A 70,285-nucleotide genomic window follows, 5' to 3' on the forward strand; every position below is an offset into this window, starting at 1 on the left:
GATCAGCTGGATGAGCTGCTCTCAGAGCAGCTGGGAGCCCTTAGGAACATTCTCAGTGTCATCCTGCTGCTCCCCAGGCCAGAGCACCGTGCTGTTCTTCAGGAGGACTCAGTGGGAGAGGAGATGCCTCATGGGGACTGCTCTCTGCTGGTCACTGAGTGTCTGTGCCCTGGGATGAGAAGACTGAGGCTTTGTCAAGCTCTGTCACCCAAAATAACTATGAGGCCACTTTGTGGCTCAGATGTTCTTATCTACTGCATGAAAATAACGTACCTTGAACAATGCATTTGTGTCTTTAACACTCACTTATTGAGCACATGTGGTACCTGCCCTTAAGGTCACAGTTGGATAGAAATAAAAATAAAGAATTCCAGTACAGTCTAATATATGCAGTACCAGATATGTCCACAAGATAGGGTTTATTACAAAGGGGCAGAGGGATTCCCTTCAGGCAAGCAGGGGAGTAAAGAGGGAAGCTGAATAAGCCTCCTCATTGAGATGATGCATAAACAGGCTCTAGATGTCTGAGCAGGAATTCTCCAGGCAAAGACTGTCCATGCAGAGTAATTCCAGTAGAGTGAATCGGTACTTTATTTTCCAGACACAGGAATCTTGGACTGAAAGGGGCTGTTGTTAATAATCATGCTTGACTGATGGACATAAACCAGTTCTGTCCTGGGCCATTTGGGACATATGTTCACCCTACATCTAGGCAGCGAACACAGACTTGGAGGCTTGAATTAGCATCTATCGGATTCGGGCTATGAGTAAGAGAAAACCCTTGCTAAATTCAAAAGACTAGAGTCCAGGGAGGCCTCCAGATGAGGTGCCACTTAGCAGCTTCATGCTTCCACTAAGGACCCACGTGCCTTCACTGTGTTTTTCTGTCCTCACTGTCAATTTCATCCCGGGGCTGTCCCTCTAGTAGTGTCAAGCTAGCGACCAGTGACAATACAGCCGAGGGCTTTGTTATTCACACCCAGCAAAACAGAGAGGAAGTAAAACTCCTCCCCGAACTCACCTTCTCTTCAGTCTGTCTGTCCTCTCTGGCCCACTTATGGAGCAGGGGGACATCATATGTAAAGAGGTTTGAAGGCAAGCAGCTCTCCTTGAAGGGGCTGGGGAGGGTGGTGATCAGATGTGGTTCTATGAGGAGAGCGGGGAGGGGAATAGGCGCAGGATAGGCTATCAGTAGTGCCTGCAGCAAGGACAATTCCGGATTGCCGACACCTAAGGTAGAGAGATGTGATGGGGAAAGAGATGTGATGCGGAAACAAATTCTGAAGGATCTTGTCTGCTTTGTGAGTTAATGGGATACCATGGTGGATTTTACAATAAATTTTGTACTTGTGGAAAACTCACCCTTAAGACGGTGTGGTGGGTGAACTAGCAAAGGGCAGATTATAGGAAAGGAGTCACAGCCAAGCTATGGCAGCAATTCGGGTGAGAGATGATGTGACAGTAACATTGGAAGTGAGGAGGAGAGAGAAAGGAGAGATATCCACAGACACCTCCTACACCCGAAAGATCACAGGGGGGGATTCAAGAGCAACCTCTAGAATTCTGGATCAGGGAGCTGGGTAGGCACCCCACCATTAACAAAATTACAGAATTCAGAAAGATGAGTATGTTTCTTTGGTGTGAGAGGCTACAGATGAATATGGAGTTTGAGACACGCTGAGCTTAAAGTCCCTTTGGGGTATGTAAGGAGACAGAGCTAGAGTTCATGAGAGAGTCGGGGCTAGGGATATGCTTCTGAGAGTCATCAGCTTGGAGACGGTACTTAGAATCTTAGGATCCCAAGGCTGAGGTGGTTAAGGATGGCGAGGGGGAGCAACAGTGTTTACTGGCTGGTTCTGTCTCCTCGGTCATCAGCTAAGAGTGAGGGGGCAGTACTAAAGCTAAGGATCTGGAAAAGGTCTGAAATAGTCTTTTAGGGAGCTGGGAGAAGGATTTTTCTCATGGCAGGATCTTGCGAGAGCTTAAAGTCAATCAACTTCAGACAGAACTGGAACCAAAACCTTCTGGGGTATGTGTCTTCATCCATGGACCAAGGTCTCTGCATCTAGGTTAATGGCTCTCTGCTCTGAGCTCTCAGATCTGGATTTACACCGACCTCTACTGTAACACCTACAGAGTGGGAATGTTTTCTGGGTATCTGCTTCATTGCACTGTGGACACCTTGGGGCCAGGGAATATCCTTTCCCCACCTCCATATCCTTGTAGTAAGAAGGTGGCTGTGCACACGGTAGATGCTTGATAAATATTTAATGCTTGAAAGAACAACAGAATAGATGCGCAAATTAAGGGTCATGTTAAGTCCTAGCCTGCCTTGTAGACTTGGCTTTCTTGCCATACAAGTCCCAAGGCCATTATTGCCTTTGTTCATGGCTATGTGGAAGGGCACAAATCCAGGGGCTCAGAAAGCATCCCCTGATCACAGGGGTGCTAAGGTAACAAGGCTCCTCCCCTGCCCTGCCCGGCCTGGAATGTCTCTAATCACAGGCTTAGAAAAAAAGCCAACATCCTACAGAGATCATGGCTCCGATAAAGTCTGACTCCAAATCTGAGAGGTCTCAGTCTAAGCGCAGCTGCTGCTTCATTTCCAGTCAGAGTGGGAGGCCCAAGGTGGCCTTGAGCAATGCCAGGGCCCAGGAATGCAGACACAGTGAGTAGGATTCTGTCTTGCACAATGTGGGGGCATTTGGAAATCTGAAAACTATCTTTCTTTCTCCCTGGATGACTCCAAACTCTCTAAGAACTTTAACAAAGAGCATCAAATTCCTTCACGTGGCATCAAGGCTCTTCGTGGCCACACCTCTGATTACCACCAGGCTTATCTCTAGGACTCCCTGTTTCCTACGGCTCAAGCCCAAGGAGACCATTCTCGTGCCTCCTCCAGGATTTTCCACATGATGTGCCTGACCTAGAATCCTGCACTTGGCTCAATGGTGGTATCTTCAAGGAAGACCCCTGCAGTCTGGGCTAGGTGGCTGCCCGCAGAATTCCTCTACTCGCAGTGCTGCCTGTGAGACTACAAGCTCCTTGGGAATAGCTTCCTTGTCATGCTTCATATGCACTTTGTATGTACTTAACCAACATTAAAGAACAACGAACAGATAAAAGAATGGTCCTCCGAGATACAGAGAGCCCTTAGCCCTGGGTTCAATTTCCAGATTCCAGGGATTCCCTTCATTCTCCAATCTTAAGACTGGACCCTCCAGTCTTAAGGGTCTAGGCATGGATAACTGGTTCACTGATGGTAAATGCATCCCAATAAAACAGAATCAGCATAGTGCAATGCAAAGAGCACTTAAATAGCACCAAAAGACCTGGCTTTACTACTCATGAGTCATGTGACCACTGGTAAGTCACATGACCTCTTTGAGCCTCTATTCCCTCCTCCGTGTAAAGGGGTTATTATACATTGCTGTTAGGGAAGTGCCCAGCACACACCTACATATAATGGACTTTGTCCAAGACACTCTACATCATCCAGCACTGAAGGCTAACGCCTCCTCTGGAGGGGTCTAAACCCCAGCAAAGACACAGGTCAAGCTCGCCTTATTGACACAGCTGAAATTGGAATGTGGCAGGCCTCCCATTCTATCCCCAAATGGGCCCTAAGTGGGCCAAGATCATATGTTTGGGGGTATATCAATAGAAGTATTGTCATTTGAAGGATCCTGGAGTGAGGCATTTCTCCTTTGGGGAGGCCTGGGGTGAGGGTACTCTCCATTTGGAGGGATCCTGGACTGAGGCGCATTTCCTGGGGGCTTCAGTGGGTCACTCTTCCTTCAGGAACTGTGGAGTAAAATAGTCTTTTGATGTAACTCATTGTCACTGATGTCTCATCATCACAGATGAAGGACACCTCAGGGAAATTGCTCTACCAAGGCCACTGTTATGGGTTGAATTATGTTCTCCAAAAAGATATACTGAAGTCCTACTTCCAGACCTTATTTTGAAATAGGATCTTTGCAGATGTATCAAATTAAGATGAGGTCATTAGGGTGGGCTCTAATCCAATGATTAGTTAACTAATAAGAAGAGGAAAAAAAGACAGACACAGACAAGGAGAGAATGCCAAGTGACTATAGAGGCAGAGACTGGGGTTACGCTCCACAGGCCCAGGAATACCTGGGGCTACCAGCAGCTGGAAGAAGCAAGGAAAGATCTTCTGCTAAAGACTTTGGAGAGAGCATGGCCCTATAAAAACCTTGATTTCTGGCTTCTGGCCTCCAGAACTGTGAAAGAATCCATTTTTTATTGTCTCAAGCCACCATGTTGTGGGACATTGTTACAGCAGTCCTAGGAAACTAATACAGTCACCTACAAGTACATAGAATGTTCTGCCCTGTCAATGCTTGAGCCTGCTCTGTTTGACAAGGTGAGCCAGCCCTGCTTAAACTGCCCTGTCCTTTGAGGCAGAACTCTGTTCACCTTTTCTCTCCACCTGCCCCCAGCTCCTTCTCTGCCATGCCCCTGCTCCCCTCCATGTGCCCTCAGATGCAGTCTCTCCCTGGAGATCTGTTGTAGCTTAATTAACGTACACACCACTGTCACAGCTAAGAACATGCTAGGGGTATGACCCATTTTTTTAAAATAATATTTTTGTTCCTATCATTGTTTAGTCCATCAACAAATATTTGTTGAGCACATGCTATGCAACAGACATTGTTCCAAGCCCCTGGGATTCTGCATGAATAAAGACGACTCAGGAAACTTTTGTTCTAGTGACTGTGGTGGGGAAGGGGAGGTGGAAGGAGAAGGGGTCAGGAAAGAGAAAACATAAACAAATTAAAGGACAAGATAATTTCTAGTCATAAGAAGTACTACAAAAAGATAAAATGAAATCTCGGGTGATAGAGAGTGGCATGAATTAGGAGAGTTCTTTCTGATGAGGGGAACTTTAACCTTTGATCTGAACAACAGGGGCATTTTGGGAGGTCTTCTCCAGGCAGAGAGAATTGTTTCTGCAAAGGCCCTGAGGGAAGAATAAGGAAGGAAGAGAAAGAGGTCCAATGGGCCAGAGAAAATAGGCTGAGGGGAGAATTTGAGGACATGCATTTGGAGAAGTAGGTATCTGTACTATTTTCTGTTGCTTTTTATTATTTTTAATTACGAAAAACAGAAACAGGAATTTTAAACTGCAGGAAAAAAATTTAAAAATCAGCTTTGGTGATCTCCCCAGGGTTGACAGCTAGAACAATTTGGGGGATGTCACCTTCTAGATCAATGGTTCGCAAAGTGTGGTCCCTGGACCAGCAACACCATTATCACTTAGCAAGTTGTTAGATGTGCAGATTTTTGTCCCCAACTCAGACTAACTGAATCAGAAACTCTGGGTGTGGAGCTTTGCAATCTGTGTATTAAAGATTCCTCCAGGTGATTCTGTTGTATACCCAAGCGAGAGAAGCACCGTGACTGTTTCTGTCAGGCCTCCATTAACTACAGCTGGGTTGCATGTTGGACTAGTACGCTGAGAGAGGCCAGAACTTCAAATATACCTCCCAATGGAGGTTAGACGTTCACTCACCAACAGACCAGCTATAGGAAGTGATACAGGTAAGACCACAGGAGACAGTCACAGCAAGTTGGTGAAACACACAAAGCAGATGAGATCCAGCAAACAAGACCTTCCAAGTACGAGAGAACTTCATGCACTTGAACAGCTGGCCGTGAGCATCAAGGAAAGCTTGTCATTAATAGTAGGGTCCAGCCAGGGAATGATCCAGCCAGTTCATGCAAATCTCTAACAAGGACACCAGGAAAGACAGAATATCTCCCCAGGGTATAGATGCTCTGAGGAATAGCAGTCTTCCATGGCAATATTCAAATGCAGTGAAAATGCCTTAGCTGGATTACCAGAATGAGGGCATTCTTGCCCTGGGCTAGACTAGCAGCAAAGCCAGTGCCAGGCCCCTTTGTGTTGGGCAGAACTTCCCACCGTCTTCTTGCCTTACCTCAAGACTGGCTATCAGACCCTGTGAGCCTTTGAGGCAAGGTGTTTCTTTTCTATCCTAAAATAGTAGCCCTTTCTAGTGCCACTGTGTTTCTACACACACCTCTTGACTGTTTAGCCCAATCATCTCTGCAGAAGCTGGCAACAATTTGTGAGGTCTCTCCCGTAGCACCTCTGAGCTTCCCAATAGCTCCCCCTGTCTCGAAGGTCATCAACAGCAGGAAATTAACAGACTTATCAAAGGCTCTGGATAGTCTTTGTGAAATGACATGATTTGGAGTATAGACACTTGGTTCATTAGAGATTTCTCTAGGCCCCCAGGCAGAATGTTTTACTGTAATTACCCATAGGTTTGACAAGCTTCCAGTCAGCTTTGCATCTGAAAATTAGAAGGCATGAAAGAGAGTAACTATGGGCACATAGGCTGCCAAAATAAAAAAATTTAACAGCTGACTGGTCAAAGTTAAGGGAAGAAATTTTAAAACTACAAAATTCAGGCTAAAAAGTTCTGAGACCATATTATGCAGGAGAAAAATGTCTTCTATAACATTCAATAGTAGAATTGTGTTATAATTGTTTTTGAAAGATCAAGAAGATGGTAGATTATGATCCACCTCCAGTGTTTAAAAGGTGTGGAGACAGAGGACATGCAAAATGGTGTCATAATGAACTCAGCAGATCCTCTCTCCAGCAAAAAATCCATTTAGATGCAGGAAGTTATATAACACAATTATTTAAAGTCTCTGGGGATTGTCCTAATGGCATAATATGGGAAAAGATTCATTCAATAAAATCTATTAAATATCAATACTAACAGTGAGAGTCCGTAGCATTTGAACCACAACCAATCTCCCATCCTCACCCACAGCCCAGTGTCATGGAAACTCTAGCCTAGGTGGGCATGGCCAAGGACAAGGGTCTCCCTCTCCCTCAAGATCCCAATCTAGGGTTGTGATTTCATCCCAGCATGGGGAAGTTCTCAGCAAATCTCATCCCCTCACCAGCTCCATGCTATAGGAGTTCTAATCCAGGCAGACATGCCCAAGAGGACTGGGGTTCCCTTCCCCCAATAAGCCTTCATTCATAAGGCCAAGAATACTGGGCTTGATCACCCCTGCCCCAGATAGCTTGTAGGATTGAGGCTCAGTACCAGGAGAAGCAAGAGGAGAAGACCTCTCACTCATAGGGAGGGGTGTCACCAGGAGAAGAGGGCCACTGTCCCCAATCCAACCTCTGGTTTAGTGGCATAGAGGTTCTTCCTAGGGAGAGAAGCAAGTTTTAAGAAGAGTGAGGCCCTCGTACCCCCTTAAAGGGACTGACTTTATTTATAACATAGTTTGGGAAGATCATGACTAAGGACACTTTAAAAGCAGTGGAGATCTGGGTGGTGAACTGGAAAAGCCTGGTGGTTTTACTATGCTAGTAGTAGCAAGCAGCATGCTACACCAGCTAGAAATTTAACAGAAACAACTAGGGAAAGAGACAGCTAAAAAGAGCCCTCCTGCAGTCAGAGTAAGATCCAAAGACTGGGAACACCCTGCTCCATGACTTTAATTTATCAGACTATGGAGCAATTTATATCAAGCTATGGTCAAAAACAATAGAGCAAACAGCTAGCAACTAGTAGAGGCTAACATTTAGGTGAGAAACCAACAAAAGCAAAGGAGCCAGAAGCTTAAGAGGCAGATCAGGGAAAGACAGATTCAAAGAGTACACAAATAAACCACAGACATCTCTGGTGATAAGGGAGAGTGCATATTCCCAAGCCTTCACACTCAGAAAAGAGACATCACAGGCTGTACACTGCAGGGAAATAGACTTCTCTGAACTACTCAAAAGGCAAAACAAAGAGAAAATCTTGAACACAGCACAATAAAAATGATCCATCACATGCAAGGGAACCCCAAGAAGGTTAACAGAAATAGTGGAGGCCAGAAAGCAGCTGGATTCAAAGTACTGAAAGTAAAAAGTCAACCACCCAAGAACCTTATAACTAGAAGAACTTTAAAAAATGAAAGCTAAATAAGAAAATCCCAAATAAGTTAAAAAAAAAAAAACTAAGTGTTAATTGTTAAAGGGCCTGCTTTGCAAAAAATACTAAAGGAATTTCTCAGGCCAGAAACAAGTGACACCAGACGTTAATTCAATACACACAATAAAACAAAGAGGATCAGTAAAGGTAATTATGCAGATAATAATAAAACAGAGTACACTGCATATTTTCTTCTTTCTTTCTTAGTATATTTAAAAAACAATTGCATAAATCAAAACTACAATGAGGTATCACCTCACACCAGTCAGAATGGCCATCATCAAAAAATACACAAACAATATGCTGGAGAGGGTGTGGAGAAAAGGGAACCCTCTTGCACCTTTGGTGGGAATGTAAATTGATACAGCCACTATGGAGAACAGTATGGAGGTTCCTTAAAAAACTAAAAATAGAACTACCATATGACCCAGCAATCCCACTACTGGGCATATACCCTGAGAAAACCATAATTCAAAAAGAGTCATGTACCACAATGTTCATTGCAGCTCTATTTACAATAGCCAGGACATGGAAGCAACCTAAGTGTCCATCAACAGATGAATGGATAAAGAAGATATGGACCATATATACAATGGAATATTACTCAGCCATAAAAAATGAAATTGAGTTATTTATAGTGAGGTGGATGGACCTAGAGTCTGTCATAGAGACTGAAGTAAGTCTGAAAGAGAAAAACAAATACCGTATGCTAACACATATACACGGAATGTAAAAAAAGAAGAATCTAGGGGCAGGACAGGAATAAAGATGCAGACGTAGAGAATGGACTTGAGGACACGGGGAGGGAGAAGAGTAAGCTGGGACGAAGTGAGAGAGTGGCATGGACATATATACACTACCAAATGTAAAATAGATAGCTAGTAGGAAGCAGCCACATAGCACAGGGAGATCAGCTCAGTGTTTTGTGACCACCCAGGGGGGTGGGATAGGGAGGGTGGGAGGGAGATACAAGAGGGAGGAGATATGGGGATATATCTATATGTATTGCTGATTCACTTTGTTATAAAGCAGAAGCTAACACACCATTGTAAAGCAATTATATGCCAATAAAGATGTTAAAAAAAAATTATACACCATGATCAAGTGGGATTTATACTGGGAATGCAAGGTCGGTTTAACATCTGAAAATCAATTCATATAACATTAATAGAGTAAGGACACAAACAACATGGTTATCTTAACAGATACAGAGAAAGCATTTGAAAAATCCAATACCTCTCAGGGTAAAAGACTCAGCAAACTAGGTATAGAAGGAACGTCATCAACCTGATAAAGGCCAGCTATAAAAAACCCACAACTAACATCATAGTTAATAGTGAGGAACTGAATGCTTTTCCCTAAAGTTCAAGAAATAAGACAGGGATATGTACTCTCACCACTTCTCTTCAACATTACACTGGATCCCTGCCAAAGCCATTAGGCAAGAAAAAGAAATAAAAGGTGCTCAGATTGCAATGGAAGTAGTGAAACTATCTCCATTTGCTGATTACATATCTTGTGTATATAAAATTCTAAGGTAATCTCTATGAAAATACCAGCTGGCTTTTTTTGCAGAAATTGACAAGCTGATTCTAAAATCTATATGGAAATACAAGTGACCCAGAAAAGCCAATATAATCATGAAAAGTAAAAACAAAGTTGGAGGACGCACACTTCCTGATTTAAGGCTTACTACAAAGCCACAGAATTCAAGTCAGTATGTTACAGTTGTAAGGATAGACAAATAGATCAATGGAATAGAACTTAAGAGTCCAGAAATAGACCCTTACATTTGTGAGCAACTGATTTTCAACAAAAGCATCAAGGCAATTCAATGAGAGAAGGAAAAGTCTTTTCAAACATGATGCTTGGACAACTGGATATCCAATGCAGAAGAATGAAACTAGGACCCTACTTCACAACATATAAAAAATTAACTCAAAATCGTCATAAACTTAAGTGTAAGAGCTAAAACTATAAAACTTTTAGAACAAAACTTAGGAGTAAATCTTAATGACATTGGGTTAGGCAATGTTATCTTAGATATGACAACAAAAGCAACAAAAGATAAAATAGATAAATTGGACTTCATCAACATTAAAAACCTCTGTGCTTCAATAGACATGACCCAAAACATGAAAAGACAAACCCTAGAATGAGAGAAAATGTTTTCAATCATATATTTGATAAGGGACTTATATCCAGAATGTAAAACAGCCTTTTACAAAACAATAATAGAAGACAAATAAACCAATTAAAAATGGTAAAAGGATCTGAAGAGACATTTCTCCAATGAAGATGTACAAATGGCGAATAAGCACATGAAAAAATTGCTCAACACATTTAATCACTAAGAAAATGCAAATCAAAACCATAATGAGATACCACTTTACACCCTGAATAGCTATAATCAAAGACAGTCAATAACAGTGTTGACAAGGAAGTAGAGAAATTGGAACTCTCCTATGTTGGTGGGATGTAAAGTGATACAGCTTCTTTGAAAAAACATTTTGGCAGTTCCTCAAACAGTTAAACATAAAGTTACCATACGATCCAGCAATGCTACTCCTAGGTTCACACCCAAGAGAAATGAAAGCATACGTCCACACAAAAATTTTTACATGACTGTTCATTACAGCATTATTCATAATAGGCAAAATGTGGAAACAACTCCAATATCCATCAACTGTTGAATGGATAAATAAAATACAATGGAATATCATTTAGCAAGACAGGATTGGATTCCTGATAGATGCTACAAAATAAACGAAACTTGAAAAAATTATGCTAAGTGAAAGAAACCGGTCACAAAAGACCACATAAACTATGATTCATTTACGTATATTGTTCAGAAGAGGAAAATTTATGGAAACAGAAAGTTAGAGTAATGGTGTAGAGTAACTGGGGGTTAGGGAGGATTGGGAGTGACTGCTAATGGATAGAATTATTTTGGGAATGGCATAAATGTTCTAAAATTAGATTGTGATGATGGTTGCATAACTGTGAATATACTAAATCATTAAATGTATACTTTAAATGGGTGAATTGGTATGTGGTTTATATCTCAATAAAGCTATTTAAAAATAAAGGTGTGGAGATGTGTATTAACTTTTAAAGAGATTTGAACCGAAAATATAAAGTGTTAGTTCTCTAGTTTTTTAGGAAATCTGGCTTTATAGAGCATCACTCGCCCTGGGGCAGCAGGACTGGATACAGAGCACAAAGCAGCACAGATGTGGTGCCAGGTTAGGTGGGTTCAAATCTCGATTTCTATGCTTGCCACTATTTTCTCTTAAGTAAGCGACAATTTCTCTGAACCTCTCTAGAGAAATGATTGTCTATTTCATAGAATTGTTGGAAGTATTAAATTAGGTCCCATGTCTAAAGTGTTTAGCACAATACTTGATAAATGCTATGGTTTGATAACTGATAACTATTTAATAGTATCTTTGTTGTTATTATCATTTGTTAACAGGGACCAGATTGAAACATATAAGACCTTTAAGCACCCAGTGGCTATGTATAGGCTCCAGTCATCCAGTTACATGCTTTTATTTCATACTGAGGGATTTTGCCTTGGATTTACTGAGTATTTATTAACCTCTCAAGTATCAACAGACTCTTATTAAAAAGTACTTCTTACTCTACTCCTCAATGTGTTATTAGAAAACTATGAGAGGGAATTCCCTGGTGGTCCCATGGTTAGGACTCCGCACTTCCACTGCAGGGGGCACGGGTTCGATGCCTGGTTGCATGCTGTGTGGCACATCCAAAAAGAAAGAAAAAAAGAAAAGAAAACTCTAAGAAACACTTTGGGGGTTTATTTCTGGCCCTGTCATCAACAGAGGGTTTTGTCTTGGTAGCCAAAGGCTAGCTGATCAGCCAGTTGAAATCAGCAGTTGGATTTCTGGTAGCTGGTGGGGGTAAGTACAATTTTTTCCAATGGTTTTCTGCTCCTTGAATATCGGGTAAGGGAATTTGCTGTTTTCCCATTGGGAACTTGGGAGTGGAGAGAAGTTTAGGGATTTGAGCGAGACCACACAGTAGGAACCAGTGTCTTACCACCAACACTGCAGTGCAGACTTCCCCGTCCTTATTCTCTGAACAGTCAAGGAGCACCTCCTAGACCTGACAGCGATTAGTAATTCTGTTAATATTTTTCCCTCTAAAAGTAAGTTTCTCAAGCAGCAAATCCTTTCAGGACCAGGACCATGTTTTAAATAATTCTGTTATTATCTAGAGCAACCTGTCCTTGTCTGACACATCGACTGCACCTCTGAGGTGACGGTGATGAAGCACTCGTGGACCAGAGACAGTCAGACCTTTACACCATTTGTGTATTTGACTGAAAGAGCCACACACTTAATCCTGACTGCTCATAACTGATGGGATAGTGTGAACATTCAGGCACTTCTGGGGGCGGGGGTCACACCATTGCTGGACATGGGAGACTTGCTGAGAAAATAAGGGCTAGTTAATTCTCCAGGTAAATGCCTGGAGTAGAGACGGTTAGGTCAGCTGAAGTTGATTTCCCCGGGGTCAGGATTTATCCAGCATCTTAGCAAGGGGGAGGGTGGAAATGTGCTTCTAAGTGCTAAAAAGTTTTTCAGGAAGGATGTGTCACTTCTGACTGTGAGAATAATTTCTTCCCAACAGTATTTGTCTAGGGCTTTGAGACTAGGAGACAGAAAGGATTCCTGAGCAGGAAGACTGTTGTTAGTCTCCCCAGTGTGGAAGCAAACACACTTAAGGGAGGTGATGAATGATGGGCACTTTCTTGCTAACAGATGGCCTCTAGTTAGGTCACTTTGTGTGCTTTTACCTGATGGTGTTCTCAGTGGGGTCAGGGGCAGACTCTGGAAGCTCACACATACACAAAATGGGCCTGATTTTTCAGGTTGTCTATTTTTACGTTAGGATTTGGCTGCTGGACTAGGTTAAACCATCTGTCACCTTTACGACTGGTAAGTGGTGGGCTGAAGTCTCAAAAGTACATCCAGAGTGGGGGGCTAACTGGACTGTGATCCTTCATTCTTATCATATCCCTGTATAAATACCCAGCTTCTTCTCAACCCTCAGATTCACAAATCACAGAGCATGAAGGTCGTCCAATTCAATCCCCTCACTTCCCAGTTAACAAAAGTGTGATCCAGAGCAGGGAAGAGTCTTGCCCTCAGTTACGATGCGGTGGGTGAAAATGCCATGAGCAGACCCCCAGTCTCCTGCCTTCAAATCCATCTACTTCCTGATATGCCCCCACTGTCTCCCCATGCGCATCTGTTCCTTGGCAGCCCAAGAGTGAAAAGAATGCTCATGGCAGCTTAGTTAGCCATAAATACTCTCTTAATAAAGCCACCCTGTTACGGGTTGTTTCTGTTAGAAGGAATTATTATTGCCACAACATAAATTTCCTGAAAAAGATATGGTCGGGTCACACAATGTAGCCTATTATGAGAACCAGGGTAATAAAACAGCCAGATTATTTATGTGTCTCTCTGGGTTCCTGGGGCTTATCTCAAAGAAAAGAGCCAAGATGCTGAGACAAATGGAGAAGTAAATGCATGTGGCTGTGAACAGTATGGGCAATTTGTTCAGAACCATTTCTGCAAAGGCACTTTTCAGATTAAGGCCTCACATGGCTAGTGATGAGCACGATTTCTCTGGGAGATGATCAGCCATGCTCTGTCCTCGCTGAGGACAAAGGAAATGGGATTAAACCACAGCAGAAGTCATGTTCACTTCATAATGAGGCAGGATCACAAGTCTGAGGAGGGTCTGGGGTCCAAAGGCATTTTCGGGTCAGTGATGAGTTGTGTGGCCCGCCCTCTGTGCTTGGTTGAAGGACATGCCCCTCTGGACAGAGAGGGCTAGAGAATGCCATGTGAGCCCTCCCCCACAGGGCATTTACTCTGGCAGATGTGGCGACACACATCCCCCTCCCCACACCAGACATTCGACTGACAAGGAGATTTCAGGAACGTACAGGCAGTTGTCGAGCCCCAACTTTGTCCCTCTGGCTCACGTCTTACCAGCCAGTCCATTTGCTGAGGCTGAGCATCCTGGGCCCGACCTCCAGCCAGACTGCTGCTGCCCACAGGCATCTTCCTAGACCATGAGTTGCTTTCAGGTCCAGGACTCTCTGAATGCTTTTATGACACCCCCTGCCAGTAAGGGGTGGGTGCAAGTGATTGGTATCTCATCAGGCACCATGGTGACTTGGGAAAAAAGAGAAAAATACTCTTTTCCTATAGGAAAAGATTCCTGTTCACATCTTGACAAAGCAAATTTCCGATTATCCTTGGAGTTGGGGAGTGGGCAGGACAGCTCAGGGGGAAGCACAGCCCTTCATCCCCTGCCCAGCATCTCCCACCAAGTAACAACCCCACCCCACACCTACCCAGGCCTCCGCAGGGGCACCGGGACTGGTAGGGAGTGGATTGGTGAGGCTGTGGCCACTCCTGCTATGAGGTGACACTCGTGTTTATCTTTCCTTTAATTTATGTCTTAAGTCTGTGATTTCCTATGTTGGCAGGAAAAATAGAGAGGTAATTTGCTTTCACTAAGAATGGAGCTCAGGGCATGTTCGCTCCTAGTACAATGAGAGAACAGTTACTCCCTCATCCCTACCCCCATCTACAGTGGCACTGGGACACGAGAGGAGGAATCGAGGGGACACCTCCCACCATCAGGGGAACATCACATCTGTTGGGTAACACTTCAGATGACTAATATTCTTGTTGGTACGCGGTTGCCAGATAGACTTCCCACAGAGTACAAATTTTCGAAAATGTAGAACAACCAACATAACTGCCACTAACACTACATTACCGAGAATTAGCCTCTGATACACTGTGGAGTCGTCTGGTGTCTGAGGATCAGCTTTAGGCCACCAGCGTTTCAGTTTTATTCTGACAGTTTGCTTAGAAGTCCCATGTACGGAAGAGAGTAGGATGTTTCAGTCTGAAGGGATCCCAGGAAGAAATACACCACTTGGCAGGAATGGGTCATTCGTTACCTGGCTTTGTATTGATTATACAAGCTCTGGGCCATTGAACCGAGAGAGACTATTTTACCACTGCTGATTTAAGTTGGATCTAAGAGTCTGAAGCAAACAGTGTAAGAAAATCTGATGAAATCAGTGTTTCCAAGTAGCTTTGGAATCAGCTCCTGTCTTACAAGTAATAGCTCTATTTCTTTCCATGAGAAGGAAGATGTTTCTCCTTGAATCACATGCCCACCTGGAGATGATAAGAAGGCATGGCCAGACTCCTTGGCCCTCAGGTTTCCCACACGTCCTTGTGTTCAGTCCAGGACACTCCCTGCCAAGAGGCACTGCTCCCACCTTTGTGCTGAGAGGCACAGCATCCCTGAATGGCAGGATCTCTGCACAGCAGCTGAGCCCATCAGATTCTTCTCAGATACTGAGTGTCCTCCCAAAAGAGATTTGGACTAGAAGAGCTTTCAGAAACACCGGGCCTCATGGAAGGTGCGCGAGGACTCCATGGTGATCACGGCCCCCTGACAGGTAAGCCAGGAGCACAGCAGCTGAACTTTGCTTCCTTCAGTTTTACCCTCCCCAATCTTCTGTCATCACATCTTCCATCAGTCACCCCCCTGCTCAGAATCCTTCCATGGCTCCCACTGATAGGGCAGGAGCTCCAAACTGGGCAGCAAACACTCCCTGTAGTGTTAATTCCTGTGGGCTCTCCTCACTCCATCCATCCATTTGCCCTGTCACATGGGATACTTACTCTTCTCTGCATATTCAGTGCCTAGTCCTGCCCCTGTATCTTTGCCCAGTTTATCCCTCTGCAATGCATTTTCCCTTTTTTTTTTTTTTTTTCCTACCTGATGAACTCCTAATCATCCTTCCAGGCCCAGACAGCCTTCTCTGACTGTCCTTTCATTCCACTGTTCTATCTTGTTGACTCCAGAATTGACTGCTCAGTTTCTGATGGGAGATGTGATGACAGAAGATAGGGGAGGGTAAAACTGAAGGAAGCAAAGTTTCATCTACATTCCCATGGCACTTTGCACCACGCCTCTCTTAGGACACTCATTGCAATGCCTTGGGAACCGTCTCCTCCATTGAACTATGGACATCTATTTCCCATCTTTTCTCTGCAGCTCCTAGGAAAGTCCCTGGCACTATCTAAGAGCTCAGTTAATTAAATGGAGTGTGTGCTTCAATTAGCATTGCCAGATTCCCCCAAACATTACCAGGGAAATACAAAATACAAGGCTTGGCTAAATACTCAAGACTGAAGGAAGACAGTGTCATGGAACACTGTTGAACAAGTGGGGGAAGCATATTAGGAAGTGCATACGGTAAGTGACAGATCAGTGTCCTGAGGCCACGAGGGGCAGGTAGACAGGTTTTGTGCTCCTAGAGGCAATCTGCTTGTGGTCTGTTCTGGAAACAAAACATTAGGAAGATTTCTGCAATGGTGGCCCAGGCTGACCAATTGCAGGGCAATCTTACCCAGACACCTGGAAGCCCAATGGTGTGGTTTGCCTCACAGAAAGACCATTCCTTGGCAACCTGCCCTACTCAGGCCCGCACACGTCTGTACAAAATAAAACGCAAGGGACAAGACCCAAGTCGGCCCTGAGGGCAATTTTTGTACATTGTAATACAAAATACCAACTATAGTTTAAGTGGAGTCCCTAGTGCCTTGTTAATTCTGAACTACTAATGCTTCTGATCATGCAGCATCTTTAAAGGGAGGTGTGCAGAGCACTTTGTAAGTGGAATATCATTACACTTCCTTTACTGCCTCCCCTTGAGAGATCCCTGCATGTAGGGAAGCCACTGTCCAGGTTCCCCACACTGCAGGGGGGGATGTAAGACCCCAATGGAGGGAGGTACCACAACCCTCCCAATGTTCCAGCAGCCATGGGAAACACCACCTTCCTACACCTCCCTACCTGATAGAGAACTAGGCTTGGTCACGAGAAAGAAAACATTAACAAGTGGAAAAAGTGAGAGATAAGCTGACAAAACTAGACATGCAAAACAAATAAACTCATTAGCCAAAGAGAACTGGGAACACAAGGAAGCTGCTTCCAGAAGTGTGGCATTCTGGAGATCTGAGAGCGAGGATTACGTATTTTATGTACGAAAAAACTAGTGGCCAGTGCTAAAATTCACTGCGACCTATTGAAAGCTGATTTGGGAAATCACCACAGATGGAAATAAAAAAGAAGAAAGAGGGCTTCCCTGGTGGCTCAGTGGTTGAGAGTCTGCCTGCCGATGCAGGGAACACGGGTTCGTGCCCCGGTCCGGGAGGATGCCACATGCCGCGGAGCGGCTGGGCCCGTGAGCCATGGCCACTGAGCCTGCGCGTCCGGAGCCTGTGCTCCACAACGGGAGAGGCCACAACAGTGAGAGGCCCGCGTACCGCAAAAAAAAAAAAAAAAAGAAGAAGAAGAAAGAAAGTCAGTCTGTTACTAATGATACCTCTTACTGATCACAGGTCAGAACTGAAGGTCATGGTAAACACTTAAGCCTTTCATTCTCTGATTCCCACCGCCTTACCTTTTGCAAATGACTTTGAAACCTTAGCTCTGGCAGCTATTACACACACACACACACACACACACACACACACACACACACCATGCACTTCCATGTGCTCTGCTCAACAACAGAATTATCCTCTGTCATCCTTACTAAACCCATCTGAATCCGTCAGCTCATTTCTGAAGGACATCCGAACGACATTGATAGCCCTCGCAGCTGGTGAAAGAGCATGCTAAACCTTTCTTGACTGCCAGCTCTGGGACAAGTCGCATTGTTGGTTCCTTCTTTTTCCTCCTTCACTCATACACATAACAATACGCAACTTCCATGTCCCTCTCTTTGCAGTCTCCACATAAAAATGCTCCTTCTCTCCAGTAAAAATAAAACCTTGTCTCAGGCCCACATCTCTCGAATAACTCTCATCCTTTCTGTGTTCAAAGGCAAATTTGGGCACACAGATCGTCAGGCTGACCAGATGCTTCCTCAGACCCCGCCCCTGCCTCTGTTCCTCCACCCCCACTGCAGCTTCTCTGGTCACTAGGCATGAAGGACTTCCGAGTCTAAAGCCAATGATTCTTTCCAGTCTTTCTCTTATGTGACACTGTTACAACGTTCACTGAACTTGCCCATCTCCTATGACACCACACCTTCTCCTCTCCCTTTTCCTCTGACCACCATGGCTGCATTTGCTTAGCCTCTTCTACAGAACCTTGGATGTCAGAGTTGCTCAGGGTTCTCTCTTAACTGACTCTCCGTGTGCCTCCACCCTGCCACATGGCTCCATCACTGGAGACCTGCTTATCTCTCTCTCCAGTCCGGCTCTCCCTCCAGGCACCAGACCCCTGAGAAGCTAGCTGCCTGCTGGTCGTTTCACTGGGCATTTCTCAAGTGTGTTAATAAACTCAGCTTTTTCAAAATGTTGTTCATCTACTTTGTTCTAAATGTCTTTTCCTCAAGGATCCCATCTCAGGAAATGCCACCAACTGTTGATTCTTCATCTTGGATCTTGTCTGTACCAGTTATCAGTTTAATGTGTCTCAGCTGCAAATCCATTCTTTATTTCTTGTTCAGCGAGCTGTAAGCATTTCTTGTCTGCTACTGGCGCCCATGTGTTCGACTTTATCAGTAGAGGATGCTGGAGGAACACTGCAGGAGGAAGGGGCCTCTTCCTGGTGCCAGCATGCTTCTGTTCGCTTATTCTTCCAACCAGGTTGGGGTGAGGGGGCATCCAGGGGCACTGGGCCCTAGCAACAGGTCCAGAGCACTCAGTCCTCTGGCAAGCTTGCAGCCTCAGCCCAGCCCAATGACACCTCATCACCTTCCCCTGGCCACTGTTCCAACCTCAGCTTTCAACATCCCTCCTCCCTCTATCCTTCCTAATGTTGGTAATCTGTGCTTTCTTTGCTGCTTAATCAATCTTGCTGGTAGAACTGTACCATTCCACAATGTGTCTTCTCAGAAAATAGCTTTTGTTTTTGTTTTTTTATCTTGTATGTGTTTTATTTTAATATACTACTTCATTAACTTCCTCTTTTTATTATTTTTTCACACTTTGGGATAAACTCAATTTTATGTTAACTTTTTGAAATGACAATATAGCACATTTAAAGTAGCATTATCCCTTTAAATACTGCTTCAGCTATACTCCACCGCTTTTGATATACAATCCTTACATTGTTATGAAGTTCTAAATCTTTGATAATATTCATGATGACTTCTTTTGATCCACGAAATTTATAAAGGTGTGTTTTTTAGTTTATTGTGTTTTGTTGTTGTTCTTTCCTTCTTTTTTTCTTTTTTCCTTTTAACTTTTGATATCTAATTTTATTTCATTGTGGTCAGAAAATATGGTCTATATGATAACGATTTGTTAGTATTTGCTGAGATTTCAATCTTTACACATTTCACAAGTGTTTGAAAATAATGACTAATTTCTCTTTTTGTTTCATGTAAAGTTATTTCTATAAAGCTATTATACCAAGTTTATTCAACTAACTCATCAATTATGACAGACATGTATGAAAATCTCCCACTATTATTATAGGTTTATCAATCTTTATGGAAACTTTGATCAATTCTATTTTATCCCTTTGATATTATGTTTTTAAATATATACATATTTCCCCTTTGTTTTATCTTTCTGATTAATATTTCCTTTTCCTTATTGAGTAATTATGCTTTCCGTTCCTATTAGTGCTTTTTGGTTTAAAAAATATATTTAGTCTAACATTCATATTGCTTTAGTTTCTAATTTTTACTTTTATTTTAGGTTTTAGGTTTAGTAGAACCTCTTGCAAAAAGAACGAACATAGCTTAATTTTTTAATCTAACTTAGCAAAGTTGTTTTTAACTATAAGATTAATCAACTTAAATTTATTGTAAGTATTGATATATTTAGACTTATCATTCTTTTTTATTTTTACGTTACTGTTTTTTTTCTTTCTTTATTTTTTCTTTCCTACATTTCTGTATATTTATCCATGCTTAATTCATCCTACTCCCTTGTCCTCTAATAGTTACAATCACACATTCTATTTCTATTAGTTTTATGAGCATCCATTACATTTTAATGTGCATACTAGACTTTACAAAGTATAAAGTTAGATTTTTAACTTCCTCCCAGACAATACAAGAACTTTAGAATGATATTTGTCCAGCATATCTCCTCCTCCAATCTGCCAACTTACTGTATTGTCTAGTGTTTAGTTCCACCTTTTTTTAAATCCCCAATTTTAGTCATTTTAAAAATTGCTGACAGGTGTACTTTTTTCTTCCTGAGTGCTATTTCACTGGGAGATCTTCCTTCTGATTTTAAGACTTCCTTCTTGCTGAATTATATTCTTTAAGTCTTTCATTAGGTTTTGTAGAATCCATCAGATTTTCTATGTGGACCATCATGTCATCTGTGAATAAAGACAGTTTTAATTCTTCCTTTCCAATCTGGATAACTTTTATTTCATTTTTGTGCCTATTTGCCCTGGCAAGAACCTCCAATACAATGTTGAATAGAAGTGGTAAAGGCAGACACCCTGCTTTGTTTTGGATCATAAAAGGAAAACATTCAGCCTTTCAGCATTATGTATGAATGTTAACTGTAGGGATTTTTCCCTAGATGCCCTTTATTGGATCAGGAAAGTTCCTCTCTATTCCTAGTTTTCTGAGAGTTTTTATCAGGAATAGATTTGGATTTTGTCAAATACTTTTCCTGTGTTTATTGAGATGATCACATTTTTTTTTTCTATTTCAGTTTGTTAATATGATGAATTGCATTGATTGATTTTCAAATGTTAAATCAACCTTGCATTCCTGGGATAAATCTGTTTGGTCATGATCTATTTTATATATGATTGGCTTAAACTTGCTAAAATTTTGTTAAGAACTTTTGCATATATGTTTATAAGGGGTAGTGGCCTATAATCTTCTTTTCCAGGAAAGTTTTGGTACCAGGATAAAGTTGGCTTAATAGAATGAGTTGAGAGGTACCATACTCACCTCAATTTTCTGGAATAATATAGCAGAATTAGTAGTATTTCCTTCTTAAATATTTGGAAGAATCACCAGTGAAGTGGGTGTGGAGTTTTCTTTGTGGGAAGGTTTTAATAACAAACTATTTTCCTTTGATATAGATTTACTGTATTCAGGTTACTTCCATCTGAGTGAGCTTTGGTGGTTTGTGTCTTTCAAGGAATTTCTCCATTTCATATAAGTCATTGATTTATTTGCATTAAGTTGTTCAAAATATTTCTATACTATATTTTCAATATCTGTAGAATCTGTAGTGATGTCACTTCCTTCGTTCCTGATATTGGTAAATTGGTTCTTTTTCTTCTTTCCTAATAAGTCTGAAAAAAGGTTTATGAATTTTATTAATTTTCTCAAAGAACCAGCTTTTTATTTTATTACTTTTCTCTATTTTGTTTCTCTTTTATATTTCCTTGATTTCTGCCCTGATCTTTATTTTTTCCTTTACTTGATTTGGGTTTAATTTGTTCTTCTTTCTCTGATTTCTTAAGGTACACGCTGATGCCATTAATTTGAGATCTTCTTTTCCATAATTGACCTATAGTGCTATAAATTTCCTCCTGAGTACTGCTTTAGTGGATTCCTACAAATTTTGCTAGGTAGCATTTTCTTTTTCATTTGGTTAAAAATACTTTATAATTTCACTTTAAATTTTTTTGATCATGGTTTATTTAGAAGTGTGCTATGGTTTCCAAATGTTTAAGGACTTTATTATTGATTTCTAATTTAATATCTTGTAGCCAAAGAACATATTTTGTACAATTTGAATGCTTTTAAGTTTATGGACACTTAATTTATAGCCAAAATATGATCTAACTTGGTAAATGTCCTGCATGCACTTGAAGAGAATATATACTGTAATTGTTGGGAGGAATATGTCAATTAGTTCCAACTGGTTGATAGTGTTGTTTAAATTTTCTATAATCTTATTGATTTTCTGTCTATATAGTCTATCAGGTTTTGAGAAAGGGGTATTGAAATCTCTGACTATAACTGTTGATTTGTTTATTTCTTCTTGAAATTCTCCCAGTTTTTCTTCATATATTTTGAAGTTCTCTTTTTACAAAAATTTAGAATTGTTATGTTCTCTTGATAAATTTATCCCTTTTTATTTTGAAATTACGTTCTTTATATCTGGTATTATTTACTGCTCTGAAGTCTACTTAGTCTTACATGAAAATAGCTACTCCAGCTTTCTTTCGATTAGTGTTAGAATAGTATATTTTTCCATTATTATTTTTTAATTTATTCATATCTCTATATTTAAAGTGAGTTTTAGTTAGGCAGCATACAGTCAACTTGCTTTGCTATACAATCTGATAATGTCTTCTTGTTCACAGGCCTCTCACTGTTGTGGCCTCTCCCGTTGTGGAGCACAGGCTCCAGACATGCAGGCTCAGCGGCCATGGCTCACGGGCCCAGCTGCTCCGCGGCATGTGGGATCCTCCCAGACCGGGGCACGAAACCATGTCCCCTGCATCAGCAGGCAGACTCTCAACCACTGCGCCACCAGGGAAGCCCTGTCTTCTTTTTTAACTAAGGTATTTAACCCATTTACATTTTATGTGGCTATTGATTTGGTTAGGTTTAAATCTATCATCTTGACATTTGTGTTTTATTTTTTCCATCTGTTCTTTATTCCACCTTTTTCTGCTTTCTTTTGGATTAATTGAATATTTTGTAATTGCATTTTATCTCCCTTGTTAGCTTACTACCATCTTTTTTCATTTGTTATTTTAGTGGTTTCTTCATGGTTGGTAGCATACATCTGTAACTCTATAAGAACCTAAACAGTACATTTCCATTTCTCTCCTCCCATCCTATATGCTATTGTTATCCTTTAATTCACTTCCTTGAACACATTTATTGAGATGCAATTTACATACCATATAATTTAATCATTTAAAGTATACAAATATGTTTCTTGTATAGTCACAGATAAGTGCAGCCACCACAATAGTCAATTATCACATGCTCATGTTTTCATCACCTCAGAAAGAAACCACACACCCTTTAGCTATCACCCAGTTATTCCCTTCCCTTACCTCCAGCCCTGAGAAATAACTAAACTGTCTTCTGTCTATGTAGATTTTCCTGTTCTGGACATTTCATATGTCTTTAGTGACTAACTACTTTTTATTTACCATAATGTTTTCAAGGTTCATTCATGTTGTAGTGTGCATCAGTACTTCACTCCTTTTTATAGTCAAACAATATTGTATTGTATAAATATACCACCTTTTGCTTATTGGTTCCTCAGTTGATTGGCATTTGATTTGTTTTCAGCTTTTGGCTATTATGATTATGCTGCTATAAATATTTGCATACAAGTTTTTGTATGCACATGTGTTTTCATTTCTCTTGAGTATATACCTAGGAGTGGAACTGCTGGGTCATATAGTTACTCTATATTTAATTATTTGTAAGAACTGCCTGATTGTTTTCCAAAGTGGCTGTACCATTTTACATTCCCACTAATAGTGGGAGAAGGAAGCATGGAGCTGAATGGGGAGTGTCCAGAATTACCCATTTTCCACCAGATTGCTAAATTTTCCACTGATTTGTATAATTTGCCATCTTTATCAGAAACAAACGTAAGATTTCAAAGGTTTTTTCCTTTGATAAAAGGTGATGATAGACCACCTGGTTTGGGTGGGAAAGCTGAGGATGCCTACCATACTCTGTACCTTCACACTCACCATAGGGACCCAAAGGGACTTAGGAAACACTAAATGAAAAAAAGCACAATGTATTAAGTGTGACTGTAGGTTCTTGAACTAACACCAACCATACTGGGACTCCTGAGGTCAGTACAAGGTCAGGACCCCACCTGGCTTCCTGCTGCACTGTGCTTTATTTTCAAAGGTGGGTAAATTATCACTGCCCTTCTCCATGGGTGTGCTCTCCTTGACATGGTATATCCTCTCCAGCCAAGGCAAGGATCCGTCCCATCCTGGATCCTATTTCATTTAGGTGAAGTTTCCTGTTGGCCAACATAGTTGTTATAATTTGTACTTCAACTTAAACAAGTGTATGTGTTTTTCCTTTCCTTTTGTTTCCCCTGGGTGGGGGGGATCAGTAATTATTTGACTGCTATGGAAGCCTAACATATAAAGACATAAGTGTAAAAATAAAGACACAGCCAAAGCGATTAGGCAAGACAAAGAAGTAAAATGCATCCAAATTGGAAAGGAAGCAGTAAAATGATCTCTTTTCACAGATTATATAATCTTATATGTAGAAAACCCTAAAGATTCCCCAACAAAACTTAGAACTAATAAGTTCTAAGTTAAGTCAGCAATGTAGCAGGATACAAAGCCAACACACAAAAATTAGTTGCAATTCTATACACTATAAATGAACAATCTGAAAAGGAAAATAAGAAAATGTTTATTCCACTTATAATAGCATCAAAAAGAATAAAATACTTAGGAATTAACAAGGAGACAAAAGACTTGCACAATGAAAACTATAAAATGTTTCTGAAAGAAATTAAAGACATAAGTAAATGTAAAGATATCCCATATTCACTGTTTGGAAGAATTAATATTGCCAAAATGTCAATACTACCCAAAGTAATCTAAAAATTCAACATAAACCCTATCAAAATTCCACTGACATTTCTTCAAAAGTAGAAAAATTCATCCTAAAATTCATATGGAATCTCAAGAAAACTTGAATAGTCACAATAATCCTGAAAAAGAAAAAAGCTCAAAGACTTATACTTCCTGATTTGAAAACTTAACTACACAGCTACAGTAATCAAAACAGTATGGTACTAGTATAAGGACAGACATATAGACCAAGAGAATAGAACAGAAAGTCTGGAAATAAATCCTCACATATTTAGTCAAATGATTTTTTTTTTTTTTTTTTGCGGTACACGGGCCTCTCACTGTTGTGGCCTCTCCCGTTGCGGAGCACAGGCTCCGGATGCACAGGCTTAGTGGCCATGGCTCGTGGGCCCAGCCGCTCCGCGGCATGTGGGATCTTCCCAGACTGGGGCACAAACCCGTGTCCTCTGCATCGGCAGGTGGACTCTCAACCACTGCGCCACCAGGGAAGCCCTAGTCAAATGATTTTTGACAAGGGTGCCACAATCATTCAATGGGGGAAAAGATAGTCTTTTCAACTAATAGTCCTGGGAAAACTGAATATCCACATGCAAAAAAAAAAAAAAAATGGAGCTGGACCCTTACCTAACACCATATACAAAAATTAACTCACAGTAGATCCATGATCTACATGTAATACCTACAGCTGTAAAACTCTTAGAAGAACACATAGGACAAAGCTTCACGATATTGGATTTGGCAATTATTTTTTGGATATGACACTAAAAGCACAGTCAACAAAAGAAAAAAAACAGGAAAATTAGACTTCATAAAAAAAATTTTGTGTGTGAAAAAACACTGTCAGTTGAGTAAAAAGGCTACCCACAGAATGGGAGAAAATATTCGCAAATCATATATCTGATAAGGAATCAATATGCAGAATACATAAAGAACTCTTACAACTCAACAATAACAAAAACAACCTGATTAAAAAATTGGGAAAACACTTGAATAGACATTTCTCCAAAGAAGATATACAACAGATGGTCAACAAGAACATGAAAAGATGCTCAACATCACTAATAATCAGATAAATGCAAATCAAAACTACAGTAAGATACCACCTCACAACATTAGGTTGGACACCACCAAAAAAAAAAAAAATAGAAAATAACAAGTGTTGCACTACTATATATAAAACAGATAACTAATATGGTCCTACTGTATAGCACAGGGAACTCTACTCAATACTCTGCAATGACCTATATGTGAAAAGAATCTAAAAAACAGTGGATATATGTACATGTATAACTGATTCACTTTGCTGTACAGCAAACACTAACAGCATTGTGAATCAACTATACTCCAATAAAAAATATTTTAATAATTAATTTTAAAAACAATAAAACAACAAGTGTTGGTGGGGATGAGCAGAAATTGGAACCCTTTGTGCACTGTTGGTAGGAATGTAAAATGTTATTACCACTGTGGAAAATAGGCAGTTCCTCAAAAAATTAAAAATAGAATTATCACATGATCCAGCAATATAGATAGATTTAAGACACAAATAGCTATCTATCTACATATTTATATATGTAGATATAGATATGGCTGTGATATATATCTATCTATATATATATATCGAATAATGGAATATTATTCAGATTCAGCCTTAAAAAGGAAGAAAATTCTGATACATGCTACAATTTGGATGAACCTTGAAAACATTATGTCAAGTGAAATAAGCCAATTACAAAATGACAAATACTGTATGATTCTACTCATATGAGGTACACATAGTAGTCAAATTCATCGAGTAATAAAGTAGAATGGAGGTTGCTAGGGCTGGGGAAAGGGAGAAATGGGATGTTAGTGTTTAATGGGTACAGATTTTTAGTTTGGAAAGATGAAAAAGTTCTGGAGATGGCTGATGTTGATGGTTGTAGAACAATGTGAATGTACTTAGTGCCACTGAACTATACACTTAAAAACAGTCAATATAGTGAACTTTATGTTATGTACATTTTACCACAATTAAAATGAATTGGGAAAAAAAAGTAAAGACTTCTTCCTTCAGATATGCTTGTCTGAGTCAGTTTGGTCTCTTGGCTTCATTCTACATATGGAGCTCTGGTCAGTGGTCCAGGCACCTCAATGGGCATTCAGGAGTGTAAGTATAGTTTGTTCTATTTTCGTTTGCATACTTGAAATTTGCTGAGAGTAAATCTTAAGTGTGTTCTCACTACCCCCCCCAAAAATGGTAACTATGTGAGGTAATGGACATGTTCATTAACTTGACTGTGGTAATCATTTCACAATGTATATATACATTACAGCATCACATTGTCCACCTTTAAAAAAATCACATTAATAACCTAAATATATACAATTTTTTCCAATCATACCTGAAAAAAGCTGGGGAAAAATTTTATAAATTACATTCAATTAAATTAAATATCATTTAAAAGCAGCCATGTCTACCCCTCAGTGCCCTAGTTATATTCAGAGGGAAATGGAAACCATACTGAGCCCCTCTGAGAAACCAGAGCCCTCGACAGGAAGAGTGGATGACTAGAACCACGTTATCAGTTCTTCTCAGTCCCAGAGGAAGGAACTGATTAACCAGATCACAGTAAAGGATGAGTTGGTTTTACACTGGAAATAGCTAAAATTGCTAAGCATGTATTCATTTATTCGACAAATATTTATTGAATGACTACTGTGTGTTAGGCATTCTTCTAACCATGAGGGCAGCGGTCTTGACAATTAATCTTTACTCATGATAGCTGTCATATCCCATGACATCCTAGGGAAAATAATGTGTTAAGGGGACTTCTCCTGTGTCGAGGACCATTGAGATAGGTGGGCCCCCTTTCTGGAAGACACTGGATCTTTTTAGACATTTGAGACAAGTGGGCCCAGGCAAGTGGAGGCAAGAGACCAAAGGCGCCCACTGATATCCCTATCCCCAGAGTGGCCCCGGCTTCAGAACCCTCATCTATACCATGGAACTCAGCTCCTTCTCATCCCCACGGGGAAGCTGGACTTGAGAATAGTGCTGAGCAGTTGCCTTTGAGGAACTGGGAGCATTAGAGTAAGATGTCCAAATAAGCACCAGATCATCAATATTATTCCATCACCCAACAAATAGTTATTAAACCCTTATTATATACCAAGCATGGTTTTAGATGCTGAAAATCTAGCAACACGGGTAAAATCCCCTACCCTCCTGGAGCTTATCCTTAGTGGGAATACAGACAAGAAGCAAATGAATCAGTACATTGTATGATAGGGTGTGATAAAGGTTATGAAATGGCATACAGAAGAAACTGAGATAGGAAATGCTGGGGAAGCTGGGATAGCAGAGGCAATTTTAAGTAGGAGTCAGGAGAAGTACCAAGAATTGTCATCTGAGCAGACTCCAGGGAGTGAGGGCTCCCATGGTCCCTGCAGGCATCCAGAAGGGGAGGGCCGGCAGCTGGAGCCAGGGATGGGTGGGCATCCCTAGGGAAAAAATACAGAGTGAGAGGAGAAAGGGACTGAGGATGAAACTCTGAGAAACCCAGTGTTTAAGAAAAAGGCTAAAGACCAAGAGTTCACAGCAGGAAGAGATCAGGAGAGAAAATGGGCAATTGTGTCAATGCTTCTGGGATTGTAAGATAGGGGATTAACAGGAGCTCTGCTTGCCTGCGGGGCTGGTTACAGGACCCCATGAACTCAACACACCTAGCACTCGACACCAAAAAGAGTGAATGCTATTGTATGTAATATTTTAAGTAAACTGATGGGGGCATCTACTAAATTTGCTACTAGAAGAGCACTGGTAACTCCAAGAGGTGCAGCAGCTTCAGAGGAATGGCAGGGAGGGGGAGAAATGCCATTTTAATGGTGAGGCAGGTGTGGGGTGTGGTGAACATCCAGGCTTCTGGGCTCCCCGGCTGGAAGCTTCCCCGTGGCTTCTTATAACACTGAAACGACCCACCAGGGAAAGCCTTGGCGCACCCTCTGCTCGGCTCCAGTCTCCTGCCTGCTCTGCTCAAACCCCTCTGCCCTTCTTGCTGGGTCCCAACCCGCTACTTGTGCTCCCCACACAGGATCTCGTGCTCCTCCCTGCCAGCCTTTCACACGGCTCCTTGGAAGACTTCCTCAATCACTTCTAAAATGCACCCCTCCATCCATCACTCTCTACCATGTCAGGATGCTTTATTTTCATCACACCACTCTGTCACCCTGAAAATTATTTAATATTTGTGCTACCATGTTTATTATTTAGCTCCCCAATAAGAGGAAAGCTCCAAGAGATTGGAAACGTGTGAGTCTCGAGGCTCACCATAACCCGGTGCCTAGAACACTGCCACATATTAGGTGCTCAATAAAATTTTCTTAGTTTTAGTTTTATTACTATTATAAAGTTCGAACTGTTAGATTTTGAAAATTGAACAACAGGTTTCATTTCGAGATTCCTGATGGCCATGGAAAAATGGGAAAATAAGGTGATTGATATTACCCATGAAGTAAAAACATAAAAACCCTTCAGGGTAAAGCAAGATTGTCGGAGAACTTGCTTTGGCCAGATCATGATTGTGGCCTTACTGAGCAACACAGAAGAAAATATTTTTAACGTTACTTTTGCAGTCAATAAATAAATCCCATGCAATTATTTCTTCTTTAATTCTTTCAAGTAAGCTGAAGTCAAAAGACCAAAGAACAGCCACAGGGCAGGAATTATTTCTAATTCAGCCTCACATCCAACAAAAAAATTCTTGCACTGACCTCATTGACAGTGTGGATGATCCTCTCCTTTTTTATTTTAGAGGCACACATTTAATTAGTGCTTCAGAAGTGCTACATTTCACCTAACCTCTAACTCTCTGAAATATGTGCTGCATACCCATTTTACGGATGCAGAAACTGAGGTTCACAGCCTACAGTCAGAACTGATAGGTGATGGAGACAAGGCTTGAACTGAGGTGTCTGACTGTCTAGAGTAGGGGTCGGCAAACTATGCTGGAAGATCCGATCTGCTTGCTGCTTGTTTTTGTAAATAAAGTTGTGTTGGGACCCAACACACTTGTTTAGATGTATCATCTATGGCTGCTCTCACACTGCAATGGCAGACTTGAGTAGTTCCATATGGTCTGCAAAACTGAAAATGTTACAGCCTCTTATAAATAAGTTCGCCACCCCCTGCTCTAGACTTCGTGCTCATCCCTTTCATCTGTCTACCACCTTAACAAATATGTCTCAGTTTATCTGTTGCTCTGAAGGGGAAAAAAAAGGCTTTGTATAAAAATAGAAAGAAGAAAATGTAAATTGGGAGCTCTACGTGCAAAATTATTCTGTTACTGAAACATCAAAGAAGAATATTTTGTAAACACATTTTCTGGGGGAGAAGTTTTCATCTTTTTTTTTTTTTTTGGTCCTGGTTCCTTCCAGACCACCTAACTGAAATGGAACACATATAAAAAGGATATTAAAAAATACATTCAATAAGATCATGGCAGTGCAGTATATGCAACAAATCACACAAGCAGTTCTGGTTTTGAATTCTGTGGCTTCACAGCAAGTAGAAGTAAATGAACCTGTTGATATTTATGAGGACAACACCCATCTTCAGTGGGTAACTTAAATGTAACTCTATATTTAATTAGTCAGGTTAACTCAAGTCCAGCAAACACATCCAAATTAACTGGTATTTAAGAGGTCTTCCCAGTTAATCTAATTTTCAGTTTATGTATTTCTGGGAGAGGTTACAATAAATGAGGCATAGTACATGCATTGAAGTACATGCATTGAAGTACAGAACTGTACAAGGAGTTTCACTTGGGAGGAGGACCTTCACATTTACTTTCAGAATATTCTTGACAGCAAAGGGATAACGATGATGATGATGATTGTCAAGACTCATGCAGTTGGGTCTGTCCCTGTTTGTGTGCCCCTAAGAGGACAGGAAGCAGAGGAGCCCGTCGGGGGTGGCCCATCTCCAGAACAGATGCTCCCCATGCAGTCACACTCAGCAAGGATGTGTACAGAAAGTGTGAGGTTATTGATTAGAATCTGGGCTAAGAAACACGGCTTCTCCAGGGCTCCATGTAAGGGCTAAATGTGGCGCTGCCATCAGATCTGGAAGCAGCTTGGGGGGTGTGGGGCCAGTCCCACTGCATACAGTTACTGTGTATGAAACGGGATCAGCTCCAATGTCTGGTCACCTGGTGATGGAGAGCACAGGCTGTGGTGTGAGACACCCCTGGGGGATCAGGTCCAGACTATGGGCTTCTAGGCAAGTCATCTAAACTCTGAACCTCAGTATTTCCATCTTTAAAGTGGAGTTAGTAGTTTCTTCCTCTGAGAATTATTGTGAGAATTCAGTGCTGCACTTGACTGCATGTAAAGTGTCTGGCCCAAAGGAAGCAATTAATAATTGCTCATTATTTTTATTATTACCTCAAATTACCTATTTCATTCTGTTGATGGTCTTTAATGTAATTAACATTACATTATATTAAAATATGAGCTACTTATTTGTGGAATAAATATTCCTTGGCAACTGTTATATGCCAAATTCGGAACTAGTTCCGAGTTATAGAAAAGTTTATAAGACCTAAAGTCCTACCTTCAGAGAACTGGTAACATAGAAAATAAAATAGGCGCATGCAATTACCTAAAATAATGAGAACAGCAGCAATTAATAACCTGGGGCCTCAAAATGTGCCCATGGTACGTGGGCTGTAGACTGTTCTATGGTGTACGGCGTACACGCTTATATTTTTAAACCTCACGACAATCACCAAGTTAACCACTGTTTTTTACAGATGAGGACACTGAGATCTGACATGACAAATAACTTGTCCAGGGTCAACCCAGCAAGCACAGACAGAAGTGGGACCTGGATTGAGTAGAGCAGAGGCCATCTGGAAACTCTTCTGCTACCAATTTAGGAATAAAATTCCAGACCAGGGTTCTGTGATGGTTCCTGGGACCTGTGCAGCTTTATCAAAGGCTCCCCCAACCCCAGCTCCCTTGCCATCCCCCAGAATGGGAACAGGAAGAGCATCAGTCTGGCCATAGTCCAGTGATAGGAACACACAGTGAGGCTAATCTTCTGGTGTATGAGCCTTAGTCGCTGCACAGCAGCTCAGTCGGTGGGTTCCCCAAGGAGCGGAACCTCGGCCTAGAGGCCCAGGAAGGTCAGGCCAGGCCCAGAACATGCCATAGTCTCAGCTGGGCCTCCTCAGCCTGGAGGATTCCTCTGGGCTGATAGAGTGAACTCCTTATCTCCACTTAGGGAAGATGCAGTTAAGCCTCCCAAAGGTCACTTTGAGAAGTCCCATTGATTAAAGGTGTTTCGTGTCATTATCCAGGGGAAGGAGTGGATTTTGCTTCTTAAAGAGGACTAGCCTATATCCACATAGACTCCAGAGAATCATGGTGCCAGAGGTGTCTTAGTGATGGCATAGGCCTTCTTTCCTCTGCTCAGATATTCAGTACTCGCTTTACAAAGCAGGCACCCGCTTTTTGGACCTTGAGTCATTAGAATACCTTTGTATTTTAAGCCCAAGTGTTCCTTCCTGTGACTTCTGCCCCCCAGGTCTGTCTGAGCAGTTGCTTCCAGTCCTCCATGAGAGTCTTCAGAGATGGAGACCATGTCTTAGAGAGGTCTTTTCCAGGATGAATAACCCAGGCTCCTTTACAAATTCCTCCTGTGAGAAGGTGTCAGTTCCTGGCTTGTCCATGGGTCTTCAGGGTTCTTGGAGCTGAGCCAGATCAGGGTCTGCCAGCGCTGCCTGGGCTGTTTCTTTCTTTGCCACAGGACAGTCCTGGCTCCCCATGACTCACTATGTGCTAAAGTGAGGTCACAGAGTGTCTCCTTAGATGCTGCATCTGCCCAGCTACAGTTCTTCTATATTATGCTTATGAAATGGATTTCTGGAATCGAATTTTAGAATCTTCCGTGTACTCCTAAGAAGCTTCACCTTGTTGGTCTTGGCTCAATTTGCCATTTTTCAAATTTATTTCAAATCATGATTCTGTTTTCCATTGTATATGCTTTCATGTTTTAAGTTATTAGAATGTTAGATAAATGTCTTCCATGGTGTTACTCAACTCACTGATCGACTGTTAAAGAGGATAAACTCAATGACAGAGCACTGTGGCCATCCACTAGCGAAAACACCAACTTGACAAAGAGCCAATATTTAATATTCTTAGATGCAACTGTCCCCTAACCAACAATCGCTAAACTGAAAATCCAGTAGAGCAGAGATCATTTCAAAGGGACTCAGAGAGCCAGACCTACACCACTTGCCTTCATCCAGTGTTTCCTGTCCTCAGAACTGAAGCCTCTGGGTTCTCATCCTTATTTTTTGGATCCACTGCCCTAGACTAGTCCTCAGTCTGCTGATCCAGGGTCTAACTTAGACTCTCAGCCCAGCGTGTAGGCCCAGAGCCCGGCAACCCTGACCAGATGTTCCAGGCACAACTTTCTAAAGCAGGCATTTTCACTGTTTTTGTCATGTTAATCTTGCTATAAGGGGCACACAATTTCTCTCCAGTACCCCCTGGAAGACTCTTGGGGAAAATCAGTGTGTGTGTGTGTGTGTGTGTGTGTGTGTGTGTGTGTGTGCGCGCGCGCACACGCACGTGTGTGTGTGTGTGGTGTGTAAAGTGTGTGTGCGTAAAGTGTGTGAAGCCAGAAGGCCTGAATTCCCCCACTAAGCGGGGCTCCTCCCATCCTTCTTTTCATAGCTAATTTAGTTAAGTGTTTGAACAATGTAAATCTGGCAGCTCCCCTCTGTTAAAGCCACAAGATTGAGGACAGCTGCCGCCCAGCTACCAGCCCTCCAATCCAACCTCCACCAGCTTTCCTGAAATAGCAAGGCCGGCTTCCGTCCCTGCTTCCCTGGAATAACCCTGGGGGAAGGATACTCCATTTCCTACGCCCAGACTGCATTATTTATTACCACCTCAGGAGTCCATATTTGGAGAAAAAAATATCACCACCGTGTGGAATGAAATCATGCAGTTGCAAATAACTGATGTGTCTGAATTCAAAGGAGCTCTCAAGGAGACTGTGTATGTATGTAAATAGGCGTGCACTTCTCAGACAGAGAGTATATGATCTCAACTCCGTTCCCTCACACACAGGGTGACCCAGGACAGAGCAAGCAGGGCTCTGGCAACCTCAGGGACCCTGGGGAGCTTTTCTTCTTGATCACTTTCAACTCACCTGGATGAGGATACCAGGGAGTTCATCTCCTTAAAAACACAGTCACTGCTGAGTCGGTGGTTAGAATGGAGCCCACACAGCACGTTGGAGCACATGCCCATGCTTTTTCTTAATTATCTACTTACTAAAAACAATCTACTCACCTTGCACCAGGTGACTTAGTTTTAGGCACAGATCACTCCTGTCCAGACCACACATGGTCTCTTCATTTTACACTCCAGATGGCCATGGAGAGCTTCAATGATTTTCCTTCCTAGGGGCACATTGGCTGTACCTTCTGCAATAAATGCATTCCAGAAAAGTCATGTGGAACCCTAATCTAGCTTGCAACACACTAAGAGTGTTCAGTATTTAAGGTCCCTTGAGTTAGTTTGTGCAGTGAAGAATCACTTTATAAATCATTTTATAATCACTCTATAAAGGATAACATGTGCTCCTGCAATGCTTCTCAAAATGAGACATGCCTTCCCGAGTTACACAGTTTATATTTCCAGAGCACCTTAGGCTCCATAATAAAAATCGCTTTTACCAAAACACAGCCCTTCTAGAGTGAGTTATTCTCGTTCCACGACAGCAGTCCTTTTAAGTCTGTAAGTCTGAAATCCAAGGCAGGGGAGAGAATGAGTAAAAGGTCGCTGTCCTCATGTTGGAAATGGAATCTATTTGCTCCATGGACACTAACTAGATTTTAATTCCATCATTGACCGAGGGGTCAACAGTTGCCATCTAGATGAAGAATCAGAGCTTGGGAGTCATTCACAATGGATCAAAGCCTAGTTTCTCTTCTTTTTTTTTTTTTTGCGGTACGTGGGCCTCTCACTGTTGTGGCCTCTCCCATTGCGGAACACAGGCTCCAGACGCGCAGGCTCAGTGGCCATGGCTCATGGGTCCAGCCGCTCCGCGGCATGTGGGATCCTCCCGGACCGGGGCACGAACCCGTGTCCCCTACATCGGCAGGCGGACTCTCAACCACTGCGTCACCAGGGAAGCCCTCTTCTTTTCCTTTTTAATGCATGGCTATGGAATCTCCTGACCTCCTGTCTATGGCAGATGCAGGGGGACGTGCTCATCACAGGCTCTCAGTGAATATTTTATGATGACAATAACCATCATCATGGGGATCTGTCAAAAGCACTGAGTGGTCTACAACACAACCAAAAGCTCGTGGACTGGTGGTCCACTGGTGGAATTTTAATTGCCAGAATCTACTAAGATATTCTTTGTGATGAAATTGTAGAAATGTCCTAAGTATATTTTGAAAAGTTGTACCTTCTCCATTTTAGGGACACAAATAAGTTACATTGTTTGAACCCTCTACACACTTACTCATTTTTGTCCACTAGATTTGTCCCAACAGAGTGTGTCAACATCACCTACTACAACAGCACTTCTCTTCCTCTTGTTGTATTGCTAGAAACTTTTGTTTACTACATTTAATGTTTTTACATTCAGCATAGAAGAGTACAACCTGTTATATCTTCATTGAGGATTTTTTTCTTTTAGTGGAATAAATTAACACTATTCATCATATTGACTGTGCCAGCCTTGGGTTCCACCTTGTCTCCTATTCATGTTCCACTCTTGCCTTCTTTTTTAAGAAGAAACATCACTTGGTCAAGATTTATTTCAAGGCCTGAAAACAGTGACTAAGCGAAAATGACCCTACTGCAATTTCTTATAATATATAAATACTTAATATAAAACTCAAAAAAATGTAGACACTATTAACTAACTCCTAAACCACACACTAAAGGTTTTTCAAAAGCAATAGTTATTTAACAAAATGTAAGATGACAATATCAAAGAATTTTCACACTTAAAGAGGACACAATCAGTCGCAAGCCACTCAAACACAAATCTTTTTTACGTTTTCCATGTTTGTTTTTAACTTTGTTTCATAGAACCACTGATAATTGAGGTTTCTTTCAAGTATAGGATTTCTAACATTAAATTACATTTTCTAAGATTTCTATAAAGAAGAAAAGAAAAAGACACATACTACATTGTTTGCCATAAATTCATACACCAAAAAGTCAAAGTAAAAATCCATCTGAATTTATTCCTGCTTCCCCCTTCTCCAACATTAGCTTTAGATGTTTTTCTAAATATTATATAAACAGTTTTGTTAAAATTAGTTCTCTCATTTATGCAGATTAGGGGAAAATGGTTTTATAATGAGTTATCTTTAAAATTACCTTCTAGATAGCACTCCTTAGCCTTAAATTACATTGTGCACACACAACTACAACTGTTTGCATTTGCTCAGGAACATATAATCACATTAAAAACAAATAACTTTGTATTTCATAGTTTAGTTGGCTCTTAAATAGTTTCCTGGGGTGGGAGTAGGGCTGGGGAACAAATATTTTGTGTTGTTTAAGAAACTGGTATATATAAATGAACTGACAGCTGTTCGTTTAAACTTTGAGGAAACCTACAGATGAAGTTTTGGGTGTTTTTCCTAAAATGCAAGAGATACGTGCTTAATCACTGTTCATACAGTGAAGGGATGGGATGGCAGATACAGACGCAGATGAAACTCTACATTTTGTAAATGTAGAGTTGGATATTCTAAATGGAAAAACTGACACTGACAATTGTATACAGGAAACAAAGGTTAAGAAAAATGTTGAAGAATAGCTACTCTTAAAAAGAGAGAAGTGTTATACGACACAAAAATGAGAACTAGAGATTCGAAAAACACTCATTTTACTGTTTTAAAAGAAAAACAAAAAATAATAGGGAGAGAGTCTAGACCAATTAGAACTGAGGCAGCTGTAACAAAAATGGAACACAGTACAATGATTTGAGCCCTTAAAGGAAATGACTAATTAAAATGAAATTTCACAAGTCTTCATGTCTATAATAATATATAAATGCACAAAATACGAAAAATACCAAGTCTGGATTTTTCCCCTTAGGTTTGTAATAAACTGTCAACCCTCTGCTTAATATAGTTACTTTTATAAGCCTTCTGATTAGCAGAGCATGCTATACAGGTACATGCATGCTAAAATTTTACCATGAGAATTATAGTTCTCATCTCAAACTAGTGACTTGCCTGCTACCCGTATTTATATATATTTCATTTCCATTATAAAACACTTAAGACCTTTCCAGTGGTCCATTTTAATCAACATATTACATAAAAAAGAAAACTTTTAAAATGAACCTTTTTAGTACTGTAATACGATGGGTTTAATTGAACAGTTGGAACATAATATGGTAACTACATTGTACTGTTTAATTCACAGCTGTAGGAAAATGTTTGATTTTTAAAGTATAACCAAGATGAGACTGTAGTTATGAGCAGTAAAATATTAGAAAACAGTGAATGAATAAATAAGATGCTTTTCCATCAGTGGCCATTATTTTACTTTTAGGAACCTGGAAGAAATTGTCTTCTCTGAGTTTCAAATGTTCTGGTAAATCTCGTCGTTTCTTAGCTTCCTCAATATCACCCTGAATTGCTGAAATAAGTGACTCTAAAGAATCAAAGTTCTTTTCTGGTCTGAGGTAGCCAACGATGGCCACATTGAGAACTTCCCCGTAGAAGTCCTCTTTGAAAGCATGCATGATATGAGTTTCCATGGACTTTTTTGTATTCTTGCAGTATGGGTTCCATCCTATCTATGCTCACCACCATCTTATGGACGTCTCCACTTCCAACACTGGCCCAACCATAATATATGCCAGTGGATGCATCAGCTGGAAGATTATCTACTACTTGTTCAGGAAGGTTAGCTGTAGGGATGCCCAGCTGCTTGGAGCCGCGACCGAAGCCCAGCACCACCTGGCCGCGGCAGAAGTACGGCAGACGCCTCATGACCCCGTCCGCTCGGGGTGCGGGCTGCGGTCCAGTCCGCGCGTCCGGCGGAGCCTTAGTCGAGGCGGTGCCCGGACCCCCCGGACCAGCCGGGGGACACGGGCGGGAGCTCCGCAGGCCGGCCGTCCGGGCGAGCGCACCGGCGTACACGGGCAGAGCGGCGCGGACGACACGCGACGCGGCGAGACCCTCACGCCGCTGACCGAACTAAAGGTGCCGAGTGACTCAGAGGCTGCGTCTGGGCTCCGGAACGCCGGCAACTGCGGAAGTCTCTTGCCCTGCTTTTGTTTGGATTCATCTTCTTATGTCTTTGCCCATTGCCTTATTTTTATTATTTTGGGATTGACTGGGTACACTGATAAAATATTTAGTTTTAACCCAATATAAAAGTCTGTGATTCAAAGTGAGAGTTTATCCTGATCATTTTATTAACAAGATTTATATGTTTAGTTTTATGTCTACTATAAAACATGGTTTTATGGGTTTTGTTGTTTTATGGTTCTTTTTAATGGACCTTTTTTAAAAATGTTTATTGGAGTATAGTTGCTTTACAATGTTGTGTTAGTGTCTGCTGTACAGCAAAGTGAATCAGTTATACCTTTTTACAGACTACAGTTATCTTTTTTAACTTGACTTTTCCCGTGATTTTGGAAGTCATATCTACTATTTTTATCCTATTAGTAATGACATTAAATTAAAATGTACTGATATCTATTTTCTCTAATTTTCATTATCAAAAATAGAGCAATGTCAATTGATTATTCCTTATGTAATATGAGGAATTTGCTTTTACTTCTTGTCAACACACATTTTAACTGACAATCCCATTTGGGTCACAATCCTTTTTTCCTCATAATTCTGTAGACAATTCTGTCTTCTTCATGTTGCAAAGGAGAAGTGGGGGGCAAGCTTTATCTGCATGGATACTCACTGAATCTGTTTTTATTCTTGAAATTAAAATATATTATCAAAATTAAGTCTAGGCATTAATTTTTTTTCATTATTTTTGTCTGATTTTCAGAAAACTCAAGACTTTCTCTAGCTCAGGAAAACTTCTCCCAAATTGTTTTTTAATAATGGCTCCATTTTTATTGGTTCTTTTTCTGAAATTCCTAGCGTTTACATATTAAACATGTCTCTTGTCCATGCTTTTTATATATTCTCCCATTCTTTTTATCTCTTTGTCTTTTTTCTCTGAGTTTTGTGATGTAAAAGTTGACTTCTGCTCCATCAAACCTGTTTGCTGCAGGATCCATTTTGCTGTTCACTTCCTCCATTTCAATCTGAAATGAACATTTTCTTTTTACATCTCCATGCTGGCTTCCATTACCTGTTTGTTTTTCTCTTTATGGTTCCCTGCTCAAATTTCATAGAAGAAATGTCCTTTTGAAGCTTTTTGGAAACACAAATCAGGAGTGCTTCCCGCGTCTCTTGTAGAAACTATATTTCATAGAAAAATATTTTCTCTGATTCCTCAGAGTGGTCCCTTCTGTTGAACTCTGCTATCTTTTCATTTGCCTGGCAATTTTTCTCTGTGTGCTCATCATTACAAAGGGAGCACAATATTTGTCCAGGACCAGGAACTGAGATCCCAGTCTGAATTGTTCTGACCCAAGGGAAGGGAAAGGAAGAAAATATAGGTTTAGATTTACTAAATACTCAAGTTTTGCTTTGCTGATTCAGTGGCCTGGGGAGCTAGGCAGCTCAGGAGTGAACCAGCAGAGGTGGCCCCGCACAGAGCTCTTCATCTCTGCTCAGTGTCTTTGCTAAGTTTTGGAGGGTGTCAGGTGTTTTCTGGGAGTGTCCTTGTTCTTTGCTGAGTGCTGGCCAAGGGTCACTCCTGTTCTTGACCTGGGCTTATCGTCCACAACAGGTGTCATCTGGGGGTTAGAGCCACCATGGGTTTGTGAACTGACAAGATTTCCATCTACTGAGTCCCTAACTCCCCCCACCGCCCCTCCCCCACAGCGCACTGCCCCCGGCAAAACTACTACAGGGCATTGGAGGGAGTCTCCCAGCCTTTCCTCCTAGTACTTTCTGGGTAAATTCCTCCTTTACATGTGAGGAACTGCACATCCTCACAGTGCTCGTCTAAAAGAAGCTCTGGGACATTTTGGATGTGAGACTGTCATGCTCCCCTACTCTCTACAGCTGATTCACATTTCCCTGTTTTCATAATAACTGAACATGTTAGCACAAAAGTTGCTGAGGATAATTTCTCTTATTTCACAGTATATATGTTTTGCTGAATTTTCTTCCTGGAACTGAAAGAGTCCGATTTTCTTTCCTTTGGAACAAATGGTATGTAAAACGCCATATAAACCCCATTTTAACTTGGAAGCTGTTCCATGGAATATATTGTCCAGTTTAACAATGAGTCCCATTGTCAAATTTATTCTCAATATAAAAAGCAGTCACAGATTATCAAAACTTGCAAGCTGGTCAGTGTTCTTTCTATAGGTTTCTGGTGGGATGTTTTGCAGATAACATTTTGTGTAGGAAGCAATCATGGCTTCATTCCATGATAGGCAAGTTGCCAGGAAATACTAAATCAAGTGGCAATAGATTCCCTAAAGAAAGTTGTTCCTGATTTATGATGATTGTTCCAACAATACTGCTGAACTTTTTACACATGGAAATGACCACTGAGTTATGTTTTGCATTATGTCAGAGAACAGCCAACCTGCCAGATCCAACGTTGCAGCTGGAATGCAGAAAAGCCCCATTATGTTAATTTCCAAAGTCTGGGAAAAATGACTTCTTATTCCCAAAGGGTAAGTACTTTTTTTTCCCTCCAGCACATCTCACACCCTGAATCTATGGTGGCATTTAAAAGAGTGGGAAACAGCCTAAGCTGGGTTTGAGGTGGGGTATGGTGGAGGCAAAGATGGCAGGAGTGGAGGGGCTGACGACAAGGGGAAAAAAGGAAGACTGATCAATAGCAGGGGGTCGCCAAGGGCCGAGGAGGGGTCTGCATTATTTTCGAGAATTGATCACAGTTTCAAGAGAAAAGTTCAGCAGACTTATCTTCCAACTGTTGGAGTTGCCTGGAACCCTCAACAGAGTGTGTGTGTGGCTATGTGTGTGTGGCTGTGTGTTGTATCTGTGTCTGTGAGCTTGTGTGTTCCTGTATTTTGCTCCTGGAACTTTAAGAAAAGCCTAGACCAGCATTATCCAGCAGAAATGTAATACAAGCCACATATGTAATTTAAAATTTTCTAGTAGCCACATTAAAAAAAAACTAAACAACTGGTAAAATGATTTAATAATACAATTTATTTAACCTAATATGTCAAAAATGTTATCATTTCAACACGTAACATACCTAAAACTTATTAATGAGATAGGGAACACTTTTCTTTTTATAGTGGGTCTCTGAAATCTGGTGTGTATTTTACACTCACTCACAGCACATCTCCCTTTGGAACCGCCACACTTCTCAATCCCAACAGCCACACGTGCTAGCTTGTGGGATGGAGCAGGCTGGACAATGAAGAACAATCACCCTCTCAGTTCTGACTCATTCAACGTTGCTCAACTCTTTGTGTTTCCCTAAACCTGCAGTTCCCCCTCCTCTGGAGATCCCAGAACACACCTGTCAAAGGCACCCCCACTACCAGCTCCTTGAAGAATATGGTACATGAAGCATCACTCTTTGGGCTGTTCCGTCAGCCTTCCTTACTCAACAGGTCAAGAAAAACCTTATGATTAAAAACCCAAGAACCTGGGAAATACATGTGCAAAAGCACCTTGACGCATCAGCATTGCATTTGGTCTTCCAGGAGAAAGCCGTTCTTTCTCCCTTGGTCTTCGCTGCCCCCTTCCAACCTTTGTCTTGCTAACATTTCTCAATAAATGTTCTCCTTCCTTCCTCCCTGGTCTCCTTTTCCAGACTGAGCAGGATGTGGGCGAGGGGGGCTGCTGGGGGCATTTCTGTGTCCTGTCCTGGGGAGGCAGGGAAGGTGGAGCCAGCTCTCACTTCACTGTCAGTCCTGCAGCAGAAAAGTCTGAAGGTGGACCAGTGCATCTACATAAAACAAAAGGCAAGGCTGGCGGGACTCCCTGCAATGGTTCTCGAAGATCTGCAGAGGAGTGGACACATGAATGAAGCTGTCCAGATGTCAGATGAAATTGGTGGGAACTGTGGAGAACTGGAGAACACTGGCCCCACCCAGGGCATTTCAATTTACTTTTTAACCCTGTGCAGGCCGAACTACACTGGACAGAGCCCCAGAGTCATTAGTTTGTGGTACACACTGCCCTGCCAAGTCACACAGGTAATGACCTTTCCTAGTAAAGGGCCATGTCCTGGGGATTCACATCACAGTCTGACAGTGGGGATCTGGAGATCTGATGCTTTGCCTCCTGGCTCCCCTTTCTTGGGATCTGCTGTCTATCAACTGCCTGGCTTGATGTCTGGGTAACCTGCTCATCTTCATCTTCATGCATATTGACAACCACATCACTGACCTTACAACCAACCTCCTGACCTTGCAGATTCTCAGTCCTCATTTCTAATGGCCCAAAATTCCATTTAGAACCGGATCCTCAAATGGGGTGAAATGTAACATGCAATTTGGAATCATGGGGCAGTTGGTTACCTCTGAATCTATGTCAGTCACTGACTTTCTCCACAAAGATGTAGGCACACTGAAGCCCAAGTATCTGGAGGCTTAAACCCACCAGCTCTGCCCAGAAGTCCAGGTGGAAGCACTGAGCCCTGCCCAGTCCTGACCAGACCTCTTCTCAAGAGGTTAGACTCCTCCCTAAACTTCCAGCAAAGTGCCAGACAGATCAGATTGAATAAAAACGTCGTTACCTTCCTATTTCACCTGCATTTACTGGAAGCTTCTGCTATTGCCCAACTACTGGAACAGATTTCCCCTTGGAAATGACACTGGCTTGATCTTGCCTGCCTCTGCCACACCTAGTCCCAGCTTCCTCTTCCTCCTGGCTCCGGCCCCAACACACTGCCCTGCCAAGTCACACAGGTAATGACTTTTTTTTTCCCCATGTCTTTCTTCTTCTTGGGAGGAAATAAGCTAGAATGAGGAGAGGAAGGGCTTTTAAGTCTGAGAAATCTGGTTTTGAATCTCGGCCCCAAGATTTAATGATTCTGTGATCTCAGGCAAATTACTTAACATCTTTGAGCCTCAATTATTTTCACCATAAAAATGTGATCAATCCTATTTCATAAGCTTGTGGGGAAGATCAGAAAAGATAGTGCTCCTAAGATACTTAGCATATAACAGACATTTGGTACACATTGGCTAGTGTTACCACTGAACCAGCACTTTGCCCACATTGCGACTACCAGTCTCTTCTTCCCTCTTCCCTGTTCTCAATCACCATTAGGAGCCTTTTGACCCCATTGGTAGCAACCATAGCCTGGGTCCCACGGATTGCTATTTTCCACTGGTCTCCCACAGACCGCCTAGCAATACCCTACCCATCCCCAGCTCTCTTGGCATATTCTCTGCCTGTGGCCGGGACCCATTTAGTCCTTCTCAGGTCCTTCCCTGTCTTCTTCCAAGAAGCCACATCCCATGCTCTGGATGACTGGATTAGGGAGGGGCACTAGCCTCAATCATCAGGAGGCCCAGAAAGAGATGAGGAAATAGTGCAGCTCCTAGAGATTTCCAACACAGCATAAACCACTATGGGGTGAAAACAGCTTCTCTAAATGCAGGCTAGATAGATATGGTAACAGTTCACTGCCAAGACCTTTCCAGGGTTGCATCTTAATGGGTACAGTGTTTATTTAAAGTCAGCCATACCTGAGCTATCTAATAAGAGCAACAATTGAATACTGTTCTTGTCTCTACCTAGAGTCTATTCTAGAGCTCAGCCCTTTTAGGTTATAAATCAATGTCTCAGGGTGAGTGATGCTAGCTCCTACAACTAACCCTAATATCTCAGTCACTTAACACACAAAGGTTTATTTCTCAGACAGTATTGATGTGGGTCAGGCAGCCCCCTCCATCTGGAGCTATATGACCTAGGACAGTGGCCTCCAAAGTCCCAGCAGGAGGGAAAGAGGAGGCACACTGACCTGCTCATCCCAGAAGAGACCCTTGTCACCTCTGCTTACAGTTCGTTGTCCAGACATTTGACTCACTGCAAGGAAGCCTGGGAAATGTGGAAAGCGTATGAAATATTGTTGAGCAGGGCTCTGCTCTAGAGCGTGTGTTTGTGTGTGTGTGTGTGTGTGTGTGTGTGTGTGTGTGTGTGTGTGTGTGTGAGGGGTGTTTATGGACTGCTGATGCATGTCCCTGTATGTGTGTGCTGGTGCCTTTTCTATTCCTAAAGTGTCCTCGCCCTGCTCCTCTACATCTCTCTATTCCTTTGAGGGACTTGTGAGGGACCAGCCTCCCACAGTGCTTGCAGAAAATAGGTACTTTACCATTTCAATTTAGTACAACTCACTCAACTTCTGATGAGTGTCCCTTATAGTAATAATAAAAATAGAAAAAGGTGTCATTTATCAACTCCCCTCAAAGCTGTAGGTTCTACGCTAATAAGCACTTCATATTTCTTATGTCATTTAATTGGCCTATGAAATAGGTGCTGTTTTTATCATCATTTTACAAATGAAGACACAGGTTTGTGAAGATAATATAACAGCCCATGGTCGAAAGCAAATAAGAGGAGATCTTGGGACTCAGCCAGCCCATCCGACTGAGACCCTTTGGGGCTGGCCTTTACACCACACACGTCTCTAAGGAAATGCCAGCATGACAGGGTGAAGACGGGAGCTATCTGAAGGCTCATAAGTGAAATGATTCCTACGGGGTTTCTTGTTTAGATTGTAATCCCCAAAAATTCAGAAAAGTATTGGGAACATTCACAAATATTTGAAGTTCTCATTTCACAGCTTATATATTTTTTTCTTACAATGCAACACAACAATATTTCCAATGAGACAGCATCAAAAATCCTTAGCACCATGGGGCTTTGCAAACTAAGACTATAGCGTGATACAAATAAAACTGTTTTTCTTAAGATATTTATAATGTTATTGGATTTATTTAAATAAGCTTCATTTGTTATATCAGCTTTCGAATTGTCAACTTTAAAAAGGCAATCAATAATACTCCATAAAATTTGTTCCTAACTTTTTACAAATTTATTTTTCCTCACTATTTTAACGTATCACGATTTTCTCCAAAAGCCTGAAAATTAATTTTGGGAAAAACAGATAGATATACTACACTAAAGTTGCAGAGAGCTAAGTGCTCATGAAGACTTACACCACTTTCCAAAGAGGGTTTTTGATTCAGGTCAGGCTAGATGTCAGCACCGCAAACACACAAAACCCGGCTGTTGAAGGAATATTTGACTTTTGTGTCCCCAGATCTCTCTCACTGGATTTTCAGTTTCATGTACCCGTATGAGTGTATCTGTGTCCTTTCATATTCCCACATTACCCTAATAGTCTTCTTAAGTATCTGATTTTGTCTAATTTCAAATTTTTCTTTTTAATAAATAACTCTGGCCCTGGAACTACTCAATTTTCACCAGGAGAAAATAAACATCAGCACACTGATAATAAAAGTTGCTTTGAAAGTGCTCCTCACAAGTCACGCTTGTTCAATGTCCACAATGAAGCTATATTTCTAGTTATTTCCTTCAATTGCACGCAGGTAAAAGGCTCATATTTCCAGCACACTCTTGCTCCTAGAAAGCCGAACTGCAGGGGAGCAGCCTGGCCCCCTGCTCATCTTCAAGCTGGATGCAGCCCTGCAACAGTGCAAATGAGGCCAGACGGAACTCATTGTGGCAGCTAAATCCCTAAGGTTTGCTCACAGAGCCTGTTCCTGTGCCATTGTCATCAACCCGTCATGAGACTCCAGCCATCATTCCCAGAAATCCATGTACCCGGCCATCTGCTCCCAAGCCAAATTGCTTACTTTGGGGCACACCTTCTACACAGAGAAATGAAACTTTAGGAAATTCAGACTGACTCCAAGCCAAGCTCCCAGGCTGAAATAGCATGCCAGTGCTGAAAGCGTCTGGACCTTGCCCTCCTTCTCAAAGGCCTCCACCAGAAGCCTGGACCCTTGCAGCCCTTAGAATGCCCAGCCGTGCATGCAGTATATAGAGTTCATAAAGCACTTGGCCAACTTTCTATTAAGATGATTCTGGTTACAACTTAGCTGTATCCCCATATGAGAGAGGTATAATTTTAAAAACTCGACCTGGGACATACTCCATTTCACCCTTCAGTTATCAATCCCAGGTCACCAGCTGGCACTTGGAAGAATCCTGGGGACAGATTTGCATAAACAAGAGCAGTCCCTCGTTTGCTTAATTCCCAAGATATTTCTGAACACCACTGCCCTAAGCCCTAGTTGTGGCAGCTCTAATTCAGTCCTCTTTCCTCTCGCAACCCTCAGCTACAAAAGAGAAAAGAAAAAAAGAAAAGAAAGAAGAAAAAGCAGTGTGACAACTAAACAGGATAATATCAAACATTTAACATTTGAATAATGCTTTACAGTTTAAAGTGTTTTGTGTGTATTATCTCATATAGCCCTCATTATAAAACTGTGAGGAATATAGGGTAGATATTAACTGCACCATTTTTTCAGGTGGAAACAAATGAATTGGGCCTTGAGAACGCTAATGCTGTAAACACAGCTTGATTGACCTTTTAGAGGCATGAAGTGCAGAGTTCTCTGATTTGAAAGCACGAATGTACTCTAGATGCAATCACAGTAGGGCCAAAAGAAAGGAGATAAATCCCGCAAGCTTTTGCTCCCCCTGGCGAAGCCGTAGCATCCAGTGGTCTGGGGCGTGCTGGGCCATTTCCTCCCAGACGAAGGGCACATTTTTGCACCTTATACCTCCCCGCCACTAAGACATGACATGGTGTTTAGTAAGCCTTATGGATTTTGGAAACAAAATAGACCACGCTTGGAAGTACTGATTTGACCGACTTATCAGATGACCCAGTAGGCTGCCAGTTCTGAGTGGAGCTCAGAATAAGAAAAGGCTCTGCCGCAGGTCCAGCTATGCACTCAGTGCCCTGGCTCTCAGGCAATGCAGCATCTGGTGGAACAGGACACTGCAGGGTCTCTGGAAAGTCCCAGTAGCAGAGCTGGGTCACAGACCCCTAGGAGGCTGAAGCAGGGCCACCCCTTCTGTGGCAGAAAGCTACTCACTCTTTGAAAAGCAGCTCCAGGCATGTCAGTGGGCCCTGGTAAAAATGAGCTCCCAGCCCGGGGAGGGCAAGTTACCATGCAGCTGGGGCTGGATATAATCATGAGTTTGGGTGGGCACGGCAGCAATCTTTCCCACAGAGGAACCGGCATATTCAAGGTCTGGCCTATGCAGACCCAAAGGGAAGAGAACATTATGTAAACTGATGGCCCAGTCTCCTATGTCTGCCCCGCTGTTTCACTTACATCTGCCTTCAGCTCACACCTATGGACTCATAGCTGTGGCCAGCTGCCAGAGGAGGGAAGAACTAGGGCTGGCCCCACACCTGAGCTGGCATCCTAAGTTGGTGCTCACAGCTGAAGCAAACTGCCGCAGTTCTCAGTCCACTCATGGGTCCCGAGAGGAGGACAAGAGTAAAGGAAAAAAAACCCTCGTAGGCAGCGCTGTAAGCAACACATGTGGCTGATGAAGAAACTGATTAGAAGATGGGGGAAATCAAGCAAGGTATAGAAGTAAGACTGGGCTCTCCCACCATCACCCCCTCGACTCTCTTATGGATTTTGTGCTTCCTGTCACTGCCACCTTAGGCTTTGACAGATCAGAGGCCCTGGTTCAGGGGATGGAAGAGTGATGGTCGGGGAGAGGCTTCTCTCTAAGTGAACATAATAGTCTGCTCAACTTGAAGGAGGAACTCTCACCTGGTCACTTCTGGACCACTAATGCCAGTGAACCAGTGGGTTAAAAAAAAAAAAAAAAAGAGAGGAGTTAGTGGTGGGGGTCCTGGATCCTGATTGCTCTGAGGAGCTAGGGTTTCTCCTGTGTAATGGAGTCAGGGAGGGGTCTATATAGAACTCAGGTGATTTATTGGTTTATCTCTTGGGGTTTCCATACTGCTGAGAATCGTGAACAGGTAATTGCAGCAACTGCCAGCTGACACAGGCAAGACAACCAAGGACTTAGATGCTTTGGGTAAGAAGATCAAAGTTCCCACACCAAGAAAGTGACCTAGACAAGCCCAAGTGCTGGCCGAGGGTAAGAGAAATCTAGACTAGGTGGTGGAAGAATGGTCACTGAATACTAGTTATTGCCACATAGCAAGTTGCAATAGTGACTTGTTTCACTAATAATATTTAATTAAATATTTGCAGAGATTGCAGCAGCTACGACCTTGAAGCTGACTCTGTGCCACATGGCACTGAATGGATGGCCTTAGCAGATATGACTGGTACAAGTGTGGCCTGCAGTGGACACCTGTTGGGCATCCCTTCAAATGCTCTCAGCCTCACCTGCCTCCTGTTCTAGCCACTATGGAGCACCCAGTATTCTGTAGGAGCCAACATCCTTCACGCAGGTACAACCCGGAAGTATCACTCCCGTGTGCCTCTCATTTCCTGTCAGTATTTCTCTGTAACCTGCTTAGTAGCCAGAGATGCTCAACCCAGAAATTTTGGGGGCATGTCACCCTATTGGGGGGGTTCTTTGACTAATGGGGATGGGAGGCAATGCATAAATGTTTCCCTCTTTCTCCTCCATAGAGAAGATTCTGATATTCCTTTCACATGACTCCTTAAACTGTCCCCTGGGATCAAGCATCCAGTTGCCTGTAGCAGTGAACAACACGATGATAAATCGTGTTTTTTTCTCATTCCTTGCCTCACTCCTCCTGACCTTACTCCTACCCCCTGGAACCCAATAAAGCATTTTCACTCAAGTCTCTGTTTCAGGCTCTGTTTTCTGGGGAAATGAGGCTAAGTTACATCACCCATTTCCAGCTACTACCTTTGTCACCTTCCGGCCTTGTGATCATTCCATTGCCTCCAAGTCCTATCACTACCCTGGTGACTTTAACATTCAAGCCCTATACCTTGAGTTCTCAGTCCTTTGATCAGCTCATTTCCAGTGACCTTCACCTCCATTCCACGCTATCACCTTGCTTCCATTGCCTCCTTGAATGCTGTCATCACTGATTACTGCTGTATGCATAAGTCCAAAAGTTAGAAATCCCACTCTCTTCCTCAACCTTTCATCCTTCAGTCCCTTTCATTCAGTTACTCCCACTGCACCAATGTTGTAACATCATGAAGACTTTGCGGCCCAGGAACTGTCTATGTTCCCATTACCCAGCTGCCTTCTCTTGTCCTCCTTTTTTTTTTTAATCCAGTTAAAATTCCACAGAACACTATTTCTATCATGCTTGCCAATTTCCACAACTCCCTTGCCCTCCTAACTCTTTTCTTGAAAAACCCCTCTCAGAATTAATGCGTCTGTCCAACTTTTTTTGTACTTATATCCCAGGTGTTAATCACTGTTAGAGAAAAACCATAAAGCTGAACAATTTGGTGCCATTATAATAGCTGCCAACATTTATTGAGAGCTTAATCTTTGCCAGGCACTATTCAAAACGCATTACATAAATTAGCTCATCTTGCTTTCTACATCAGACTGGAAAGTTGCCCAGAAATTCTGTTCTCAAACCTCTGAAATTCATTCTCATCAGAACACTTTCTCTGCTGCTGCTCAGAGAAAACAGAAGTCATCAAGTAAAAACATGGTATACATCATCCTTCACATTTCAGTAGCATTCAACAGAAATGAGTCCTCCTTTCTAATCCAAACACTCTCTTTATCCTTCACACCACACTCTGCTAGGTTTTTTTTCTACCTCTTTGTCCCCATTTTGCTTATCTCCCATATTCCTTTTTCTCACATAAACTTTTTTCTTTATCTCTATCTCCATCACCATCTACCAAGCGCTCCAAAAATAGCAATGTGGGTTGTACCCATAAGGTTCCCTCTCCCTCACTGTCTACCCCCACACCTTCCAATCTCTAATTCCATAGTTCCTACTTCTTAAATATCTCTGGGGATTGTCAAATTCTCTTTCCATGTATTGCTGTAGTCTAGATCACCATCTCCCACCTGCATGGCTGCAAGAAATTTCTAGCTAGTCTACTTGCCTTCAGTTATGCCTGTATCAAATGCAAATGACTTCTTCAGGCTCATGCCCACAAGTCTTTTCTCACACCTGTCAACACATATTGATATATGTTTTTAGGACTGACTCCCCACCATTGAGCTCCCTGGGAACAGGCACTATGTCTTGCTCCTATCTTGGTTTTCCCCAACTCATGCCCTGTCATGAGGCTGTTCTCTGTAAAGTTTCACTGACTGAGTGGATGACCATTAAATAAATCAGAGACTTAATCCATCAATTAACAAGTAGATAAGTAGTATCTATTTTAAACTCCTCATGACTGACTCAGTTTCCATATTTTATTTACCTCCCATCATAACACAAACCAAACTTGAAATCAGAATAATTATTAAATTTATTAAATGAGTGTATGCATCTCAGTTCCAGATAAAAATTCTAAAGCATTTAGGTATATTTTTGAACATACTGGATAATATTTTACTTCAATGGACCAGAAGGGTCTGTAAGCAAATTTGTTGGACTTCAGAAAGACAGACATTCCACATACCTCCATCTTCATTTTATTTCCATAACTGGGGTTTTGTGGCCTACAAAGGGGTGAAGGTGGGGCCTGAGTACCCTGAAACAGTGAGTGTGGACATCTGGATTCTGGGAATGCTTGGCTCAGTTGTGCCATGGATAAGATATGGGGACATGTCTAACGAGCGTGGCCAAAAGCAGGGGGTATCTGTGGCAATCTTCAGACTCTTGAGCCCAGAGGCTTAGAGTGAGAATGAAGAGATATGGCAGAAATGAGAGGACCCTGGAGGGGAGGCAAGGTGCCTCAGATACAAGGGCAGGTGGACCTTAGGTCTGGGGTTCTGTCCGAAGATAACTGTGCTCCAACCCCTTCTAGCTCCTTTTTCTCCATTCAGGTTTTCATAGTCCTAAAAGGGAGAATGTGACTAGCTTGAATCAGGCTCCTCTCCCTTGAATCAATCAGCCATGGCCTGGAGCAAGATGGATGACCACCACTCACACCTTGCAGGAATTGTGAGCTAGATAACACCTAGTTTCTTTACTCTGCACAGCCCAGAAGAAGTTTTTTTGAAGTTCTAATTAAAACTTGCTTAACCAATTCAGGCCTAATTCCAGTGATTAAATCTTACATCTATTACATACAAATAATTTATGGGTCTTGACGTATTTAGTCTTCAAAAACATAGGATCATGGGCCAGATCAAGCAGTAGCAAGTGGATATTAAAATTTGAGGGTCAATAAATGTCTGAGAGGCAGTTATGGAAAACAAGATGAAGGCAAAGACTTTGCTCTGACAGGAGCCGATGAAAGAAATGGGCTTGCTGTCTGCCATCCAGCATGGAAAGGGGCAGAGCTGGGCGACTTGGAGTCTGAGCTGTCCCTCACATGTGCATATCTACAGCAATAAAGAATCCAGGGCATTAGCAAGTGACACCAAATCAGCCTGCACCATTTAGCTCTGACATGCCTGAGTGTGAACTCTCCATAATATGTCACAGTGCAGAGAGAGCAAGAGTGATAGGGGAACTGGTGACCTCTCCAAATCACACACACACTGCCCATCCCTGAAAGCTGCTGGGAGTCATGGGCCTCTCAGCAGAGCACGGATTTAATGCACCTCATGATATCCACTCCCACACAGAAGTGGAGGAAACGTTTGGAAAAGGAGAGCTTTGTATCAAGGCTTCGCACAGATGTGTTGCATCAGTGGCAGTGCTGCCTGGGGACTTCCCTTCCCCGTCTGCACTCAGAAGGGCAGACATTGTCTGGGGCCCTGCAGTCACCCATTCCAGGAATTTGGTCACAACCACAGATGTCTAATTTGTAATATCTGTCATTGTTCTGTGGTCATGCAACAGAGCCCAAGGGCACATGGTACAATGTCTTTGCAATAAAAACTTGTAGTGTCTCAGAGAAAGTGCAGTGTTTTACCAAAATCCATTGCCCTATAACTGCTGCCTTGGCTACCTCTGAGTATCTCAGCCCAGGATTTGTAGAGTACTTAGTAATGATCAAGGTGGCTTTAATCCTTTGACCTAACTTTGCACTTTTCTATGAACAGGTCAAAGAAGCATTCAGTAGTTCATCCATTCAGTGGGCAAACATTTAGTAAGCATTTGTCTCATTGGTCCTTAGGTGAAGTAGAATTGTGACTACAGATTCCTTCCTAACTCAGCATGACTTACATCCTAATATAGGATCTAACACATTCTTTTAACTTGGCCTAAGGAGACAATCAAAATGTTGTCCAGGTTAAAAAAGGGAAGAGAGTCAAGAAAATTCTACCCATGTTTTTGGTTATTAAATTTGAATAGAACTGACCCTATTCAAAGATAAACATATTTAAAACCACAGCATTCAATATTAAATAAAACTTTAACAAAAGGAGGAAGAGAGAAGCAGATACAAGATTAGTAGGAGAAAAGAAGAAGGGGGAAAAGTAGGAGAGGACAAGGGAAGGAAAGCATGCAATATGCAAAAGGTAATTGAAGAGAACACTGTATGTGAATTACTCCAGGAAAACAGAGAAGAAAAAACAATGGTAAGAAAGACAAAGAAATGCAAGTTAGAGGGGCAAAACTAACAGAGATGAATAGGAGAGAAATGGAAACCTAACATAAAAATAGTTAGGATACCTAAAGTAGATACTAAAAACAAAATTGTGAGGCGTGTATTCAGACACAAATAGGATCTTTCATGCAATGAAAGAAAATATAAATACAACGCAAAGTCTTAATATGTCCCAATAAAAAGAATATAGGATGAAAAACACCAAGATTTGTCCAATGAAGAATCATAGATTCATTGAGAAAGGAAAAACTGGTACCCTAAAAGGAAAACAATTCATTGACTATAATATCCTCCTCAGCATTTCTCCATAACAGAACACAATGAAACTATAGAGATTTGAAGGAACAGTGTGTCTCAGGAGATCTATTACTTCCCAAATTATCATGTGTCTAGTCTATGGGCAACAGAAATGCATTTTAAGATAGGCAAGTCATCCAAAAGCAGATTATCATGTAACTTCCTGAAAATTATTCTTTAATTTAGCAAGAGCATATTAATCAAAATTAGGTACTAATTCATTGAGAACATAACAATTAAATGACTTACATTGAACACTTAACCTACTTAAACTAAAATTAAATGTAACGGAATTTATGTTTTAAGTAACTTAACTGAGTCCAAGGACAAAGATCACAAATATTTATAGGAAGACAAAAATATTGAGCATCTAACAAGATAAAATTCATAATATCTGGCATTCAATAAAAAATATTACCAGGCATGCAAAGAAGCAAGAAAATATAACCAACAATGAAGAGAAAAATCAATGAATTGAAACTGACCAAGAAATGAAACAGATGCTAGGTTTAGTACAGCAGGACATTTTAAAAAAATGTTATGACTAATTTCCATATGCCCAAGGAAGTAGAAGATTGAAAAGATTAAGCAGCAATCTGGAAGATATAAAACTGACCAAAATAAATTTAACTTCTATAAATGAAGACTATAATGTGTAAGATAAAAAATACACCGGATGGAATTAATGGTAGATTACACAATCTTGCAAAAGATTGCAGAGATTAGTGAACTTGAACACAGAAATAGAAACAATTCAAAGTGAAACACAGAAACAAATAAGAAATTTCAAAAATGAAAAAAGCATTAGTGAACTGTGGAAATACTTCAAGAAACCAAGTATGTGTATAAGTTGAGCCCCTGAAGGAGTCAGTAGGTGACTCAAAAAATATTTGAAGAAATAACTGCCAGAAATGTTATAAGTGTGAGAAAAATTATAAACCCACAGATTCAAGGACGTCTATTAACCCTAAAGAAAAGAAACAGGAAGAAAAACTTCACCAAAGTATATCATTATCAAATTGTTGAAAAACAATATAAAGAGAAAGTTCTAAAAGAAACCAGAGAAAAAAAGACATATTACTGCAAAGAAATATAGGGATGACAGCATATTTCTCACCCAAAAAGTACAGGCTAGAAGACAGTGGAGCAACATCTTTAAAGTACTGGAAGAAAAAAAACTTTCAGGCTAGAATTTTTTAACCAGTAAAAATATTTTTCAAAACTTCTTCCAAAATAATGGCTATTTTTTTGACATACAAGATCTGAAAGAATTCATTACAAGCAGGCTTAAGTACAAAAATGTGAAGTCTTACAAGAGAAAGGAAAATAATATCAGCTAGAAATCTTGATCTACACAAAATAATAAAGGAATAAATCAGTCACTATAATCATCATGTTAATAAACATAAAGAAAATCACAGTATCATTTCAATAGATGGAGAAAAAACAACTGAAAAAAATCTATCATCAATTTCTATTAAAAATTCTCAGAAAGAGAAAAGACTTCTGGTTCCTGCCAAAATAAAATAGACCCATTCCTCCCAAGTCCTCCCTCTTACAACTAAAAACCCTTAGCATAACACAACAAACAGGCATTGGAAGGGACTTGAAAAACAACATGGTAGTGAGTTCTCTGGGTGTCTTATTGCCTTCCATATATTCTGGACTGGGTCCTGCAGAAACCAGCTGTGACCAGGCACAGAAAAGTTCCAAGAAAAGCCTATTCCCTTAGCCAAAGGACTGGGGAAAGGATGGCCTTGCAACAAGAAATCCTTCTTGTAGTACCTGCCCTGCTCTAGCAAACACCAACAGAAAATCACCTACCAACTCCTCCACCATGGTTTCAGTGGGCCAAGCAGGGATCTTTCATCTCACCCTCCCCACATACTCACAGCCTACAGAAGCAAATGGCAGTGCTCAGATTCCCCAAACCAGTGGTATCACTGGGGCTGAGCAAGGAGCTAATTTCCCATCATTCACTTGGCAGAAGCAGGCATCACTCTGTTTCCCTGCTAAGATAGTGTCCGTGGACCTAGTGGAGAGCCATCAGAAGCAAGCAGTACCCCCAATTCACTGCCAGGTTAGTGTCAGTGGTGTCCAGCAATGAGCCCAGTCTGTACTCCCACCAGTATCAGGGAGTCAGTGTGAGTCAGGGCTGCTCGGCACTCCCCTGCTCCTTCCCTGGGTGTCCTAGAACCCAGTGGGGAGTGAAACCACCAGAAACACCCAGCATCAAGGAGACTGAACAAGGTCATATAAAGCAGGGCTAGACGATACTCTGCTTCTCCCCTTCACCAATGTCAGTAGGGCCAAGTGAGAAGCTAAGACTCCACCACAACTTAGTTGACACTCTGCTCCTGTTCCTCTCTCCCCACAGTGTCAGCATAGCCTGGGGCAGGGAGGGGCGGCTGAGTCTCAGCTCCCACACAGAACCAGTGAGATGGAACCAGTTGGTCAGCAAAGGGGCTAGTTGGCACTTTTCTTCCCCCACTGTCCTCCCTGGTGACAGCAGGTCCCAGCAGAGAGCTTCCACTCTCATCCTGCAGCAACAAAGCAGTAGTCAGCCCTTCACTCCTTGCCCCAGGTGTCAGGGCATGCAGCAAGGAACTGAGTTTGTACTCTCATTCAGAAGCAACAAGTTTCCCACCTGCACCAGGAGGGTGTCAGCAGCACCAAAGGGGAAGCTGAAGCCCTACCCTTGTCATTTGCAGTGAGGCAGCATGAGCCAGTGCTCCATTTTTGCTGAGGTAGTGTCAGTGGAGCCCAGCAGGAAGCCTAATAAACTCATCTAACCAGCCCTCAGGCTACACCTCACCAGGGGGACTACCTGATAAAGCAAGATTAGATAGACTCCAGAGTCTCTAATATAATATACAAAATATCCAGAATACAATTGAAAATCAACTTATACCAAGGACAAGAAAAATCACAACTTAAATGAGAAAAGAAAACATGCAATGGCATTCAGCTAAATTCATGTTAGAATTATCTGACTAGGATATTTAAGCAATTTTATTTTATAATAAAAACTGTCAATGACCAATTCTCTTGGAAAAAAAACAAAACATAGAAAATCTCAGCAAAGAAACAGAACTTATTAAAATAAAGAACCAAATAGAAATTATAGAACAAAAACATGCAATGTATTTGTCTGTTCAGGCTGCCATAATGAAATACCCCAAATGGGTAGCTTAAACAACAGAAATTTATTTTCTCAGAGTTCTGGAGGCTAGAAGTCAAGGTCAAGTGATGGAACATTCAGCTTCTGGTAAAGGCTCTCTTCCTGGTTTGTAGAGAGTCACTATCTCACATGTGTATTCACATGGCCTTTCCTCTGAGCAAGCTCAGAAAGAAAGAGAGAGAGAGACAGCACTCTGGTATCCTTCACTCTTCTCCTTTTATAAGGACACCAATTCTATCAGATTAGGGCCCTACCCTTATGATCCCATTTAATTTTTTTTTAATTAATTTATTTTATTTATTTATTTTTGGCTGCATTGGGTCTTCGTTGCTGTGTGCGGGCTTTCTCTAGTTGCAGAGGGCGGGGGCTACTCTTCTTCATTGCGGTGCGCGGGCTTCTCATTGCAGTGGCTTCTCTTGTTGCTGAGCATGGGGTCTAGAGCACAGGCTCAGTAGTCATGGTGCACGGGCTTAGTTGCTCCGCAGCATGTGGGATCTTCCCGGACCAGGGCTCAAACCCATGTCCCCTGCATTGTCAGGCTGATTCTTAACCACTGCACCACCAGGGAAGGCCTCCCATTTAATTTTAATAACCTCTATAAAGGCTCTATCTCCAAATACAGTCACATTCAAGACCGGGGCATCAACCTATGAATTTGGAGAAGACACAATTCAGTCCTTAATATGCAGTAAGTGAAATTTTAAAACTGTCTGGATACATTCAATAGTAGAGAGGAGCTGACAGAGGATAGAATCAGTAGACTTGAGGACCAACAAATAGAATTTACCCAATCTGAACAACAGAGAAAAAGCAGACCGAAAAAAGTAAGTGCAGTCTCAGAGAACTGTAGGACAATAACAAAAGAGCTAATTCTTATAATGAGAATCCCAAAAGAAAGGTTAGAGAGTGGACTGAAAAAGTACTTGAAGAAATAATGGCTAAAAAGTTCCCAAAGGTGGACAAAACAAAACAAAACCAAAAGAAATCTACAGATTTAAGAAATCTAATGAAACCCAATAGAATAAAGTCAAAGAAATCCAGATTAAGACATATCGTCATAATTAAATTTCTGAAATCTTTAAGACAAAGAAAAAAAAAACGTGAAAGCAACCAGAGGGAAATAATGTATTACTTATAACGGAACACAAATTTGAATGACAGTGGAATTCTCACCTAAAACCATGGAGACAAGAGGAAGCAGCACAACATTTTTCAAGTACTGAAAGGAAAATATTGTCAACTGTAACTTCCATATCTGGCTAAAATCTCCTTTTGGAAGGAAAAGCGCATAAAGAAATTCTCAGATGAAGGAAAACTAAGAGGATTGGTCACTAGCAAACCTACCCTTGGAAAATGCTTAAAGGAAGTTTTCTAAACAGAAAGGAAAAAATAACAGAAGTCTTCAGGGGAAAAAAATCAGAATGGGTAAAAAGAAGATCAAATATAAATATAACTTTTATAAGTTTGTTAAATCATATTCAATAGTTAAACAAAAGATTATAAGACCTTCTGATGCAGTGTATGCAGAGGAAATGCTTGAATCAATTATATTTTCAAAGAGGGGAGGGTAAAGAGACCTAATGGAGGTAAGGTTTCTACATTCATTTAAGGTGGTAAAATATTAATACTGTAAAAGCAGACTGTTACATAAGTATGTTGTCACACAGAGAGAAAACTATTTTTTTAAAGCAGAAGTAGCTATATTCATATAGAAAATAAACTTCAGAGCAAAAAAAAATCATTATAGCCAAAGAAAGATATTACAATGATAAAAGAATCAATCCTCCAGGAAGACATAATGATACTAAATGTGCATGCACTAAACAACAGAGCCTCAAAATACATGAAGCAAAATGGATAGAGCTGAAAAGAGAAATAGACAAATCCACAACTATAGTTGGGAACTTCAACACTCCCTCTCAACAACTGATATAACTTGTAGGCAGAAAATCAGCAAGGACATAGAAGAATTATCGAACAACACAATCAACCAAGATGATATAATTGATATGTATAGAACACTCCACCCAAAAACAGCACATTTATTTCAAGGGTCCATAGAACACTTCACCATACCCTGAGCCATAAAATAAATCTCAACACATGTTAAATTTTTTAAAAAACTGAAATCATAAAGAATTTTTTCTGACCATAATGGAATCGAATTAGAAATCAGTACAAGAAAGACTACTGGAAAATCTCTAAACACTTGGAAATTAAATAACACACTTTTAAGCAATCCATGGAGCAAAGAGTTAGTCTCAATGGAAATAAAATACATCAAACGAAATGGAAATTAAAATACAACCTAACAAAATATGTGAGATGTAGCTGAAGTAGTACTGAGATGGAAATTTATAACACTAAAATGCTCACATTATAAAACAGAAAAAGTATCAAATCAGTAATCTAAGTTCCTTCCTCAAGAAACTTGTAAAATAAGAGCAAAATAAATACAAAGCAAGCAGGAGAAAGGAAATAATAAAGGTAAGAGCAGAAACAAATAAAATGGAAAACAGAAAAACAATACCTCTAGGAAGATCCAAATCATCAGTATCAGAATTGAACCCCGACCTCTAGGAAAATACAAATCATCAGTGTCAGAACTGAAACAAGAGATAGATATCATTACAGATTCCATAGCCACTAAAAGGATAATACGGAAATACTATGAACAACTTTATACTTAGAACAATTAAGAAGAAATAGACCAATTCCTTGAAAACCAAAAACTATCAAAATTCAACCAAGATAAAAGTCTAAATAGTCCTATAACCATTATAGAAATCAAATTCATAATTTAAAAGTTCCCACAAGAAATATGCAGGCTCAGTGGGTTTCACAGGAAAATTCTATCAAACATTTAAAGAGTTAATACCAATTTTACACTACTCTTCCAGAAAATAAGAGGTAATAATACTTCTCAACAGATTTTAACAATACAATAAAAGAAAACTACTAATTAATTTATCTCAAAACTTAGACATATTAATCTAAAACAAAATATTAACAAATTGAATCCAGAAATCTATAAAAAGCATTTTACAGTATGACCAAGTAGAGTTTATTCCAGGGAATGTAAAGCTGGTTCAATATTCAAAAATCAATCAATGTAACCCACCATATCAATGCACTAAAGAAAGAAAGATAAGTGCTCATATCTACTAATACAGAAAAGGCTTTTGACAAAATCTGAAGCCATGATAAAAAGTACAATATCCAAAATTATCATAAAAATGCTCAGCAAACTAGAAGTGGAGGGGAACTACTTCAGCTTATATAGAGCATCTACAAAAAGCCTACAGGCAACATCATACATGGTAGTGAAAGACTGAATGCTTTACTCCTAAAATCAAGAATAGGGCAAGGATGTTCACTCTCACCTCGCTTAGTCAACATAGTAATGGAAGTCCTGCCCAGTGCTATAAGAAATAAAAAGATACAAAACACATACAAATTGGAAATGAAAAATTGAAACTATCTCTATTTGCAAATAACACAATTGTCTACACAGAAAATCCCAAGGAACTGGAATCTACAAAAAGAAAAAAATCCTGAAACCAATAAGTGAGTTCAGCAAAGTTACATGATACAAGATCAACACACAATAATCAATCGAATTTCTATTTACTAAAAATAAACATGTGGAAACTGACATTAAAAGCACAATACTATTTATAATTGCTTCTCCAAAAATGAAACACTTAGGTACTAATCTAACAATACATGTACAGAATCTGTATCCTAAAATTAACAAAATTCTAATGAAATAAATAAAAGAAGACCTAAATAAGTGGAGAGACGCCCCCTATTCATGGATTGGAAGACTCAACATAGTAAAGGTATCAATTCTGCCCAAACTGATCTGTAGATTTAATATAATTTCTATCAAAATTACAGCCACATTTTAAAATGACAAGTTTATCTTAAAATGTACATGGAAAGGCAAGGACTTAGAGGATTGAAACTATTTTTTTAAAAAGATAATGAGATAGGAGAAATCACTCTACCCAATGTTAAGGCTTACTATATAGCTAAAGTGATCAAGAAAATGTGGTATTGGCAGAAGTAGATCAATAGAACCTAAAAGTAGACCAACTCAAATATACCCAACTGATCTTTGACAAAGGTGCAAAAGCAATTCAAAGGAGAAAGCAAGGCCTTTTTAACAAATGATGCTGGAGTGACTGGACATTTATAAGCAAAATTTTTAAAAGTAGCCTAAACCTCACAGCTTGTGCAACTATTAGTTCAAAATAAATCGTGAACTTAAATGTAAAATTATAAAACTTAAATGTAAAATTATAAAACTTTTAAAATTATAAAATTTTAAATGTAAAATTATAAAACAGGAAAAAGTCTTTGGGACCTAGAGATCTTAGACTTGACACTCAAAGCACAATCCATAAAAGGAAAAATTGATAAATTGGACCTCACAAAAATTAAGATCTTTTTGCTCTGCAAAAGACTGTTTAGATGATGAAAAGGCAAGTTAACAGACTGGGAGAAAATACTTGCAAACTACACATCTGATCAAGGAATAGAATCTAGACTATATAAAGGACGCTCAAAACTCAATTGTAAAAGTCAATCACACCAATTAGAAGATAGGCAAAAGACATGAAGAGACATTTCACTGAAGAGGATTATCACATGACCCAACAATTGCACTCCTGGCCATTTACCCAGAGAAATTTACCCCAGATTTATGTGCACACAAAAAAATCTGTACATTAATGTTTGTAGCATCTTTATTTGTAATAGACATAAACTGAAAACAACTCAAATGTCCTTTAATGGATGAATGGTTAAACTGTAGTACATCTATACCATGCTTGGCAATAAAGAGAAATGAACTACTGATACCAGTAACAACTTAGGTGGATCTCCAGGTTATTATGCTTAGTGAAACAGCCAATCTCAAAGCGTTAGACACTGTATGATTCCACTTATATCACATTTTTGAAAAGAGAAAATCATAGAGATAAAGAATAGATTAGTGGTTGTCAGGCCTAAGGAAGAGGAAAGGAAGGGAGGTGACATAGAGATAAAAGATTAGCCTGAGGAATCTTAGTGATGGAATTGTTTATATCTTAACCGTGGTCACAAAGCTATACATGTGATAAAATTGCACAGAAACACACACACACACAAATGAGTAAAATCACAAAACTGGTGAAATCTGAATAAGGTCAACGGTTACATCAGTGTCATTTTTCTGGTTGTGAAATTGTGCTATAGTTATGCAATATTTTATCTTTGTGGGTAACTGGGCAAAAGCTGCATTATTTATTAAATCTGCATACCAATTATCTCAAAAACAAAATTTGAAAAAAAACCTCTCAGCAAACTAGTAATAGAAGGGACTTCCTCAATCTGATAAATGTCCTGTACAAAAACGCCAGCTAACCACATCATTAGAGACTGAATACTTTCCCCAGGAGGTCAGGAACAAGGCAAGAATGCCTGCTCTCATCATTCTTTTTTTCTTTTTTTGACAAATAAAAATTGTGTATCTTTAAGGTGTACAACCTTTTTATATATGCATACATTGTGAAATGATTAGTACAATCAAACTAATTAACATATCCATCACCTCTCATAGTTACCTTTTTTAAAAATTCTATACTGAAATCAAAGTTCTAGCTGAGGCAAGAAAAAAATATATAAGGCATCTAGATTGGAAGGTATGAAGAAAAATTATACTTAGGTGCAAATGACACATATAAAGTCCTGTAAATTCTATGAAAAGCTACTAGAACTACTACATGAGTTATCACAGTTGCAGGATGTAAGATCAATAACAAAAATCAAATTATTTCTATATAGTAACAATGAAAATTCAGAAATTGAAAAATTTTAAATTAATATTAATAACAAGAGCAGCATGAAATATGAACTACATAAGGAATTGTTTTATCAAAATTTATAAGACCTATATGCTAAAATCTACAAAATGATGTTCAGAAAAAATTTTAAAGACCTAAATAGAGAAATATATTGTGCTCATGGCTCTGAAGACTCAATATTGTTAAGACAATTTTCTCCAAATTGATCTACAGATCCGATGCAATCCTAATCAAAATCCAAGGGGAACTTTTTTTGTAGAGATTAACAAACCTACTCTAAAATTCATGCAGAAATGCAAAAGACCTAGAAAAGCCCAAACAACCTGCGAAGATGACACTAAGAGTGCAGATCTAACATTACCTGATTTCAAGACCTATCAGGATGTAGTAATGAAGACAGTGTGCCATGGGCATAAAGACAAACTGATCAATAGCATAGAATCTAGGGTCCAAAAATAGTCCCACACATTTATGAATAATTTCAACAAAGGTGTAAAGAAAATTCAGTGGAGAACAGATAATCTTTTCAACAAATGGTGTTGAAAAAATGATAATCCAAATTTTAAAATGATCTTAAACCTATATCCTGTATCATATACAAAAATTACCTTAAATGAATCATAGACCTAAATATAAATGTTAAACTGTTGTATTTCTAGAGGAAAGCAGGAGAAAACCTCGGTGACCTTGAGTTAGGCAAAGACTGCTTGACTTGACAGCAAAAAAAAGATCCATAAAAAATATCGATCAATTGAATTTTATCAAAATTAAGAAATTCTCCCCTTCCAAATGCACTATGAATAGAACTCATGGGAGAAAATATTTGCATATTAATAAAGAACTTGTACCCAAAATATATAAGGAACTCTCAAAACTCAGTAATAACAACCAACGCAATTAAAATGGGCAAAATATTTCAACAGATATCTTACCAAAGAAGATACATGGATGACAAACAAGCACATGAAACAATACTCACATCACAGACATCTGTGAAATGTGAAATAAAATCACAGTGAGACCACTACACACCTATTAGAATCTCTGAAATTAAAAAGTCACCAAGTGCTGGCGAGGATGCTGAGCAACTGCAATTCTCAGACACTGCTGTTGGTTCTGTAAAATGGTACAACCACTCTGGAGAATAGTTTGGTGATTTCTTAAAAAGTTAAACACACACCTACAATATGATGCACCCATTCTGCTGCTAGGTGTTTATCCAAAAAAAATAAAAGCATGTGTCTATACAAAGACTTGTCCAGAAATGTTCCTAGCAGCTTTATTTGTAATAGCCTAATACTGAGAAAGACAATGTCCATCAACAAGAGAGTGAGTAAATAAATTGTGGTATATCTATATGATGGAATACACTCAGAAATAAATAGAATTTAACTACTGATACACATGGAAAGGTAAAGAAATCTCAAAAATAATTATGCTGTTAATGAAGCCAGACAAAAAGCATACATACTAAATGGCTCCATTTATATAAAATCTGGGAGATGCAAACTAACCTATACTGACAGGAAAGAGATCAGTAGCCATCTGAGGAACAGGATCAGAGAAGGGTAAGAAGGACGGTGCAAGGAAATGTTTAGGGGTGATGGACGTGCTCATTACCTTGATTGTGGTGATGGTTTCACAGGCATATGTCAAAGTGTACACTTTAAATATGTACAGTTAGACATAGAGAATAGACTTGAGACACGGGAAGAGGGAAGGGTAAGCTGGGACGAAGTGAGAGAGTGGCATGGACATATATACACTACCAAACGTAAAATAGATAGCTAGTGGGAAGCAGCCGCACAGCACAGGGAGATCAGCTCGGTGCTTTGTGACCACCTAGAGGGGTGGGATAGGGAGGGTGGGAGGGAAATGCAAGAGGGAGGAGATATGGGGATATATGTATATGTATAGCTGATTCACTTTGTCATACAGCAGAAACTAACACACCATTGTAAAGCAATTATACTCCAATAAAGATGTTAAAATAATAATAAATAAATAAATATGTGCAGTTTATTAAATAAATAAATCATTATTTCCTTAATAAGGAAAACTAAATAAATATAATTAAATATAAATAACTTAGGTAATTATAATCCCAAAACAGAATAGGGAATTATCATTCTTAAAAAAAACACCCTTAATGTAAAAATATTAATAATTTACAGTAGTACAATAGAGCTAAGCTTCCAGGATATGGAATAAAAAATTGGGAAGTGACAAGCAGTGAGTGAAAAATTACTTATTTTCTCATCTTGGGTGACAATATATAGTAATTTATTTCTAAAATTGATACACTGAACAAAATGTTTAAGAATTTAACTAAAAATTTTAAAGGTTGACTTAAGGTTATTACTTAACATTATAAATATAGAACTAAAAAGATGCTCTATCTTCCAAAGTAAAAAATAATAATAAAACACAGGCCATACTGCAAAAATAGAAACCAAAGGAAAATCAACAAAACATAACATAAGCACCATTAAAAAAAAGAAACAATTCCAAAACCCAAACATTGGCTGTGAACAATAAGTTCACATTTTTAAAGAAAAGTAAATACTTTTAGATATTTTCAAATTTAATTATTTTTAATCTGTAAAAAAAACAAACCCAAAACATAGGACCTCCAATAATAGGTGGAAGCGAGGATGGGTAAAAACACATGTCCCCTGGAAAGTGAGGATGGGAAATAAGGCATGCACTCAGAAGTGAGGCTGGGAAGAACACACGTACCCCCAGAAAATGATGGCGCACACCTCCATTTGTTGGCCAAGAAAGTGGTTCCCAGCACATCACTGAGCTGACAAAGCAGGTCAAACAACAACTGTTTTAATGTGATCCCACTCATATAAAAGTACTGGCAAAGTGTCAACAGTCATAAAGGAATACCTGAACAAATGCTGATCTGAGTGTTAACAATGGCCATCTTAGGCTATTCGGACTCTGGGGATTTTTAACAATGAAGCTTTATCACTTTACAATCAAACAATAAAGCTATTTTTGAAGCATTTGTCTTCAAATTAGAAATTCACGCTATTGAGAGTGTGTTGCATGCATTTAGACAGAAACTATTAAAATTTAAAGTATGCATATGCACTGGCTAGGGATCAGATCTTATGTCATAATGATATAAATATGTTGGCAGGGTCACAAAGTCACCATTTGGGCTTGGAGGGTACAAAGATTTTACAAGATTACTGGTATAGACCAGAAGAAAGAGGAGAAATGAGGAGCGGGGCTGGGAGGAATCATGAGAAGAGTAAAAAGGACAAGAAGAGACTCAAGACTTAATCATCGTATATCCATATTATGGAGTATATGAAATAAGTTTTGAAAAATAAGCTAAGATCTATTTGAGAGATGTCCAGGATGTACTGTTTAGGAGACAGAGGTCCATTTATTTAATATCAGGTGACAGAAACATATGAAAATAATAAGTTCTCACTTTTTTTATTAAATAAAATATCCTATACATTTTTGCGTGAGTTTTATGACCACTAAGACAAATGTGGAGAGATGCATACCAAAATATTAACATCAGTTACCTCAGTGGTGTGAGTCTGGGGGGAGGGATGGGCATTATTAGCTTTTAACTTATACACATCTGTATTGTGTAAATTGTTACACATATTACTCTTTATCATCTAAAAAATACGATTTGAGAGCAAACTGCAACTATGTGAGGCAACGATCTTTAAAATTCTCTTCAGAACGCTAACTCCTTTGTCCTTTTGCTTTCTCATTTTCTAGTATTCAGTGCAACTTACAGTTAATTCCTTTCTTCATTCATCCATCCATCTATCTGCCTTCAGTCCATCCTTCCAGCCATCAAACAAGCACTCTGCCAGGAGCTGGGGACTCAGAGCCTACTGGGGAGCAGCTGGAGACCTCGCAGCACAGCATAGTAGACAGAAGTAAACAGAAGAGCCCACCACACTGTAATTAATTAGTGCTAATTAGTGCACAGAAAGGGCCCACTTAGCCACTTTCTAGTAATTGAAATGCCAGTGGAAAAATGAGTGGAGATTTTAGACAGAGTAAATCCAAGGACAGACTTCTGTTTTTGGAAATGTAAGAAATGTTTCTCAGGGAGAGCTCCAGGGACCAGCTGCATTAGAATTAACTACGGGGTGGTTAAAAGTCATCTTTTACTGTCTCAGGCACTTAGATAATGCATTTTTAAACACCCAAGATAGATGATTCTTTAATACAATCAGAGTTTAAGAACCACTTTTCTATAGACTCTGCAAAAGCCCAGGTAGAGCCAGATATTACAAAACCCTGAATGAAAGCTTCCAAAAACCCTGCAGGTACCCCAATCCCTGGGGCAAAGGGAACCAGCACATAAGAAGTAAGAGCAGAGGGGAGTTGCTGCTCCAAGGGTGAGCCATAAATCCTGCTCCCCGCAGGAGGCTTACAGGTGCAGGAACCTTGGAGCCAGGCGTTCTGTGCAGTGCAGAGTGATACAGCTTGGAGACCCAGAGGTGGAGAGAAACATGCAGGGCAGACAACTCGAGCTTCACTCTCCTGGAGAAGCACTAAGTTTTGAGTTTTAAGAGGCCAGTGTAAGGTGGGCAGTGAGGAAACAAGCACTGCATGTTGTGATGAAGGTACTATCGCTGTCAGCTCACCTGGGAAAATGTCAACGTGCTGCTCAGAGAAGAAGGCACTGTTCTCCTGAGACCTGAACACCCAAGTCCCAAATTTCAGGAGGTAGGACGGCAGTCTTGAAGACTCAAGCTTTTGCGTTGGAAAGCTGGGCCATCAGGAGAAATCGCGCTTTTTGTATAAGAGTGAAAGAGGGACGATGGGGCTTCCAAGACAGGGAAGATGCCGGGGCAGAAAGGGCAGGTGAGCCCTGGGTCTGGGGGCAGCCAAGGCTCCGGGGCAGGGGAGTCAGTCTTCCATGCACAGAAGCTGCAATTTCCGTTCTGCTGGTCCTGAGCCCAGTGAGCGGCAAACACTCCCTCTAGCCAATGACATGTTATAAGAGGCATTTCTGTGCCCTCCGCGGAGCCCCAGTGCCCTACAGATGACAGGAGAATCATGTAGCAAGGAGGATGCAGCAGTGACAATGATGCTAACCACACAGGCTAAGAAGAAGCTCTTGCCCATTCCCCTGGACTTGTGAGCCCCAGGATATTTGTGTGATCTAACTGAAGGGGAGAGAACCCCAAGAATGGCCAGTATTGTGTTTCTTTCTAACCCTGTTAGCGAGGAGAATAGATGCTCGGAGCCAGATGTAATTTGATTTAGAAAAATAAAGAAATATGATGCTTCTTGCACCTGAATGTGGAAGGGCAATTCATAACTTACACCATCCTCTTATTAATTCCTCTCTCCACGTGTAAATGATTTTAGATCACCTTGACTTCACTGCTGAAAGCTGCATTCCCCTTATCGTTCAACATCCCGAGTATTCAAGGCACTTTTGCGGGAGCTAAAGTTTATACAAATATATTATGTCTTAAGCTCTTATCAAAAATCAGTTTTCCAGTATTTATGTTTTAGATTTCTTGCACTTTTGCGGGTGGGGCAGGGAAGGGTGGAGTGAGCTCTCATCCAGAAAATTTTAAAAGTGGCTCCCAAGAGAGTGAGGAGTTGAAAAGTAAAGAAAGCAAGCCTCGAATGTTTTTGCAGCAGCCTGAAGCAATTTAAGAAAGTAGGGTTAGAGGGCCTGCCAAAGATACAGGCATGGAAATTATTTCCCTTTTTAATGCAGATAGATGAAAATAAGAAAACTGTAATCCTAAGAGGTAATACACACAAATAGAAAAGTCTCAGCACTGCCACCAATTGTACATTTATTTTCCAGTGAATATAAATTTAATATGTATATACATTCATATATACACATACATATATTTATATTTACTAGAAAAAATTGTAAATGTATAATTGGTGGGAATTTGAGACTATAGATATATTTTTTAATTGGTACAAAATCCAAAAGTGACCAGAGAAATACAAAGAAATAAAAATTGGTCTTTTCTCTCCTTTCAGTCTGCCAGTCAGCCTCTCCAAAGGAGGATATGTTACTGATTTTGTCTCTATCTTTGCAGAAATATTCTATGGACATCTACATATATACACATCTAAATACATTTTAATATGACACCTCACTGCACAAATTGTTCTGCAATTCACTTTTTTTTTTAATTAATTAATTTATTTTTAGCTGCGTTGGGTCTTTGTTGCCACGTGCGGGCTTTCTCTAGTTGCGGCGAGCGGGGCTACTCTTGGTTATGGTGCATGGGCTTCTCATTGCAGTGGCATCTCTTGCTGTGAAGCACACACGGGCTCTAGGTGCCCAGGCTTCAGTAGTTGCAGCATGCAGGCTCAGTAGTTGTGGCTCGCGGGCTCTAGAGTGCAGGCTCAGTAGTTATGGCACACGGGCTTAGTTGCTCCATGGCATGTGGGATCTTCCCACCAGGGCTCGAACCCGTGTCCCCTGCATTGGCAGGCGGATTCTCAACCACTGTACCACCAGGGAAGCCCCACTTTTTTTAATTAAAATTTTTTGTTGTTAGGATGAACCATAACTTATTGAACCAGACCTCTGCAGGACATGAGAATGACGCCAATTACAAGCTGTGCTGAAATAAATACTGGTGATGTATTTCAAAGGCTCTTTTACATTAGTGAAGTCAGGATTTGCCTAAGACACAGGAAATATACTTAAGGGTTAGTTTTCTGGGTTTAGCTGGCTCATGGAAGAACACCTGAGAAGAGTGTTCAAGATTCCCCTGACAGCAGAACCCTGGCCTCCCCATGGCTCATACCCTTTCTCCATGCTGTCAGGACACATTCATTCCTCAAGACTCTCTTAGGAGGAGGTCCTATTAGTTAATGTAGGAAAGATGCTTCATCGTCAAGAAGAATCCTTTTCCTTTTCACAAGGAAAGGTTTAGAAAAATGAAAAGAAAACTGAAAAAGTAGAAAACATACATCAAGATGAGGCTAAATTCAGAATAACTTCAGAACCTAAATAGGGAATCAGTTCAACAAGCTGAGAGCCTAGACCACCAAGGTGGCCAGAAACCTGAGTGAGTATCAGAGAGGAGGAGTGAACTTGTAGAAAATTCTCGAGACATTTCCTTTCCCAATAAACCTTCACATAACAAAGCTATTTTTGACAGGGTTGAGGTTTCTGTGTAAGTGATATGGACGGCTTTGCTTTGCAGGTGCAAGAGGCTCCCAAGATAAGTCTGGTGGGGTTCTCAGAGCATTTCATTTGTGGCTCAAGGCTGACATAGTTGGAGGACAAGAGAGAAAACTGGAGAAAGACTTGCCCTGGGAACACCTCCTGCAAACAAGTGAATCCACCCAAGCCCCATTCTCTTTCTTTCAGAACAAGGTCGTAAAGATACAATGAGGTTACAGAGAGGGGAGAAACAAAGGGAAAGCACTTCATAATCATTACCTCATTTAATTCCTGCAGAAGGGGAGGGAGAGAGCATTGTTTCCATTATATTAACCACATTCCAGAAAAACTGGAGAATAGTGAAAGAGAGAGAAAAAAATCACCCCTAGTCCCACAATGGAAACAAAGCTATTGTTACCACTTTGGCATTTTTTCCATCCTGACATGTTAACATATTTATTATTTTTTATATAATTATAGTCAAAGTGGTACAACTTTATAACCTCCTTAATTTTTTTTTCTTTTGGCCGCGTCGTGCAGCTTATGGGACCTTAGTTTCCCAACCAGAGATTGTACCCGGGCCCGCGTCAGTGAAAGCGCCAAGTCCTAACCACTGGACCACCAGGGAACTCCCAACCTCCTTCTTAATTTTTCACTAACCATTATAGCATATTTTTTTCCCATGTTGCCAAATTCTACAAAATCACCACCTTCCTAAATATTAACCAATTATTTCAGAACCTTCAGCTTCTTTTGGACATTCCCTTTTTGTGGAACATTTACAGTGCTCTTGGGGTTTTATTTCTGCATTATTTAAAATAATCCTACAATTTCAGCTTGTTTTAGTAAGATAAAACCCCCTGATGGGCAGGGGAGAGAGAAAGGGAAGGGAAGGAGAAGTGTGTAGACAATCATCCTGAGATGCCCTCAGGAACTTGCAAATAAGATTTCCTTTGAGAGTTCCACTAAAATAACCAACCCATAGTTGGTGAGTACAGACATTTGACATGTTACCCTGAAGGGATAGAGGCAGCAAAGAATTAATAACAGTATTAAAGGCATCAGTGTAGCTAAAGAATATGACCATCAGAAGCAGAAGTAGAGGTGGGTTGGCCAGACAAGCCCAGAAAAAAGTGGCCAGACAAGTAAGAGTGTTGGGGGGTTCATGGGTGGGGTGGGGCAGAGAGCTGGATAGTCCTGGTTTACTCCTGTTTTCTCCGCATTATTATTAATACCTCCTGCTTGCCTCCATTTCGCTCACAAAACTGTCTTGTTTTGGAAAATAAATTACATGGTCACCTTCTACGGATGATTTGACAATGACAAGGTCTGTTTTTGCTGTTATTCTTTATTTTTCTCACTAAATTTGCTTATTCCTGGAGAAATATGTATTCTAACCACCATCTTATGTATGAAAAAATTAGGGCCAAGGGAGGTTAAAAAATTGCTCAGGATGTATTGAGCAATCAAGCAGGA

The 70,285-nt window shown here is 40.6% G+C and overlaps 1 pseudogene; it reads right to left on the reverse strand.

Moving 5' to 3' along the window:
* Positions 1-37,125: 37,125 nt before the first annotated feature.
* LOC113623580 (riboflavin kinase pseudogene) lies at positions 37,126-48,723 on the reverse strand (annotated as a pseudogene).
* Positions 48,724-70,285: the final 21,562 nt, after the last annotated feature.

This window comes from Aethalodelphis obliquidens, unplaced genomic scaffold, assembly GCF_003676395.1.
Source record: "Aethalodelphis obliquidens isolate GAN/ISIS:26980383/991018 unplaced genomic scaffold, ASM367639v1 scaffold11, whole genome shotgun sequence".
Classification (NCBI taxonomy): Eukaryota; Metazoa; Chordata; class Mammalia; order Artiodactyla; family Delphinidae; genus Aethalodelphis; species Aethalodelphis obliquidens.